At 53.5% G+C, this 69,278-nt stretch overlaps 3 protein-coding genes and 1 long non-coding RNA gene across 4 annotated transcripts; 2 read left to right on the top strand and 2 right to left on the bottom strand.

The window, feature by feature from the left end:
* Nucleotides 1–10,679: 10,679 nt before the first annotated feature.
* Nucleotides 10,680–17,292, bottom strand: LOC134525869 (sperm-associated antigen 4 protein-like). The gene is made up of 9 exons (XM_063357162.1): nucleotides 17,250–17,292; nucleotides 16,455–16,519; nucleotides 15,815–15,860; nucleotides 15,465–15,561; nucleotides 14,868–14,952; nucleotides 14,183–14,295; nucleotides 13,611–13,778; nucleotides 13,152–13,241; nucleotides 10,680–12,358 (listed from the first exon to the last, which is right to left on the bottom strand). Exons 1-9 carry the CDS (start codon nucleotides 17,264–17,266, stop codon nucleotides 12,227–12,229), a joined length of 813 nt encoding a protein of 270 aa, XP_063213232.1. The 5' UTR covers nucleotides 17,267–17,292; the 3' UTR covers nucleotides 10,680–12,226.
* Nucleotides 17,293–35,223: 17,931 nt separating this feature from the next.
* LOC134525941 (uncharacterized) lies at nucleotides 35,224–52,379 on the bottom strand. Its single transcript, XR_010073868.1, has 4 exons — nucleotides 52,305–52,379; nucleotides 51,093–51,247; nucleotides 48,696–48,896; nucleotides 35,224–37,036 (listed from the first exon to the last, which is right to left on the bottom strand). It is a non-coding gene; the product is annotated as an uncharacterized LOC134525941 (long non-coding RNA).
* LOC134525940 (uncharacterized) lies at nucleotides 43,561–51,030 on the top strand. Its single transcript, XM_063357267.1, has 2 exons — nucleotides 43,561–43,678; nucleotides 48,846–51,030. Exon 2 carries the CDS (start codon nucleotides 49,272–49,274, stop codon nucleotides 50,754–50,756), a length of 1,485 nt encoding a protein of 494 aa, XP_063213337.1. The 5' UTR covers nucleotides 43,561–43,678; nucleotides 48,846–49,271; the 3' UTR covers nucleotides 50,757–51,030.
* A 671-nt stretch (nucleotides 52,380–53,050) lies between the features above and the next one.
* LOC134525894 (tRNA-dihydrouridine(47) synthase [NAD(P)(+)]-like) lies at nucleotides 53,051–68,694 on the top strand. Its single transcript, XM_063357207.1, has 4 exons — nucleotides 53,051–53,222; nucleotides 53,909–53,950; nucleotides 54,049–54,184; nucleotides 68,231–68,694. The coding sequence occupies exons 1-4, from the start codon at nucleotides 53,172–53,174 to the stop codon at nucleotides 68,251–68,253; spliced, it is 252 nt and encodes an 83-aa protein (XP_063213277.1). The 5' UTR covers nucleotides 53,051–53,171; the 3' UTR covers nucleotides 68,254–68,694.
* Nucleotides 68,695–69,278: the final 584 nt, after the last annotated feature.

Raw genomic sequence — 69,278 nt, 5'->3', positions numbered from 1 at the left:
CCCGTGCCCCAGACAAGCCCGGCTGCTGCGTCCGGGTATGGAATTGGCCATGTCCACCAGCTATCCCCAGGGTGTTCAGCCCCCTGAGCTGGGAGATAAGGATGGAGAGCAGAACAACCCACCCATAACCCAGGAGGAAGTAGCCAATGACCTGCTTCTGCACCCAGACGCACAGAAGTCTATGGGGCCGGATGGGATTCACCCAAGAGTACTCAGGGAGCTGGCGGGAGAGCTCACCAAGCCTCTCTCCATCGTTTATCAACAATCCTGGTCAACAGGGCAGGTCCCAGATGCCTGGAGGGTGGCTAATGTGACGCCCATCTACAAGAAGGGTCGGAAGGAGGATCCGGGGAACTACAGGCCTGTCAGCCTGACCTCGGTACCAGGAAAGATCATGGAGAGGATCATCTTGAGTGAGCTCTCACGGCAAGCGCAGGGCAGCCAAGGGATCGGGGCCAGCCAGCATGGCTTTAGGAAAGGGAGGTGCTGCTTAACCAACCTGATCGCTTTCTGTGACCATGTCACCCGCCTTCTGGATGCGGGGAAGGCTGTGGACGTTGTCTGTCTGGACTTTGGCAAGGCCTTTGACACCGTCCCCCACAGCATTCTCCTGGAGAAGCTGGCGATCCATGGCATAGACGAGTGTACTCTTTGCTGGGTTAAAAACTGGCTGGCTGGCCGTGCCCAGAGAGTTGGGATTCTAAATATGCGTATGGAGTAGTCCACACTTTTGGAAAAATTTGGGAGGAAAGAGGTTTAATTAATACCCAAGGAAGGAATCTAATACATCAAGAACTAATAGTGAAAATTTTAAAGGCGTTAAGAAAACCAAAGGAGATAGCAGTGGTACATGTGAGAGGACACCAAAAGGGATTAGATTATCGAACCAGAGGGAATAACCTAGCCGATAGAGAGGCCCAGGAAGCAGCCCTGAGGACTCACGTCGCTAAAATTAATGTAGTACAAGTACAAGGAGACATTAGTGAAAAAGAACTAGAGGAGAAAGAAAAGAAATTTACCCCTGAGGAACAGGCAAAATTAGAGAAAATAGGAGCTAAGTTAGAACAGGGAAAATGGATGCTGCCCGACGGGCGAGAGATGTTGCCAAAAGCTTATGCCAGGCAAATATTAGAACGCTTACACACACAAACACATTGGGGTACAAAGGCGATAAGTGATCATTTCCTTAAACAATTTGGCTGTATTGGGATTTTTGAAATAGCAAAGCAAATCAGGCGAGGATGTTTAACTTGTCAAAAAGTAAACAAGAAAGTGTTTCGACAAGCAGCCACGGGAGGAAGGAAAACAGCTTATAGACCTTTTGAAAGAATACGAGTCGATTTTACTGAATTGCCTAAGGTAGGGAGAATAAAATATTTACTAGTACTAGTAGATCATTTAACACAATGGGTAGAAGCTTACCCTGTAGCGCGAGCTATGGCACAGATGGTAGTAAAAATCTTATTAGAACACTTAATACCTAGATATGGGATAATCCAGTATATTGATTCTGATCAGGGCGCACATTTTACTTCTAAAATAATAAAATTATTATGTCAATCATTAGGTATTCAATGGGAATACCACACTCCGTGGCACCCACAAAGCTCAGGGAAAGTAGAAAGAATGAATCAAACAATAAAACAGCAATTGGCTAAATTAATGATTGAGACACAGATGTCCTGGACGAAATGCCTACCATTGGCACTATTAAACATAAGAACTAAGCCACACAGTGAGACTGGATTATCGCCATATGAAATGTTATATGGAATGCCTTACTCCCAAGGGATGCCCCTGGGGAACAATGTGGTTGAAGATTATAGTATCCAAAAATATATAATATCCATTGGAAAAAGGTTAAAAGAACTACGAGAGATTGGGATGATGGCTCAAACACCACCATTAGGATTTGACACATGTGTCGTGAGTGAAAGGTCCAGTGAAGGAGTGGAGAGTCACATCTGAGCCCGGAGAAGCCAAGCTAACCATCAGCCGAACTTAAAGAGACCTTCATCAAGAAGCATCTCTTTCTACGACCATGTCACCCGCCTTCTGGATGCGGGGAAGGCTGTGGACGTTGTCTGTCTGGACTTTGGCAAGGCCTTTGACACCGTCCCCCACAGCATTCTCCTGGAGAAGCTGGCGATCCATGGCATAGACGAGTGTACTCTTTGCTGGGTTAAAAACTGGCTGGCTGGCCGTGCCCAGAGAGTTGGGATTAATGGGGTGAAATCCTCTTGGCGGCCGGTCACCAGTGGTGTCCCTCAGGGCTCAGTTTTGGGGCCGGTTTTGTTTAATGTCTTTGTCAATGATGTGGATGAGGGGATTGAGTGCACCCTCAGTAAGTTTGCAGATGACACCAGACTGGGTGGGGTGTTGATCTGCTTGAGGGTAGGAAGGCTCTCCAGAGGGACCTGGACAGGCTGGATCGATGGGCCAAGGCCAACTCTATGAGGTTTAATAAGGCCAAGTGCCGGGTCCTGCATTTCGGTCACAACAACCCACAGCAACGCTACAGGCTTGGGGCAGAGTGGCTGGAAAGCTGCCCGGCAGAAAAGGACCTGGGGGTGCTGGTGGACGGCCAGCTTAACATGAGCCAGCAGTGTGCCCAGGTGGCCAAGAGGGCCAACAGCATTCTGGCTTCTATCAGGAATAGCGTGGCCAGCAGGAGCAGGGAAGTGATGGTGCCTCTGTACTGGGCACTGGTGAGGCCCCACCTCGAGTGCTGTGTTGAGTTCTGGGCCCCTCTGCACAAGAGGGACATTGAGGTGCTGGAGCGTGTCCAGAGGAGAGCTACCAGGCTGGTGAGGGGTCTGGAGACCAGGGCATATGAGGAGAGGCTGCGGGAGCTGGGCATGTTTAGCTTGGAGAAGAGGAGGCTGAGGGGAGACCTCATTGCCCTCTACAACTCCCTGAAAGGAGGGTGGAGAGAGGTGGGGGTTGGCCTCTTCTCCCAGGGGAATAATGACAGGACCAGAGGAAATGGCCTGAACTTGCGGCAGGGGAGGTTTAGGTTAGATATTAGGAAGAATGACTTTACTGCAAGAGTGGTCAGGCACTGGAACAGCCTGCACCATCCCTAGAGGTGTTTAAGAAATGTCTAGATTTGGCACTTCAGGGCATGCGCTAGTGTGGAGATTGTAGGGCTTTTTTTCGTGTGTGTGTGGTTGGACTCGATGATCTTAGAGGTCCCTTCCAACCATGAAGATTCTATGATTATAATCCCCCTTGACGCAGCACTGGTGTGGCCACATCTGGCCTAGTGTGTCTGTGTGGGGGGCTCTCTGTTCTGAAGGAAGGAGGAGGAACTGGAGAAGCTCCAAAGGACACTGGCCAGGATGGGGCTTGGGGCCTGTGTGGAGAAGCTGAGGGAGCTGGGCTTCTGTACCTTTTGAAGTGGAGGCCCAGGGCTCTCTAGCAGTAGCCTGCACCTGCTTGAAGGGTGGCTTCAGAGATCATGGAGCTTTTCTTGATAGTGGGAAGAGAAGGAAACCTCAACAAAGCGCAGCTTGGAAGGGTCGGACTGCATGTGAGGAAAAAGAAATCTCAGTCAAATGGTTGCACTGTGGTGCAAGAGGTCACCCAGAGGGAGTCTGTATTAGCCCATGGCTTTGTGTTTCAAGGAACAGCCGGTGAGAGTGGAGAGACATCAGCACAGGTATAGAAATGCCGGGGTGAGAGCGATGTGGGAAAGCACGATGGGTGTCTGCGGCCTGCAAGGAAAGAGGCGCAGGCATGGGGCAGTGATGGACAGCCTGCAGTGGAGGTGGCCCAGGGCTCTGGCAAGGCTACAAAGCCCAACAGCACCAAGGTCTTTGTCCCCTTGGCTATGGCAGTTTTGTTTTACTTTACTTTTGAGTCTAGAGAAGAGGTGATAGAAATCTTCTGCAACTGATATTGATCCAGAGGGTCTCCTCAGGAGGTCTGGATGGCTAGGAAAAGCAGTCCCTTGAGGTCTGACACTGTATGGACAACGCTACTCCTCACCGCCCCCACCCCAACCCCACCATCTCTGTCATTGCCCAGTTGGGATTTACATCGGTGTCCTTCCATCAAACTTCTCCACTGGTCTCTGCAGCTGGATGTTACAGCTCCATTGCACCAGCTCCCACCTGAGCTCCTTAGAGACCCGGCTGCGCCCAGGCACAGAAGGTTTTCTCCTCTTTGCAAGCAAAGAAAAGTAAAGCTTGATCATGTCGGATCATGTTTGATAAACAATAAAACACCCTCTGTGGCCATATGCTAAGTCCATGCTGCCTCTAATGAGGTTGCTTTTCTGCAAGGGGTAATCTTATGAGACATGCTTGAGATAGGTAGGTACAGAAAGGTTGATATAAACACAGTTAAAGAGTTGGCTACAGGAGATAATTAGACTACTGAAAGACGGGGAAACTTTTAACCATGTGAAGCTCAAAGCAGCAGCTGGATGGGTGACAGGAACCTGAATGAAGAAAGAGTAAGGGAAGAGACCCCCTCCAGTGGGTTCGAGGCCCAGTCCGTGAATGTCAGACACTGCGAGGAAGTTGAAGGAACCTCTCAAGGAGTCAAAGTCGGGTTCAAACTCCAAAGTTTCTTGTGGTGTTGATGGGTCCCACTGAGGGACACCACTGAGGAATTGCCCCCAGGGTCCGGTTACAGCAGAAAACTGGAGGCAGCGATGGCAGGTCGGGAAAAGCAAGTTGAAGGTGACTCTGATGCTGGGTAAACGTGGATGTGTTTCATTAATGCAAAGGGCCAAGCCCTGACTCCATCGCCCAAAGGGCCAAGGCCTGACCCCCAGCCCCCAGGAAGGGAGATCCTCTCCCTCACTCCTTCCTCAGGGCTCTTCCTGGGACAGTGGGATGTGGAGATGTGCAATGCCAAGGGCAGGACTATGGTACGACACCTCCCAGGCTCCTGAGTATGGACAAGGAGGCAACGAGACCCCAGTGCTGGAAGGACTGGTTGTCTCAGAGGCATCAGTGGCAGAGACAACAGCCGTAGCCCAAGACATGAAGAGGTTGGCTCTGTTAGGGGACTTCCAGCTTTGCCACATCCCTCTATCTTCTCCACCACAGGCTGTCCTACGGTGTCCCATCACCTCTGCCTCTTTCCCTGCAGGCTGCAGTCATCCACCCGGCTGCCCCATCTTGCTGTCACCTTCCTTTGCTGAGATCTCTCCATCCTCCCTGGCTCTTCCTTGAAACACAAAGCCTTGGGCTGATCCAGACTCCTTCTGGGTGGCGTGTTGCACCACAGCACTGCCCTTGGAGTGACGTTTCTTTCTCCTCGTGGCCAGGCTGCACCTCCCCACCTGCATGTTGGGGAGTTCTTTCTTTCTCAGGCTGTTTTCCACTAGGAAGAAAAGCTCCGCCAGCTCTGAAAGCACCCTTCCAGCACGCTCAGGCTCCTCCTATACCGTCCCCAGTCTCCAAACCACTGAGCCCAGGGCTCTCAGCCTCTAGATACTGGTCAAGTGCTTGAGGCCTCCAAACCCTGTCTTGGGAGATCTCTGGGCTCTCTCAACAGTGTTTGCAGATGAAATCACAGTGGTCATAGGCCAAGAAAGATGGAGTGAGACTTTTTACCAGGGCCTGTAATAGCAGAACAAGGGGCAATGGCTTGCAGTTGTGGATGCCCCATCCCTGGACGTGTCCAAGGTCAGGAGCTTGGAGCAACCTGAACTAGTGACTAGGGACGATCACTTCCATGGTCCAATTCACCACACTGTTCCTGATACAGGCCAGGATGCTGTTGGCCGCCTTGGCCACCTGGGCACACTGCTGGCTCCTATTCAGATGCCTGTCAACCAAAAAACCCCCAGGTCCTTTCCTGCCAGGCAGCTCTCCAGCCACTCCTCCCCAAGCCTGTAGCGATGCATGGGGTTGTTGTGACCCAAGTGCAGGACCTGGCACTTGGCCTTGTTGAACCTCATGCCCTTGGCCTCGGCCCATCGATCCAGCCTGTCCAGGTCCCTCTGCAACGTCCTCCTACCCTCGAGTAGGTCGACACTCGCACCCAACTTGGTGTCATCTGTGAACTTACTGAGGGTGCACTCGATCCCCTCATCCACATCATTGACAAAGATATTAAACAAAACCGGCCCCAAAACTGAGCCCTGAGGGACACCACTGGTGACCGGCCGCCAAGAGGATTTCACCCCATTAATCCCAACTCTCTGGGCACGGCCAGCCAGCCAGTTTTTAACCCAGCAAAGAGTACACTCGTCTATGCCATGGATCGCCAGCTTCTCCAGGAGAATGCTGTGGGGGACGGTGTCAAAGGCCTTGCCAAAGTCCAGACAGACAACGTCCACAGCCTTCCCCGCATCCAGAAGGCGGGTAACATGGTCACAGAAAGCGATCAGGTTGGTTAAGCAGCACCTCCCTTTCCTAAAGCCATGCTGGCTGGCCCCGATCCCTTGGCTGCCCTGCGCTTGCCGTGAGAGCTCACTCAAGATGATCCTCTCCATGATCTTTCCTGGTACCGAGGTCAGGCTGACAGGCCTGTAGTTCCCCGGATCCTCCTTCCGACCCTTCTTGTAGATGGGCGTCACATTAGCCACCCTCCAGGCATCTGGGACCTGCCCTGTTGACCAGGATTGTTGATAAACGATGGAGAGAGGCTTGGTGAGCTCTCCCGCCAGCTCCCTGAGTACTCTTGGGTGAATCCCATCCGGCCCCATAGACTTCTGTGCGTCTGGGTGCAGAAGCAGGTCATTGGCTACTTCCTCCTGGGTTATGGGTGGGTTGTTCTGCTCTCCATCCTTATCTCCCAGCTCAGGAGGCTGAACACCCTGGGGATAGCTGGTGGACATGGCCAATTCCATACCCGGACGCAGCAGCCGGGCTTGTCTGGGGCACGGGCAGGGCCCTGCTGCCCTCCAGGCAACCCCAGGGCTTCTCCGGCCCTCTCAGGAGCATGAGCTGGGCCAAGCGGTCCCCACCAAGAGCCCCAGGGCCTCTCCCGGGCCTCGCAGGGCCCCACGGAAGGCCCAGTGGGGCCTTCTGCTGCTGAGCAGAGCGGCAGTTCCTCCCCCAGGCACGCTCGGGGCGCCGGGAGGGGTGGAGAGTGGCCCCACCAGTGGTGGCAGCCCCACAAGAAGGCCAGAGGCACTGGAAGCAGAGCAACTGGCAGCACAGGCAAACCCAGAGGTAAACCCCTCTGGGCTGCTCAAGTATGGCAAGATATTGCTGACCCGCTGGGGAAACTAGTGGTGAAAGTACATCACGTAGGTGCCCACACACCCATGAGTCGAGCCACCGAAGAACATCGAAATAATCAGCAAACCCACCTAGAACCGGAAAAAGAGACCTTGAAAGCTCAGCGTGAGGACGTGTTTTCTTGCCTGTAATCTCACAGGGGCAGCGAATGTGTCACGCGCACAGCGGGCAGCGTCTTCACTAGAGCAAGAAGCGACCACTGACACCCACCTCCAGTGACACTGCCAGAGCTCTGCCACGCAAAACACACAACAGAAACGTGCCCCGTGCATTCGACAGCAACAGTTAACGTGTGCTTAGGGAAGCACGAGAGCGGTCAGACAGGGCGCGCGCATCGGGTTGTGCCCACGGATCAGGCCTACCTGTCCCAGTCCTTTCATGGGATTCGTAGCACTTGAGAATTTCCTCATAATCACCTAAAGCCATTCTGAGAGCAACGGGGACCTGGCAATTTTTCTCAGCCCCTGCGAGGAGAAACTGCAGCCGGCCTTTGGGCTTCTCCACGCTGAGCAGACTCTGGAACGGAAAACGCATTTACTGCAGCCCAGCGCGGGCCGGGGCGGGGGGCGACCTGCGCTGATGACCAAGCGCTACACCCCCAGCGGGAAATTCACCAGACGGGGCAGCCCGAGCGCCCGCAGGCCCCGGGCACAGGCGGCTACCGTCTAACGGGGGCTCCTGGCTAACGCTTGCCAGCGAGAGCGGGCGACTGCGCTGCCGAAGAGGCAAGCACGCCCGACCCGGCGGTATCCTCCGCGGGGCAACGAACGAGACCCAAGGAGACGCCGCCGCCGCCGCCGCGGCGGCCGCCTCCTTTCGCGGGCCCGCCCGCGCGGCCCAGCGAAAGGCGCCCAGCCCCCCCAGAGTCCTGCCGCCAGCAGACGCGCCGGGAGCCGCTAACGGGCTGCGGGGCAGCGGGGCCCGGAGGCTACACTCACCGGCTCGGCAGCCGCCTCCCGGGGCGGCCGCTGCCGTTCAAATCTCTTGCCGCGGCGCCCGCTTCCGGGTAGGACGCCCGAGAGGCCAATCACCGCGCGGCGCTGGGCCGGAACAGGCGGAGACGCGCGGTGCATGACGGGAGGAAGGTCGAGGAGGAGCTGGGCGTGCGGGCGTCGCCATGGCGGGAGGGTCTCCGCTGCCCAGGCACCCGGTCCCGACAGGTGACGGGGAACAGCGCCCGCTCCCCCCGGGAATGCTGCCGCTCCCTACCGCCGGTGGGGGCTGGCGTGGGAGCCGCGCCGCCGGGCCTGCCGCCGCGCACAAGATGGCGCCCGGCCTACGGCCCCGGGGAGACTACGGCTCCCAGAACGCTCCGCGGGCCCGCCGTTCCCTGAGGGGAGGCCCTTCCCGCCGCCAGGCCCGGCCCCGCCCGCTCCGCTCACGGCAGCGCCCGGCGCCGGCCCCGAGCAGAAAGACGGGGGTTGCGCTGTTAGGTCCGGGCGGGGGCTGACGGTCTGCCTTGGCTGCGGGCGGCCATTCCCCTGCCAGGCCTTTGACCTCCCTGCGTACAGGCGTGTCGGCCTAAAGCCACGAGCAGAACAGGAAGAAGCAAAAAATGAAAAGACGACGGGTGGAACATCTTACTTCTGTAAAATGTTTGTCCTTTGGAATCCTCCCGGACACATTGCATCTTTCCTGAAGAAAGACCTACGTTTCTAAGAGAAAGTTTCAGTTCTCTCCTGAGTAACAAAGGCGAAGAAGGCTGTTTCAGGGACAGAGAGAATGGGGCCGTTCTTTTAGGGCGAGGCAGATGGTATCTCTTCTGGATGGGGCAGAGCCAGCGCTACCCATGCCAGAGCACTCAGTGCGACACCTTTTCCCTCCCTCTCTCCCTCAGCTACTTGGCCGTGGGGCTGGCGGGAGGCTTGGGATGAACCAGCCCATCAGCCGCGGCGGGGGATGGCACGGCCTCCCGCCCATCAGGCTGCGGGGAGCCACCAGCTCTCTGCAGGGAGTAGTCCAAGGCTTTAGCCCAGCGTCAGCACAGCAGCTCTGGCCATTCTGGCCACCGGCGAGCTCTGGTTGCCAGCAGAGCTCACGGTCCCTGCAGCCAGGGCGCTCAGTGTGACGCTTTTTCCCTCCCTCTCTCCCTCAGCTACTTGGGAGCCCCTTCTTCCCGTCTGAGATGAACGACTTTGTCCTTGCCATCTTGAAAAACATGGCAGACCCAAGGGTCTCTGACACCCTGCTGGTTGGCAGGGTGCTGGAGCTGGTCTTGAGAGGCTCGTGCTCAGAGCTATACGGGGTAGGCAGTGTGCAGCCGGGTTGCCCTGTGCGCGTGCCCTGCGGGGGCCGTTCCCCCCGCCCCGAGGCCAGGGCTTGCAGCACCTGACGGGCATCCCTTGAGGCCAGCAAAGGGCAGCAGGAGGGCAGCAGCTCTTGGTGTCAGCAGGGGCCATAGCTGTGCTCCAGCCCGCTGTCTCCAGTAGGTCAACGACCTCGTGGAGGTCATCGATAGGCACCTGGTCTGCGTCAGCAGGATGCTGCTCCAGGACATCCTGACGTTCACCCTTCCCTGGCTGGCCGACATCGACAGTTATGAGGTGGTCACTGGCCTGCTGAGGGTTTCCCGGCCCTGTGACAAGTATGTGGCCCGTCAGCCTCAGGGGCAGCTCAGGACCTCCGGGGCCTGCCCAGGCAGAAGGGGTGGTGGCCGAGGTGGCCCTGCTGACAGTGTGCTCTGGCTCTGCAGCACTGCCAGGGCCACGTGGAACACGCTGTCCTGTGAGCCCAGCCTCCTGGCCGACCTGCTGAGGATGCTGCTGAGGCTGCTGCTGGACGGTCTCCAGCCCCTCTGGCCCTCTCCATCCACCCCCAAACCCGTCCTTCCTGGGGCGCCTGGCCCAGGGCCCTCGGGCCGCAGCCGGGCAGGGAGCGCGTGCCGCTCGGCCCCGCAGCGCACAGGCATGCCGCCTGCCCCGGCCCTGCTGCCCTCGGCAGCCCCACTCCCTGGCCGCCGCCCCCGGCCGGCTCAGCAGCGGGGAAGCTGATAAAACTGAGAAGATGATTGAGAAAAAGGAGACACTGTTTGAGAAACTGTCTAGGATGGAAGAAACATCCCGCTTTTCCCCTGCATGGACCCATGTCGCAGCCATTAGGAGAAGATGCCCTCCTACGAGACCGACTTGGAAGGAAAAGAAGACACTACGAGACACCTTGTGGTTTTACCTCGGTGCCTATGGAGAGGACCTGAGTAAGTGGGATGAAGGACCTACCTTGGCCCTACAGGCACTAGTTGCAAGGTAAAACAGATAGAAGAAAGAATTCTTCCAGGAGGGTGGCTGCTCCAGTGCCCAGGGAGCAGTTCTCTGGTCCGGGTCGGAACTCATCTGCTAACTGTAGATGTTGTCCTCAACATTAGAGGTGCCCTGCCTCCAGCCAGGAGGGGGAGAGGGATAACCGAGTTTATTGGGCTGTGTGGATTCGATGTCCTCGTGTATTAGAGCCACAAAAGCATAAAGACATGGTGGACAGCGGTGCACAGTGTACCCTATTGCCATTGACTCATAAAGGGACAAAATCTGTTGCTGATTCTGGTGTGACAGGTCTCAAGAACTGACTGTACTTCGGCCAAAGTGAGCCGAACTGGGAATAAATGGCGGAAGCGCTCCATTGTGAGTGGCCCAGACGCTGCGTGCATCCTTGGCGTAGACTTGCTCAAGAGAGGGTATTTCAAAGACCCGAAAGCGTATCGGTGGGCTGTTGGTATAGCAGCTGGAGGGACTGAGGACATTACACAGCTGTCTGCCTTTCCAGGGGCCTTGCTCGGAGCTCTTTGGTCCGGGGATCGGAGGTTCTCCCTGAGAATCCCTCGGTGCCGGATGGAGGCCCTGCAATTCCAAGGATCTGTCGAGATTCAGAGGCAGAGTCCCATCTGGGTCGCCAGAAACTGTCACCGAAATCGGGAATGAACTTCTTAACACCGATGTAGTCTTAAGAAGCAGGCATTCTTTTATTCAGCACCGGGGACGTGGGGGATCTCTCCACCTGACATGTCCACTGAATGTGAGATTCACAGAGACTTACATCCATACAGAATATGCGTGGTCGTTACATGTCTCAGCACTCATTGCCACGTTCATTACATTTCCAGAACTCATCTCCATATTCACATCCCCTTGGCACATGCACATTAGCTCCGTTAGGGGCTTCATGGTAGGTCTTGGGTGGTTCCTAGTGGTGTACGGTGGCTGGTTTGAGCTGATAATAGAGGAATCTCTTTGTGTGGACTGGGGAAGATAAATGCAGCAGCTTTTGCAACTCCCCCATTTATTTTGCGAGCTTGTTATCGGTCCCTCCAGTCTCTTCGGGGATGTGGTATTCTTCGCTGTTTGTTCTTCACAAGGAGCTACGTTTACCTATTTACCAGACTCAGTCCCTGGTTGTAACCCCGCTGTGTGAGCCGATGCGGGCAGGACGCAGGAACAACCACAAAACCACGGATGAAAGGCAAAGAACAAGTTTCTTCTCGATACCTCACAGACCAGGGAATCTCCGAAGCAACACCCGGGCAGAGGCACGGAAGCAGGGACTGCGGGCACCGTGGAGTGAGAGAGAGTCCTTGTTAGCAAGAGCCCTTGGCAGCGAGAGAGTCCTTGTGAGCAAGAGCACGCACGGACTCCCTGTTCTGCCTGGCATTTAAAGGGTTCAAACAGGCATCGTTTTCCCACTGTGCTTTGATCTTCTTCAGCACCAGGCCAGGATTCTCAAGTGGCTGGATAAGGTGTCCCTGAGTCCATCACAGGTTTATGTTATCGAAGTGCAAGTGTTTTTCTTGCAAGCGTCCGAGACTGAATAACAATTAGTGTGATATATGTGTTTTCCAGCACCCAGCTGTGAGTCACTTGAGCGTATTAACAATCCTCCTCACCGATCTTCTGTTGCTTTCCCACGACTGCCCTCCCTGCAATGGACCTTATTGTGCACCCAACTTAGGAGACAAATCTTCTACACCAATCTGAGTCGCAGCAACATTATTCTTTTTCTTCTTTTTTATGTTTGTCCTTTTTCTGTCTCTGGTTTCAGTTGAGGCTGTTTGGTTTTGCCATCTTCCCATGAACCTGCACTCGGTAAATGCATGTGTACTTTGGGTTTCCCCAGTTGCTCTTCACAAGGAGTTTGAGATAGGAGAAGGCTCTGGGATGCGGGGCGTTCTGCGAGGAAAAGAGGGAAGAGGAATCGGAGGTGTTAAGAGCCACAATGCAGTCAAGGTATCTCCCCCCACCAGCCCTGCTCCTGCTCAGGAGCAAGCTCCTGACAGTGGGTGGGAGCGGCTGTGGAAACCTGAGGCTGGCTCTGGTAGCGGGGTGCTGGGGAGGCTGGGGACACGGGGAGGGGGAAGGCACCTGGCACCCTCTGCATGGGCCCGGCTGGGGCTCAGCCTCCCTCCCCTCTGCCTCTTCTTCTGCGCCTCGCTCTGTGCCGGCAGAGAGGCCGGGGAGGTGCTCCTTTGCGTGGGGCAGCTGGTGTGACACCCCCCCGAGCTCCCGCTGTCTGCTCTGCCCGCTTTCCTGCGGGCAGGCGTGAGAGCAGCGGGAGAGAAGGGGCATGCTATGCTGGGAGGAGAGGACACCGTCCAGCCTGCCAGCAGGCCACGGGATGGAGCCAGGGCGCTCCCCGACGGCTTTCTCCAGCGGGCGTCCCTGTTTCTCCACGGCACAAAGACGTTGCTCGGGTGCAGTGGCTGCGTGTGCAGCGGGCTCTGCTGAAGGCAGCCAGGGATCTCTTGGGACTCATGCTCCCACGGGCCTGACCTTGCCCTCACTTTCCTTTTGCTAGCACCACCGCGTGCCACTCAGCCCTCCCAACCCCACCAGCTCTCTCCTGGCGGTGACCCAGGCCCCCTCTGCCCAGGGAGAAAGCATTCACGCTCCTCCTGCCATGGCCCTGCAGGCAAACCTGCTTTGCTCCCTGGCATCTTCCCCCAACACCGTGCGTGCATCGCACCTTCAGAGGGAAGGTCTGAATGGCCTCTTTTGCCACATCGTACATGAAGGTCACCAGGAGAGTTTCCTCTTCTCCGTCCACATCCACTCCCTGTGGGGCAAAGCACAAGGAGAGCAGCTCAGACTCGTCCCGACAAAGAGGGAACGTAGGTGCTGGGTCAGCCCTGTTACCTACCCACCCTCCCCTGGGGCTCTAGCCCTAGTCTAGCCCTGGTTACGGTGGAGCTCAGGCTCCGCTTGAGTTTTAGTCAAGAACCCTGAGCTGCTTGGCCAGAACAAGTCTTAAGAGGGAGGAGACCTCTAGAGCCCTTAGGAGGAGACTCCTAGAGCCTCACCAGGGCCCTGCAGTGCTCAGGAGACCGGGACTCCAACCTCAGAGGAGGCACAAAAGCAAGGAAGACCCTGTCATGGCTTTCCCCCAGGACCAGATCCGCACCAGAAGCACCCAGCAGAGACTTACAAAGACAGCGATGTCCCTGGGGGCGCTGGTGACGGTCCCAGATGGAGAGGCTTCTTTGAAGATGTGCTGCACAGTGATGGCAGTCAGGTGGACTCGCGCTGGCAACCTGATGACCACCTGGCCCTGATGCCCTGGGAAAGGCCAGCAGTTTCCCGGGGAAACATCCGGCTGCAACCAGAAAGCCAGAGCAATGAAGCGTGAGAGAGTGTTGGGGCCAAGACAACTGCCCACGTAGCTTGAAGCGTAGGCACCGGTGTGTCTGTGGGGTCTATTTCAGCTTGAAAATGAGGTGTGTGTGAGGAAGTGGACAGAAGCAGGAGGCCTCCTTCCCTGACCGACCTTTGCCAGGGCTGTCAGTATTATGGAGCAGAGGAGAACAGCGGTTACGAAACCACTCTAGTCAGGGCCTTGCAGAAACACATCCCTGCCCAGGGGCTCTGCAGGGCACCCCCCACCTCTCGCCTCCCACCCCCAAGACGGCGCAACACTGGACCGAAGGGAGAGCCCTGAGGTCAGTCTCCAACTTCACAGGAAGAAAGGAAAGAATTCCCTCTCGATTTCTGCTACAATACCTGCAAAATGCGATCGGGACTGCGGGGAGTGCAAAAGAACTCAATAAACCTCCAGAACCAGTCGTTTTTGCAGGTGTAGGTCTCCGAAGTTCTCTGCAGGTCAATGCTGGCACCTGCAGGGAAGGGAAAGCAGACGACTGCAAGAGGCCACAGACGAGGAGGGCTTGGTGCTCAGACGCTATTTCTGACACCGCCGGCCAGCTGCGCTTCTGTCAGTCCTGTCCTCGTCCCAGGCTGGTGGGCTGCCCGGCTGCCCAGCCGCGCAGGGGAATGACAGCGGCCACGTGCCTGGTGACTGCTGCACTCCCAGCGCCAGCAGGAGAAGGTCTGAGGGTTCTGGGAGACAGACGGTGCCCATGTGAATGGCAGCAGACCCAAGCTGAGGGCTTGCTGCATGGGCAGCCAAGGACGGCCCGGCCATCTCCTTTTCCAATGCTGAGGAGAGGAAGAGAGCCCCTCCGTCCGCACAGGAACACGTGCGGGGGCAGCGCCAGAGGCAGCGTGAGGATGCCGAGGGCAGGGTTGGGAGGGAGTCTGAGAGAGCTGCTCTGCCACAGCCTTGCCCTGGGACCCCCCAAGCATTTCAGCTCCCCCACTTTGGAGAGCAGCGCCTGGAGCGCAGGCGCCTTTGGGGAGGGCTGCAGACAAGCGCAGGGCAAGGAGACGGGGCTGCTTGTGTCCATACCAGAGCTTTGCAGGGCCCAGTCAGACATCTCCACGTAGGCTTCCAAAGCCCTCTCAGATGCTGCCTGCTTCATTTCCTCGACTTCCTGGGAACGCCATAAACAAACAGAGAAAAGGAGCACATCAACGTTCAGCGTGGCTACTAGCGCCCGGAGCGGCAAAGGGCCACTGTCAGAAAGGCAAGGCAAACCCTCTCCACGGAGCTGCAGGACTGAGGAACAGTGTCTGTGTCCACAGCCATGGCCACGGCCCCGAGGTGGGTTGATGAGGGTCCCCACACCCTCGTCCCCATCCTCCACACTCTCCAGGGCAGGTGGAAGGTGGACTCAAGCCCTGCCAGCGATGGCTGGCCCCCCGTGAGCGTGCCTGGGTCCCACCCCTGCCTGAGGAGCCCAGCCAGAGCAGCCAGAGGTGCTGGCGTGCCAAGGGAGTCCTGCGCTGCCTGAAGCGGCCGGTGAAAGTGGGGCCGGAGAAGGGCCTGTGCAGCCCAGGAGGCCCCTGGGGCAAAGGCTGGCTGACTGCAGTCAGCAGTCCCACACACCCACAGCCCCAAGGGCTTCTGCCCAGCCAAGCCTCCTTCCCCAACACGCCGCAGCACCTGCTTCACGCTGCTGATCTCTGCCCTCAGCCGAGCCACCTCCTCCAGCATTAGCTGCATCTTTTGAGTTTGCTGCGCCATTAAAACCGGGCAGTTCCTGCAGGAACCAGGAAAGCAGATGTTGTCAGAGAGCTGCCCACCCCACTGGGAGCCTCTGAGCTCAGCAAGGAGGAGAGACACGCGTGCGTTCCCTGCTTTGCCAGCGCTTCCCTTCCGCAGCAGCTGGCGCAAGAGGCAAAGGCAGGAAGGGCCGTGCGGGAGCCCCGGCTCTCAGGCAAATGGGTGCAGGGACACGAGGTCGTCTGACCCTTCTGCACAGACCCAATTCCAGCTCAGGAAACATCGCTTACCTCAGGGGCTTCAGGCCTGGCAGCGAGGTCCCGCAGTAAACAGCAGCTGCAATTCACATCAGCAAGAGACAGTTATTTTACCGGGGGTGCTGGCGATGTGGCTGCAGTGGCGTTGTCTGTCCCTGTTGCCTTGGGGCTGGGGCAGCAGGTGAGCTGAGGAGGCGGGGGACGTGGGGTGCAGGGAGAGGACACACCTCTGACCGGGGGCCATCAGCCCGGGCTTGAGCGGACTGCGCAGCCGTGATCTTCAGGTGTGCTCGGTGCCCCAGAGCTATTCCCCATTTCCCCTCACTGCCCCAGTGAGCACCGAGACCAGGCTGCTGGGCGAGGAGAGGTACCTCTCCATCGGTCCCCCTGCATGGCCCCTGCCCTCTGGGAATCCCCAGGTCAGGCTTGCAAAGAGCTACCCCCGTCTCTCGCAGAGGTGCCGACTAAGTGAGCCCTGTGGTCCGGTAGGCAGGGCAGCAGTGTGACTGGGAGGCTACCAGTCTTACTGGGAGCCCAGAAGGCAGTCCCACTCAAGGACTTGCCTGGGAAGCACTTGGGCCACGGGAGTTTCCGCACATACTGGCCCAAAAGGAAAGGTGGCGTCCAGCCCAGCCAGGCTGTCGCTCTCAGATGGTTGCTCATGAAAACTCACCAAGAGCCAGGGGGAGCAACAAGAAGACTTGCAAGAACGCCTTCTTCTGCAGGGCCATCTTTTGCCTGAAAAAGAGGGAGTCCTGGTGCTGTCATGATCCAAGCCTTGGACAAACCCCTTCACAGGCGGATTTCCCTTTTCAGGCCAAACAGACACCGTTTTGGAAGCCTGCTGCTGACAGAGAACTGACAGAGCAGCGTCCAGCAGGAACACGATTTCTGTCCACATCGTTCAGCGCTGCCGGCAGCTCTTCCCCAAAGGAAGGTCTCCAGGAAGATCATCCCAGGAAGCAAAGACGTCGAGCACACGAAGAGTGCTTTCCAGCAGTCTTTCTGGTGCGGACCTTGCTCTCCCTCTGGCTGAGGAAGCAGGCCTGTTCTCCCTTGCCATCACACACATCCCTCTTAGGGCAAGTGTTTTCCCGCAGAGCTGGGAAGCGCAGGAGCCTTGTCCGCCTTTCCTCCCAGAGGCCTCCACAGACCGGCGTGGTCTCTTGCCTGAGCTGGGGAAAACCCTTGCCCTGCGGAGGCTTGGCTCTGCACCCGAGCGTCTGGCTACGGGGCAGTTTGTCCTGCCGCAGCCAAAGCTTGGGGCTGCAGCAAATGGCTGCCGAGGGGCTTTGCTCTTGGCTCCCCTGAGAATGGCCACAGCACGAGCAGCGCCCAAGCTGAGGCGCCCCACTGGGAGCCCCGGGCTGCTGGCTGGGGAGCACCCTCTGCTCTGCCCTTTGCTGGCACCGGCCCTCAGACACCCCCGTTCTACCCCCCATCCGCAGCAGAAACATGTCGTACGTACGCGGCCAAGAGGCACATGCTCAGCAGATGTCTCCACAGAGAGACCAGGGCAACAGCCAGAAGGCAAGGAAGGCTGAAGACCGTCCCTGGGCAAAGAAACCAGAGAAAAGTTAAGCCTGCCCCTTGAGATCTCTTCTCTAGGATGCCCAGCCAGGCATATTTCAGCTCCGTGTGGGGAGGTGGGCACCGAGTCCCAGGCACGCCCTCCCCGGGGCAAAGAGCAGGGCAGCCTACACTGGACAAGGGGATGGAATGCACCCTCACTAAGTTTGCAGGTGACACCAAGTTGGGTGGGAGTGTCGACCTGCTTGAGGGTAGAAAGGCGTTGCAGAGGGATCTGGACAGGCTGGATCGATGGGCTGAAGGCCAATGGCATGAGGTTCAACAAGGCCAAGTGCCAGGTCCTGCACTTGGGTCACAACAACCCCATGCAGCACTACAGGCCTGGGGAGGAGTGGCTCGAAAGCTGCCCGGCAAAAAAGGACCTGGGGGTGTTGGTCGACAGACGGCTGACTATGAGCCAGCAGTGTGCCCAGGTGGCCAAGAAGGACAACAGCATCCTGGCCTGTATCAGGAGCAGTGTGGTGAGTACGACTAGGGCAGTGAACATTCCCCTGTACTCAGCACTGGTGAGGCCCCACCTCAAGTGCTGTGGCCAGTTTTGGGCCCCTCCCCACAAAAAAGACATTGAGGCACAGAGAAGGGCAACGGAGCCGCTGAGGGGTCTGGAGCACAAGTCTTGTGAGGGGCGGCTGAGGGAGCTGGGGCTGTTTAGCCTGGAGAAAAGGAGGCTGAGGGGAGACCTCGCTCTCTGCAACTCCCTGAAAGGAGGGTGTAGAGAGGTGGGGGTCGGTCTCTTCTCCCAAGTAACAGGCCATAGGACAAGAGGAAACGGCATCAAGTTGTGCCAAGGGAGGTTTAAACTGGACATTAGGAAAAATTTTTACACAGAAGGGGTTATTAAGCATTGGAACAGGCTGCTCAGGGGAGTGGTTGAGGCACCATCCCTGGAGGTGTTTAAAAGACGCGTAGACATAGTGCTTAGTGATGAATTTTGTCACAGTTAGGTTGATGGTTGGACTAGATGGTCTGAAAGGTCCCTTCCAACCTAGGCAATTCTATGATTCTACGATTCTCCTGCCACTTGTGACAACTGGCCCGAGCTCTGGCACAGCGCGGCTCTCCACGTTCACCCCGGAGGACTTTGGAGCAAGCAGCAGTGCTGAGCTTACTTGCGATTTCTGTGGCCTTGTCGCGCCCCTCGGCAGGCCCTTGAGCGGCTGAGCCGGCAGGTGAAGGGCGCATCACCAGCTCCACGCCAGCGCTCGGGTCCCTGTGGGAGGACAAAGACAAATGCCGGCTGCCCACCGTCCCCAGGCCGCGGGAGCTGAGGCGGGGAGGAGTAGCCTGAGCGGAGGCCCCTGCCAGAGGAAGGGCTGTCCCAGCAGCAGCGAGAGCGGGCAGCAGGGCTGGGGTCCCCCTCCTTTCCCCACCCTTTGCGGGACAGGCCTGCCCCGGGAGAAGAGGAGGCGAGCTGGCAGCAGCAGTCCCCCGCCCCGGGAAGCCCGCCCGGCAGCGCAGCCCCGTTCTCACCCTGCCGGCCGTTGGTTTCCCTTGGTCCCCAAGGAGCCTTTGGAGGCCCCTGGGCGTCTTGTCTGGGGGGCCTTTCTCCTCGCCATCTCGGGCAAAGGCAGGCTCCCCGCTGAGCCCCAGCAGCGTGTCCTGTCCCCAAAACCAGCTCCAGCAGCAGCCTCTCGCCGCAGCCAGCAGGAGCCTGTCCAGGGCCGCAGCCACAGGGCAACTGTGGGCTCCTGCCCCACACGCCACAGCGCTGTGCGGGCAGCCAGCTGTGACCTCACAGTGGTGTCACCTCTGACGTCATGCTGGGGCTGCCCAGGGCTGAGCAGGGCGGGGAGACCCTGTGCTCCTTCCTTCTCCTTGCGGGATATTAATTGTTCAGCATAAATACATACGTTTTAAGTAGAATAAATGATTTAGGATTATCATTCGGTGTGATTTGTGCTGCTTGCTTAGCTCTACTTAGCATGAGGTGCTGGATTTGCTGAAACCTTTAGGCTGGAAAAGAATCCAATGAGATGTTAGAAGACACCAGACCAAAAATCATCACCATTGGCCCCCTCCTTGCTGTGCTTCTGGAAGTCTCCAGGGAATGTCCTGCAGTGATCTGCAGCTGTGAGCAGCCCTCAGCCACGCAGAACCCTCTCAGCAGCAGGACCTTGCCCCGCCGGGGGATGCTCCTTCCATGCAGAACTTCTCCCCACAGTGATGTGGTGGGCTTCCCAGGCAGGCTGAGAGCTGACCCTGGCAGGTGGCAGAGTCCCTGCCCCGGCACACAGACCCCTGGGGTGCAGGGAGCCTGCTCTGAAGGACAGCCCTGGGCACCCCTGGCTGCACACCCACCTTCACAGCTATTCAAAGTGCCTGACAAGAGCTCCCACATGTACAGATCCCGTAAGCTGTGGCTGTGCCAGCTTTAGGAGATGCCTCCAGCAACTCCGCCTGCAGTGCCCTGCACCCGCAGACTTACCCTGTCAAGGGCTGCAAAGATTTCTCCTCCAGTGAGCTCTCAGTCGTCCTCCCAATCCTGACACCTTCAAGCTCTCTCTCTGCCTTGCTCATCTCCCTGAGACACCCTGGCAGTGCCCTCAGCCCTGCTGCGCTTGGCAGAGGAGCTGCTCCCGGGCAGAGCTGTCTCTCTGCAGCGCTGCCCGCTTGCCGTGAGCTCCCTCCATCCCAGGAGCCCAGCCCAGCTCAGACGCAGAGGACCAGCCCAAGGAGTTTTAATGACCCCTCTGGTGGGTTCGAGGCCGAGTCCGTGAACCTCCGACGCTGCGAGGAAGTCGAAGGAACCTCTCAAGGAGTCAAAGTCGGGTTCAAACTCCAAAGTTTCTTGTGGTGTTGATGGGTCCCACTGAGGGACACCACTGAGGAATTGCCCCCAGGGTCCGGTTACAGCAGAAAACTGGAGGCAGCGATGGCAGGTCGGGAAAAGCAAGTTGAAGGTGACTCTGATGCTGGGTAAACGTGGATGTGTTTCATTAATGCAAAGGGCCAAGCCCTGACTCCATCGCCCAAAGGGCCAAGGCCTGACCCCCAGCCCCCAGGAAGGGAGATCCTCTCCCTCACTCCTTCCTCAGGGCTCTTCCTGGGACAGTGGGATGTGGAGATGTGCAATGCCAAGGGCAGGACTATGGTACGACACCTCCCAGGCTCCTGAGTATGGACAAGGAGGCAACGAGACCCCAGTGCTGGAAGGACTGGTTGTCTCAGAGGCATCAGTGGCAGAGACAACAGCCGTAGCCCAAGACATGAAGAGGTTGGCTCTGTTAGGGGACTTCCAGCTTTGCCACATCCCTCTATCTTCTCCACCACAGGCTGTCCTACGGTGTCCCATCACCTCTGCCTCTTTCCCTGCAGGCTGCAGTCATCCACCCGGCTGCCCCATCTTGCTGTCACCTTCCTTTGCTGAGATCTCTCCATCCTCCCTGGCTCTTCCTTGAAACACAAAGCCTTGGGCTGATCCAGACTCCTTCTGGGTGGCGTGTTGCACCACAGCACTGCCCTTGGAGTGACGTTTCTTTCTCCTCGTGGCCAGGCTGCACCTCCCCACCTGCATGTTGGGGAGTTCTTTCTTTCTCAGGCTGTTTTCCACTAGGAAGAAAAGCTCCGCCAGCTCTGAAAGCACCCTTCCAGCACGCTCAGGCTCCTCCTATACCGTCCCCAGTCTCCAAACCACTGAGCCCAGGGCTCTCAGCCTCTAGATACTGGTCAAGTGCTTGAGGCCTCCAAACCCTGTCTTGGGAGATCTCTGGGCTCTCTCCACAGTGTTTGCAGATGAAATCACAGTGGTCATAGGCCAAGAAAGATGGAGTGAGACTTTTTACCAGGGCCTGTAATAGCAGAACAAGGGGCAATGGCTTTACACTGGAAGAGGTTATATTTAGGTTGGCCATAAGGAAGAAATGCTTTATGATGAGCGTGGTGACACCTTGGAACAGGTTGCCCAGAGCAGTTGTGGATGCCCCATCCCTGGACGTGTCCAAGGTCAGGAGCTTGGAGCAACCTGAACTAGTGAAAGACGTCCCTCCTCACGGCAGGGGGTTGGACTAGATGATCTTTTAGGTCCCTTCCAACCTGAACCATTCTATGATGCTTGGATTCTAATATGCCCAACTCCTCCTGCACAAGGCTGCAAACACCTACATACACCATATAGGGATGTGACCACTGACAAAAACCATCACTAAACCATGTCGCTAAGCACTACGTCTACCCGCCTAATTTTAAATACCTCCAGGGATGGTGATTCCACCACTTCCCTGGGCAGCCTGTTCCAATGCTTAATAACCCTTTCAGTGTAAAAAATTTTCCTGACGTCCAATCTAAACGTCCCCTGGTGCAACTTGATGCCGTTTCCTCTTCTCCTGCCTTCCTACCCTTGGGCAGGTCGACACTCACACCCAACTTGGTGTCATCTGTGAACTTACTGAGGGTGCACTCGATCCCATCGTCCAGATCATTGATAAAGATTTTAAAGCGAATCGGCCCCCGTACTGAGCCCTGGGGAACACCACTTGTGACCGGCCGCCCACTGGATTGAGCTCCATTCACCACCACTCATTGGGCCCGGCTGTCCCAGCAGTTTTTCACCCAGCGAAGCGTACGCCCATCCAAGCCATGGGCAGCCAATTTCTCCAGGAGAACGCTGTGGGAAACTGTGTCAAGAAGCTTTACTAAACTCCAGGTGAACAACATCCACAGCCTTTCCCTCATCCACTCAGCGGGTCACCTTGTTTTAGAAGGGGATCAGGATTGTCAAGCACGACCTGCCTCTCATGAACCCATGCTGACTGTGCCTGATCGCCTGGTTGTTCTTCATGTGCCACATAATGGCACTCAGGATGACCTGTTCCATAAACAGGATGATGTCTTCCAAGTTGCTCTTCCATGCGGATGATGTGGGAAGGGAGGTGCAATGACACGTGCAGAATGACAGCAGGACACCTCCCAGGCTCCCAGGTGGGGACGAGGAGGCCATCAGGCTCTTGTACTCCTTATAGGCATCAGTGGCAGAGGTGACAGTCACAGACACGGAGATTAAGACCTTGGATCTCTTGGGGGCTTTTCACATTTCAACAGCCCCACACTGTTGAAACCACCGCAGGCTGTCCTATTGTGTTCCACACCTGGGCATGTTCCCTGCAGGCTGCAGACGTCTCCCCTGCTTCTCCACCTTGCTCCCGCCTGAGCAACTCACTAAGCTTTCTGAAGTCTCGCCATCCTTCGGGGATATGTCTTTAGACACAAAGCCACGGGCTGATCCACATTCTTTCTGGATGGCCGCCTTTTCCACAGCGCTGCCCTTGGAGTGACGTTTCTTTCTCCCGTTTCCTGTTTAAACCTCCCAAGCTACAAGTTCTGGCATTCTTTCTTTCTCGTGCGGTCTCCCATGAAGAAGAAAAGCCCCATCATCTCTGAAACCGTCCTTCGAGCAACCCCTGTCCTGCCCAGAGCCTCTCCACCATGGGGCCAAAGGGGCAAAGAAGCCCACATTCCTCAGCCTCCCCACGCAGCGCATGTGCACTATACTGTAGGAATGTGTCTGAGAGAAAATGGTCACGTGAGCCAGCCTCCCTACTGTGAGAGATTGGATTAAGGGCAAAACAGGTGGTAGAAAATGGAATTAGGACATGGGAAAAACGGGAACTGAGAAGGTAGAAAACATGTTGTGCTAATGACTAAGCAATTTACTATGTGAATTCTTGTAACCAATCTGATCTGTGAATGAACTGCATGGACAGCGCGTGAAAAGAGACTGTAAGCCAATCATATAGCTGCCGCTAGCGCGTGCTCTTATTGCCTGTCTATATATACTCTGTGAAAACTTGAATAAAGGGAGAACGATCATACTCATATTGAGACTCCATCGTTACTCCGGGTCCGTCTCCCACTCCGACATCCTCCGACACTATACGCTGAACCACAGCTGGGCAGACCTCCTCTGGGCACTCTCCAGTTCCTCCCCACTCCTCCAAAATGGGGAGCTGCACACAGGGGGACACTTTTCTTTGGGGGGCCACTCCAGTTCCCAGCACCTTCTCCTCAGGACCACTGCTCAGCACGTTAGGTCCCAGCGGGCTCTGATGCACCTTCCTCCCCCTCAGTGCAGGACCGGACACTTCTCCTTGTAAACTTCTGGAGGTTTCTCTTGGCCATATCCCAGAGTTTCTCACGGTTCCCCTGAAGTGAAGCTCCATTGCCCTGGAATGAAGATCCATTTGCTCAGCTGTCAATGTTTCTATGCTGATGGCTCACCCTGGTGGTGCTGTCTCTCACAAGATAACCTGAGGAGTTGCAGGCCACGATAGACAATTAAAGGAGGTACTAGTTCAATAGAATTTCCGACTCAAGTAGGAAGTACCGTGACAACCATCACCAAAATACCAGGGAGGGTATTGGTACGGTGCGCTGCCTGTATGGCAGACTACGTCAGTGGGAAATACAGACCTGTAGAGACACACAGAGAAAATGGATCCCTCCAGGAGCTGGTTTTACATCCTCTATCCAGAAGCCGGCCCCAGGATCTCCTCATCCCTCAGTTCCCCCCCACATAAACAAGCACACGCACACACAACTGCCTGTCTCCGGTATGGAAACACAAAACCCCTGAGGCTGGCAGGCAGCCAGCTTCCCCCTCCTCTGTGCTTCCTCTTCAGGCTTGGGTTTTGTCAGCAGCTTCTTTCTCATCCACGCCGTCCTTTCTGAATGTCAAGGCGGGCCATTGTGGAGCGTGAAGAGGAGATCCTCAAGCAGCCCTCCGCACCCTGCTTCTCCGCAGGGCCGTATCCCACAGGATTCTTCCAAGCCAGTCCCCCAGCAGGCCAAAGCCTGCTCTCCAGACGTCTCCTGCTCTCGGCCTTTTTCCTGTCTCTCAGGAGCCTCAACTCTACCTTCTTAGCCCTGGCTTTTACATCCCTGACTAGCTGTTGCTTGTTTGTTGGTATGAAGTCTGGAGCAGACGTTCACCCGCCACAAAGCTGCCAGTTTCCCAGGTTGTTCTGTCCTCTCCTGTTGACGCCTCAGCTCCCAGCCGAGTCTGTCTGTCCCCAGGCAGAGCTCCCTGCATTCCTGCTGCTGCCTCACAGAACGGGCCAGAGGAATGCCACAGAAACGATCGGAGGGATGGAACCCCTCTGCTGTGAGGACGGGCTGAGAGAGTTGGGGCTGTTCCGTCTGGATCAGAGAAGGCTCCGGGGAGACCTTCTTGCGGCCTTTCGGTTGTTACTTCAGAGTCTTCCCCTCTGAGACCTGCTGTCTGCACTCTGTGTCTCTCCTTGCTTGCTCCCCTGGGGAGCTGAGAACCCGCTACTTCATGGACACTGCAGCCAAGGCTGCCACTCCATTATCACAGCCCTGATCCTTTTTTCCCTGATTGCATGTAGGAGATCCAGGTGAGCATCACCTCTGTTGGCACATCTGGCAGCTGTGCTCAGAAGCCGGCCCCAGGAACCCACAGAAACTTCTGGGTCTGTTTGAACCCTGCAGTGTCCCCTCACCCAAAAGGGCTCACCGAATCTGCTGCCCGACCCCTAGAGGATCTCCATTCCCCCAGGAAGCTCCTACGCTGAGGGCATCCCCCTCCTGATCTTAGAAGCACAGAATCTTCATGGTTGGAAAAGACCTTGGAGATCATCGAGTCCAACCAAACAACCTACAATCTCTGTCACTAGAGCATGCCCTGAAGTGCCACATCTAGACATTTCTTAAACACCTCTAGGGATGGTGACTCAACCCCCTCCCTGGGCAGGCTGTTCCAGTGCCTGACCACTCTTGCAGTAAAGTCATTCTTCCTAATATCTAACCTAAACCTCCCCTGCCGCAAGTTCAGGCCATTTCCTCTGGTCCTGTCATTATTCCCCTGGGAGAAGAGGCCAACCCCCACCTCTCTCCACCCTCCTTTCAGGGAGTTGTAGAGGGCAATGAGGTCTCCCCTCAGCCTCCTCTTCTCCAAGCTAAACATGCCCAGCTCCCGCAGCCTCTCCTCATATGCCCTGGTCTCCAGACCCCTCACCAGCCTGGTAGCTCTCCTCTGGACACGCTCCAGCACCTCAATGTCCCTCTTGTGCAGAGGGGCCCAGAACTGAACACAGCACTCGAGGTGGGGCCTCACCAGTGCCCAGTACAGAGGCACCATCACTTCCCTGCTCCTGCTGGCCACGCTATTCCTGATAGAAGCCAGAATGCTGTTGGCCCTCTTGGCCACCTGGGCACACTGCTGGCTCATGTTAAGCTGGCCGTCCACCAGCACCCCCAGGTCCTTTTCTGCCGGGCAGCTTTCCAGCCACTCTGCCCCAAGCCTGTAGCGTTGCTGTGGTTTGTTGTGACCGAAATGCAGGACCCGGCACTTGGCCTTATTAAACCTCATACAGTTGGCCTTGGCCCATCGATCCAGCCTGTCCAGGTCCCTCTGGAGAGCCTTCCTACCCTCAAGCAGATCAACACCCCCACCCAGTCTGGTGTCATCTGCAAACTTACTGAGGGTGCACTCAATCCCCTCATCCACATCATTGATAAAGACATTAAACAAAGCCGGCCCCAAAACTGAGCCCTGAGGGCCACCACTGGTGACCGGCCGCCAAGAGGATTTCACCCCATTGTGATAAATGATTTAATCGCAAACAGGATTCCAATTAGAATTTATAATTTATTAAAGGAACAAAGGCAAGCAAACAGCGCTGGGTGTGCCGGGGGTCTCTGCCCAACCAAGACACACACCTTACAGACCCCATTTTTGGTTTATATCTCCTATACTAATACCTATTCATAACTGCCTCTAAAATGGTTGGCCCTTGCGAAAAATGCGCAGACCTCCCCATAACCCCCCGGGTACAGGTATGGCCCTTCCATAACCCCCCTGGTAGGGGCCAGGGCCCTCCATAACCCCCCCGCTACATGTACGGCCCCCCCATAACCCCCTCCCGGTACATGCCAAGCCTCTGCACTGCCCCCCCAGTACATGCTCGGCCCCGCTGTCCCCCCAGCAGCCCCCTGTCCCCCATGGCCCTGTCACACCGCTCCCCCCATGGCTGGGGTGACAGGGGTGTGATGTTTCTGTAGGTTCCTCGCCTCCAAGGAGCAGTTCCATGCCTACCTGCGGGCCCGGGCCGAGCCCAGCGGCGGGGACGAGGAGGAGGAGGAGGAGGAAGAGGAGGTCGAGGAGGAGGAGGAAGAGAAGGTCAAGGAGGAGGAGGAGGTCGGCAGCTGCCAGAGCGAGCCCCCCGCCAAACAGGTTGTAATAAATAGCCAGATCCCTTAAAGAGAAATGGCACTTACTTTATTATAGGGACAGTCAATAAAGCAAAAGCACAGCGCTGGGTGCGTGACTCAAGTCAGAAGCACACCAGCTAACACTTCAACCATGTCTTATATACATTCAATATTGCATACGTATTCCCTCTTTTAGACAGAGTAATTGTTGATAAGGATTGATTATTATTAGTCCTTTTCCTCTTCTATGTGTGTGTTTCCTTCTGAATTGTTTCTGAGGATCCATGATCTTCAGTTCCCCGTTCCCATGCAGCTGTTTCCTTCTGGTAGGATCAGCTCCCTTTTCCCGTGCATGTGTTTCCTTCTGGTAGGATCGATTATCATCAGCTCCCTTCTGTGCATCTGTTTCCTTCTGTTAATCACTTGTGGAGTCTGTTGGAGAAGTTCTCTTTTGTTTCTCTCGGATGTGTTTCTTCATGATGTTTTTCTCCACAGTTGCTGTTAGTTGTTATCTTTGAGGTTTCTCATGTTTCCTAATTTACTAAAGGTTAGTTATCCTTATAAGTCAAAGATTTATAGCCTTGTTATTACGGCAAAAGCCAACAATACCTTCACTATTTTTCACAATTGCCCCTTTTTGTCTTTTATACTACATTTGGCTTGAGCCATAACTTTCATTTTGCTTAATCCATTTGTTTTCTTCAGAGATAGATTCTGCTTCTTCCAATTGTTGTGGAGTATTTCTTATTCTCCTTAATACCATTACCTTTTAAGTTGAGCCTGAGGCTGCCAATTTTGGAGTCTTGGGCATGGGAACTACTTGCATGCTTTGGACTACTGTTATCATTAAGCGTATAAAACAAGGGATTAAGCAAGGAAGAAATAATAAACCAGCAATTGACCATAAGAGAATGTAGCCTAGTTTCTTCCACCAGCTTCCCCCAAAAACATTATTCCACCAATTATCATTTAACATAGATTCCCATTTTTGAACCGGTACATGCGCAATTTTCCGGATTTCTTCTGTTATTTCCAATATTGCATCCCCATTATCATCTATCTTTAAACAACAATCTGAAGTGTTCCATTTTCCGCAAACGCCCCGTTCTTCTGCCAGGAAGTAGTCTAAGGCTAATCGGTTTTGGTGGATCGCAGCCCTCATTTGTTTTTGCTGTTTCATTATTAGATTTATTGCTCGAGCTGTTCTATTAGATATTATTTCTACAACCGCCTGTAGTCGGACAATGCGGTTTAACATGTAAATGGGAGTCCGGTAACCCCAGCTGCCATCTTGAGCCGAGGTGGCTGGTCCATATGCTTGGATTATCCGTTCAGGAGGCCAATCCTCTTCACCCCACCTCTGAGATCCTCCTATAATCTCTCTTTTAGTTCTTTTTAAGGACTCATATACCGGTACTCCTAAATCATCCCCTTTTGGTCCAGGCAATAAGAAAAATCCCGGCTGGATAATACCAAGGGTACAGCTACCCTTCCACTTAGAAGGTAGTTCTGAATAAGCTCTTTTTCCGCATATCCAGAATAACCCTTCAGGGGCTTTCCAAAACTCTGTCTGCATCTCCGCTATATTTTCCCAAAACTTGGATATTTCTGGGATGTTTTGATAAGGGTTTAGGACCCTTTTTTTACATTTAAAAAGTCTGGTCATACTGTCATATTCACAATTTCCTGTATTATTATTTAGGGCCCATACCCATTTTGGCTTTTCGGGGTACCACCAGGTGGAAGTCCCATTGCTGATTTGAAGTCTTTTACAAGGAGAATGTCCCGCACTCTTTAAATAATTTTTACCCTCTCTCCGTAGGCATTCTTCCCCTGTTGTGATAGAACTCAAAATCCATCCCTCAGGTCGGTCTTCTCGTGTGCTACTGGTACGATTCCATTTAAGGAGTTCCGCTGGCCCTAAACTGCTCCCTTCCCAAGGCCACTCTTCCGTCATTAAAGGCCCTCCGCAAATCCAGCCATTTGTTACATTTAATTCCCTGCTTATTCTTTCCCCCGAATCTACAAACAAATTCTTTCCTAATGTTGGGAGTCCTATTTCTTCCTCCAACTGCTTTCTGATTTTTGCATACAATTCTCCATCAAATTTTTGAGTTATTTTTTTCTTAATTTGTTCTATTTTATTTTTCACTATTTCGGCTTTTATCATATCTTGTACCCCACCTCCGTCCGATATGTCCCAATGCCCGGCTTTAGTAAAGCAGAGCCATTGCTCCCCTCTAGGACAATGCACTCCTAGTCTTGTTCCGCCTATTCCTAAACTCTTCCCAACCCAGTATTCGTGTTGGTCGTATTTGCACACTGTTAACTCACGGCAGTTATAACAGCGGCTGTTGATATGCGAATGCACCGTCATCGTGGAAACCATCTTCCTATTCCAGGAGACCTGCTGGTAACACTTCATGCATTCGTTACTGGGTACTAAGGATACCGCTAATAACAGTACGAGGAGTGGAGGTCCAGTATGGCTTATACTCCTACCTCTCATGCCTATTGGGGTGCTTCCAACAGCCGAGAAATAATTCTTCTTGGCAGCGAGTACAGTGGCCAGCCTGGTCTTGCCCTCCATCCTCTTTTGATCCGGTATCCCTGGCTCTTGTAGCAGGTAGGGTTCTTATCTCTTTTCCAAGCAAAATCATTTTTTCCACTTAGAAACCACTGTTTCCCACCATTCTTCAGGAATTTCCCACAGAACCGGCACTAGCAATTCCCACCCACAAATCAATGTTACGATATTGGTATATCGTATCTGAGTTTGAGCCAAACTCAAATTTTGCTTCCGGCAATTTAAACAGAAGGGATGTCTTTGGGATGAATGGTAATACCAATTTTGCTTACAACCTAAGCATTCGCACTTCACCCAACTATGATGTCTAGCACAGGGATGTATCAGACAAGGTACACTACGGGGTACTGGAGGGGGCTGTAGTTCTTCCTCAAGGTTAGGATATAGCCGACTATCTTCTTTATATAAATCACGTGCAAGTGCAAACAGAGAGTTTTCAGTTTTATACAACCCTGACCCTCCTGTCTGTAACGGGAGTGCTCTTCCCCAAGGAGGATATCTAATTTTCCTTAAGGTTTGCCCCGGCCGTGCCCGAAACCAACGATAAAGTTCTGGTTTCACTCCCCAAGTTTCTGTGATTTCTAAGTTATTATTCAGTTCCTCTCCCACACATCACCGCGTTGGTTGGCATTTTAAGGTGAGTCTGGTGTCCCCGGGAGTTGAAGTCAGAGTTCAATCTCTAGGTTCTTCTACTGGTCCTTTTATTCTGCTGGCGTGAGTCCACCCTTTTTCCTTCATCCGTACTGCAGCTTCCGTAGTCAACAGCACCTGAAAGGGACCTTCCCATTGAGGAGTTAAAGATTGCTCTCTCCAAGTTTTTACTAAAACCCGTTCTCCAGTTTTAATGTTATGGATCTTAAAATCCAACAGGGTAGTTTGTGGGAGCAACCCTTTATTTCTTAGTTGTTCCAAGTTCTTTGCAAGCTGCATTACGTATTGTTTAATACTAGCCTCCCCTCCTTCATGAGTAGCCTTTTCCTGCTGTGAAGCCAAGAAGGGCAAAGCAAACATCATTTCATATGGAGAGACTCCGAGATCCGTTCTGGGTTGAGTTCGAACCCTGAGTAATGCTAAAGGGAGGCACTTGACCCATGACAGTTGAGTTTCTATCATTAATTTGGTTAAAGTCCTTTTTAAAGTCTGATTCATTCGTTCAACCCTTCCTGAGCTTTGGGGGTGCCATGGAGTGTGTAACTCCCATTGAGTGCCTAAGGCTTGAGTTCTCTGGGTGATTATTTTGGAGGTGAAATGTGTTCCCCTGTCAGAGTCTCTTCTACGAACCATTCCGTATCTAGGAATAATTTGTTCTAGCAGGATCTTTGTTACTACATTAGCCGATGTTCTAGTGACTGGAATTGACTCCACCCAATGGGTAAGATGGTCTACTAACACCAAGAGGAACTTCCACCTTTGGACTTGTGGGAGTTCTGTAAAATCCACTTGTGTATTTTGAAAGGGGCGTAAGGCCAACTCCCGCCCTCCATGGGTGGGTTTTCTCATTACCTTTTTATTCACCTTTTGGCAAGTTATACACCTCTCGGTGATTTGTTTAGCTACTCCGAACACCCCTATGCATCCAGATTTTCTAAGAAAGTGATCGCAAATGGCCTGTGTTCCCCAGTGGGTTTCTCTATGCAATTCCTCCAATATTTTTCTTGCTAATGTTTTATTTACTATCTGACGCCCATCAGGTAACACCCATTTTCCTTCCGGAGTCTTTTCTCCTCCTATTCTAGTCAATTCCTTTTCTTCAGCTTCAGTGAATTGAGGAATATTACCTCGCTCCTCTTTTCTCTGTTGAACAACTAATAATTTCTCTTCCGCATTTTCAGCAGCCTCTTTCGCCTCTTGGTCAGCTGGATTATTTCCCCTTATTTCTGGTGTTAATCCTTTCTGATGCCCCTTTACATGCCCCTTTACTAGTCCTTTTGCTTTTGAAGTTAGTAATCCTCTTTCTTCCCAGATTTTTCCAAAAGTATGTACCACCCCAAATGCATATTTAGAATCTGTATAAATAGTTCCTTCCTTATGTGCTAGAAATTCTAATGCTCTTTTGAAGGCGTATAACTCACAGCTTTGAGCAGACCAATTAGATGGCAGTTTTCCTTTTTCTATAATCGTCATGTTACTCCCATCTATTATTGCATATCCAGACATTCTTTTCCCTTGTATACACCTAGATGATCCATCTATGTATATCTTTTCTCCTACCGATAAGGCTTGGTCGGTCAAATCTTCTCTGATTTTTGTCTGATAATTTATTACTTCTAAACAATCGTGTACTAGTTCCTCTTTAGGTTCCCCATATAGAAACTGGGCAGGATTTTGATTCTTATCTGTTACCAAGGTTAGGTCTTCGTTGTCTAGTAAAATGGCCTCATATTTCAACATCCTAGAATCCATCAACCATTTATCTGCTTTCTGATTTAAGATATTCCTTACAGAGTGTGGAGTGTGAACTATTAGCTTACCCCTGAAAGTGAGTTTTCGACTTTTTTTGCACTAGTATCGAGGTAGCGGCTACCGCTTGGATGCATATTGGCCAACCTCATCTGACTGGATCTAATAATTTTGATAAGTACGCTACCGGTTTCCTCACCCCTCCCCATTCCTGGGCCAAAATTCCATGGGCTATCCCATTTTCCACATTGACAAACAAATAGAAGGGTTTCTCTAATGATGGTAGGCTCAGAACCGGAGCTTTCATCAGTTTTGACTTTAGTTCTTCTAGTTTTTCATCATCATTCTGTGTCCACTCTATCTTATCTTCCCCCGTCAATTTTTCGTATAAAAATTTCACCACCCGGGTACATCCCTCGATCCATAATCCACAGTACCCTAGTAGTCCTAATAACTTCCTTACTTCTCTTCTTGTAGTTGGGGGTGGGAGGGATATTATTCCGGCAATCCTCTCGGGGTTTAATTTGCGACTTCCCTGACTTATTATATGCCCTAAGTATCGTACTTCAGGTTCTACAAATTGTAACTTTCCCTTGGAAACCCTGAAACCTTTCTCTCCTAAAAAGTTTAATAACTGAGTTGTTACTTCTCTGACTAATTTTTCCTCTTCCCCTGATATTAATAAGTCATCTACATACTGAGTGATTTGAGTTTTTGGAGGGGTGTGAAAAGATAGTAACAGCTCTTCCAGAGCCTGTCCAAACAGGTTGGGAGACTCTGTAAACCCTTGAGGGAGCTTTGTCCGTCTAAGCTGCTGTTTACGTCCGGTGTTTGGGTCCTCCCGTTCAAAAGCAAAGATATCTCGACTTTCCTCAGCCAGGGGACATGCCCAAAACGCATCTTTTAAATCCACTACACTAAACCAGCTGTGTTCCGGGGGAACTTTGCTCAGAAGGGTATAAGGGTTTGGTACAACAGGGTACCGAGCCAAAGTTCTCTTATTCACCTCCCGTAAGTCTTGCACCAACCTATACGTCCCGTCAGGTTTCTTTACAGGTAGGATAGGAGTGTTATGAGGAGACATACAGGGTTCGAGGGTCCCATCAGAGATGAGTCCTTCAATTACCGGCTGGAGGCGTTTTTTTCCCTCCATTGCAATGGGGAACTGCCTGACTTGGGTGGGGTGATTTTCCCTTTCTATAGAAACTTTGCTTGGTTGGATATTCAGACCTCCTCTGTTACCAGCCACAGCCCAAACTTGCTGATTAATTTTGGATTCATCCTCCTGACTTAATCTTAGTAGTTTTGCAATCATTTTCCCCTCCTCGGGGATTACTCCAACCCCCAGCTGGATCTGCAAGTCTCTTCCCAACAGATTACACCCAGCTCCAGGCACTAGCAAAATATTCCCTACACCTATTTTGTCATTACCTTCAAAAAACATCTGCTTGATCACCGGGGCTTTAAAATTTTCCCCGTTTGCTCCCGTTACATTAATTACTTCTTTACTTATAACGCATCCTTTCGGTATGTTACAAACGCAAGTTCGCTCAGCTCCTGTATCTACTAGAAATTCTAATACCTCCTCCTGGGGCCCACTCTTAGGTTTATCAAGGGCTCAAGGTGATAGCTATCCTCCAGGAGGTAGAGCCCCTGACAGCCCTAATCCTCAATTTCTCTAAACAGTTTCCAATCTTTATCCCTTTGAGGACATTCCTTCTTAAAATGCCCAAGTTTCCCACAATGGAAACATCCACCTCCTTCATTCCTTTTCTCAGTTCCCGATGGTCCCCTTCTGGGAGGGATCTGGTTCCCTCTAAAAGTCTCCTCCCGCCTCTCAGGATTCCGTCCCATCCCCCCCATCACCCTGGGATTTTTCTGAATATTTCCTTCCCTCACGGTGGCTACTATGATTTTAGCTTTTGCTTAACCTTCTCCTCATCTCTTCGTACATATACTTTCTGAGCTTCCCTCAGTAATTCGTTCAGGCCCCGATCCTGCCAGTCCTCTGGTTTCTCTTAATTTTCTTCGAATGTCTGGCCAGGCGTGTGTAACAGCTGGAACTCTCAGCCATGTTTGCCCCGCGGGACTCTCTGAATCTCTTCCTGAGCACTGTCTCATGTCAGGTCGCAGCGTTTCAGGCCATTCGGTCGGGGTTTCCTCCCTTCCCTGCTGCCCATCAAATGCTTCGGTTACATTCTGCCCTCTAGGACCGGCTTCTTTTAAACCTTTAATAATTAAATTTCGATAATCACTCATGTTCCTGCGACCCTCTACATCATTTTGATTCCAATTTGGGTGTACTATTGGCATCTTCTGGTCCCCAGGTGGGCCTTGCTGATTTTCCCTTTCCCAAATTCTCATCCCAGCTGTTCTAATCCTTTGCCGTTCTTCGGGAGAAAATGTTATACTTATTATTGACTGCATTTCCTCCCAGGTATAAATATTAGGGCCTAGGAATTGGTCTAATTTTTCTGATAGGCCTATTGGATCTTCCAGTAACCCGTTTAATTCCTTTTTAAAGTTCCTGACTTCAGTGGGAGCCAAAGGAACGTTTACAAATCCTATCCCCCCTTGTGCTCCCCCCAGGGGTACTTCCCTTAAGGGGAATAAACTAACTCCTGGGCTTTCCTGCACCGTGTCTTGGTCTTCCGATTCCTTGACTTTAAGAGAAGGTTTCCGCCGTAACCTAGGAGAGTTTGGAAGTGATACTTTTTCAATGAACCTCTGAGACCTGTCCGACCTTCTCCTAGCACCAGGTGTCAGCTCTTTTCCAGGAGAAGGGGGGGCTGTTGGAGGGAGGCGGTAGGGAGGGGGCAAAACTTCCAGAGGATCCCACCGCTTCTCCTTTCCTTCCCTTGAGATCTCAGCTATTTTAAAGGTACTAACTCCTTTTGGCCAAATCTCCCCTTTCCAGCAGGACGCGTATTCCCTCTCCTCTGGGCTGAAGGATTCTTTAGAGTTTACACAAAGGTTTAAAGCCTGGCACATCCACCCTTCAAAGGGCCCATATCTAGGCCAATACAAATGGTCTGCTCGTAGAGGTTCCTTTGTCCATTCTATCATATAACACTGAATCATTTTAACTTTAGCCTTATTTTTAGTAGCCGGATCAATATTCCAATTAGCCAATTTTATCCCCAAAGGACTGTCTTGGGGTATATCTGCCGGCACTTTCCCGCTCCCCTTTTCCCTGGGGCTGTCTTCCGCTCACCACAGCAGTCAAGCACCCAATTTTCCCGGGGCTGTCTTTCACTCAATCTCTGACGCTTCGTCTCTTCACCGGCCAATTCCCTCGCGGGAGATTGGAACCGCGCTTAGAAAGACTCCACACTCGCTCCCCAGATCCGGACTGTCCGGTCCGAGTTCCACACACGCAGCAATCAAGCCCCAAACCCGCCCAACCAAGCAGTACTTACAGTCCTGTTTTCTTGCCTGGGTCTTCGTGCACAAGAATTATGGGCTACCGCGGGTTTTCCTGGGGAGACTTACCCCTTTTGCTTTATGAGCCCCTCCTCTCGTGGCATTATCAGCTTGGAGTCTCAACAGGCACCAGGAAGTCCTGCGAGCAGGCCACCGAAATCGGTGGGGTGCACCTCCTGCTCGGGGTCTCCGAACCCACTGGGACCAAGTGAATTCTCCCGGATGAGCCCCCAAATTGTAATAAATAGCCAGATCCCTTAAAGAAAAATGGCACTTATTTTATTATAGGGACAAAGTCAATAAAGCAAAAGCACAGCGCTGGGCGCGTGACTCAAGTCAGAGGCGCACCAGCTAACACTTCAACCATGTCTTATATACATTCAATATTGCATACGTATTCCCTCTTTTAGACAGAGTAATTGTTGATAAGGATTGATTATTATTAGTCCTTTTCCTCTTCTATGTGTGTGTTTCCTTCTGAATTGTTTCTGAGGATCCATGATCTTCAGTTCCCCGTTCCCATGCAGCTGTTTCCTTCTGGTAGGATCAGCTCCCTTTTCCCGTGCATGTGTTTCCTTCTGGTAGGATCGATTATCATCAGCTCCCTTCTGTGCATCTGTTTCCTTCTGTTAATCACTTGTGGAGTCTTTTGGAGAAGTTCTCTTTTGTTTCTCTTGGATGTGTTTCTTCATGATGTTTTTCTCCACAGTTGTTGTTAGTTATTATCTTTGAGGTTTCTCATGTTTCCTAATTTACTAAAGGTTAGTTATCCTTATAAGTCAAAGATTTATAGCCTTGTTATTACGGCGAAAGCCAACAATACCTTCACTATTTTTCACAGCGGCTTAACAGGATTCGGTCGCCGCCAGTTAAGCATACTCGCCACAAGGATTCAGTTTCAGTGTCAGCGGGGTTTCTGCTATATCTCTCTTGGAAATTTGTCCCTTGCAGCGGACCCCAGGGACTGGTTCGCGTGGTATGCCGTGGATTAGCACCCCGAGGTCCCGCAGTTCCTTCTGTTTTAACAATGGGTCTGGCTTCATATTCGGGAGGATTTGTGGGGAAAAAAGGAACGTCTTCTTCTGACTCGCTATCATCGGGATCCTCCCAAATGATTCCGTCCCAATCTTCAGGGGATACTATCAGTTTCCTAATCTGTACAGTGTCAGGGGGGTGGGGAGCCTGCATAAGCATCATTTCGACCTTTTCTCCCCATTTCCACCTTTTCTCCTTCTCTTCCTGCAATCGTTTTTGCAGCTGTTCATTTTTAAAAGGTATCAGTAACTCAGCTGCCTTCCTGCTCTCTATTTCCTTCTCTAATTCCTGCTCTCTCCTATTCCTATTCTCCCTGTCTTGGTACGCGGCTTCTAAACAAGTGCCTAACATTTTACAGACGACTCCCTTATCTTTTCCATCCTTTGTAGGGCCCCTAATGGCTTTCAAGTACTCTTCAACGACTTCCCAGTTGGACCAACTACCACCAGCCCATTCCTCTGAGAATTTGGGGCTCGGGTTCACTCCATGCCTCCCTAAATAATCCATGATAACTCCTGACATCCTGCCGACTAGGCCAGGTGTCGCGGGCCGAGCCCAGTGAATAACTTCACTTGTAAGAGAGTAGGGAAATGTTTATTAACGTAAAACAGTGATTTAACAAAGTTAGCAGTGAATGCGACAGTGTTTTACGAGATTCGATGCCAGGGCACACTTGATTATTTACTGCATAGAGGCCGGGGTCAGACAAGCTCTCAGGGAGACCCTCCCGTTGAGTCCCGAGGTTCAGAAAGGACCCCCTGGCTTTCTAAACTCCTTCTCAGAGAGGAGTCTGGCTGCGGCTGGATCCAATCCTAGTCCCAGACTTGGTCAACGGTTTATCTCTAAAGGATTCTATATGCGCAATCAATCCTTAGATCCCTTAGCTAAGATTTCAAAGTTTAGCATGCTATTAGTCACTTACCGAGAATCTGTTGCGGCAAGGAATCTCTCAGCCTCGAGGAGAAGAACCTTAAGTGAGCGTCCCCACTCAAGAGGAGATCCTGTCGTGCAGCCGCTGCTGTGCAGGAGAGCTCAAAGGGCTCTTGGGCTGTCCACTGTTTATGGAGTAAGAGAATTGACCTACAGTCATATTCTCATGGGAACAAGATACCCAGGTTCCCACTCCAGACAGGGTTTTGGTTATGTTGCCAGCCATCTCCCACAGTTCAAGTGCGACTCATCACAACTCCCGCTGATGGCCATGGCTTGAGCAGGAGCCGGGGGGGAAAAAGGGAAGAGCACACCGCCACATCTGCCCTTAATGCCTTCTGGCACTGGCAGGGTTTTGGCTCTGCAACAGGCACGGCGAGAGGTGGGGAGGAGCTTTTCAGTGGCTCCTGCTGACTCTCGGCATGGCATTGCCAGGGGTGAGGCTGGTCTTCAGGTCACCAAACTTCAGAACCCGTTTTGGCACCGATTCTGGGTGACTGCCCAGCAAGAGGGGCATTGTCCTTATCGGGAGGCTGCGTCCCTCCAGTGCTGGGGTTCAGGGTTAAAGCAACCAGGTCTGTTAGCAACCGGATCATTTTAAATCCTTGTTGGGATCCGGTGCCATGAAACCAATTAAACCTTGCAGTGGATATGGGAAGTTGGGATAAAGCAAAGATGGACCGTCCGGGCTGGGATCCTGCATGGCGTCCTTAATGAGAGGAACCCAAATTAATACCAGACAAGTTAATTTTTTCATTGCTGCTGTTGGATAAAGTTTAGCTGGGAGGACTTTTTAACCTTAAAACAGACGTCTTCAGGTCAGGGCTAAATTATGCCTCCGCAGGCTGTCATTATCTCGTGACAGGAGCAGGTCAAAGCTCAGCACCGGAGGCGGTTTTGTGCAGCAGCCCTAAATTTTCGGGAGGGTAGAGGCTTGGTTTGACACATCTGACTGCCATCACCTTCGCTGTAGAGCCACAGGGCGACGCAACAGGGTACCGGTGGCTCTATTGTACTGAACACAAACCTCTCCTTGGTTTTTTTTTGCTTTGTTTTTTTTCTTTTCTTTCTTCTAGTGAGCTGCTGCTGGGAGCCGTAGCTACCAACTTCACCTTCCTGCCTAAACACACGGCAAATTCCTACAGATAGGGCTGAGGAGGCCCTATGCGGATCCATTCTGCAGATGTTGTGCAGAATCCCGGCCTTTTCTGGGAGCATGCAGCGGTGGGTACCGTCTCCTCCCGGTGTCACGCACCCAGGGAAGGTACAGCCCCCTCCGAGGGGGACCCAGAGCTCCTTGTTTCCCAATGAGGAGACTAAAAGACCCGAGAGCAGGATTTGAGGGAGGGCTGGGCAGGGGAGCGTGCCACCGAGGGATGCTGCGTGACCTTCCCTCGCACCCTCCAGGTCCTTGTTCCTGTCTCTGCGTCACTCCAGGCAGCGCAGCACAGGCGACAGTCACAGAGGCATTTGCCGTGTGGCACAAGGAGGCTGCGGGTGCAGCTTCGTCCCCACAAAGCTCGGCTGGACCAACTTGGTCCTTTCGCCCCCTGAAAAATACTGTTGAAAGCAAAAAGCATTTGCACACAGAGCCCTTGGTAGGGGCCGGGGATACCCAGCCCCTCCGAGCCCCTTCCCTCCCCAGCAGGAGCTGGGGGGGCTGTTGGGAGGGGGCGGAGCACAGGGAGCCCCAACATTCCATCCTGGAGACGCCAAAGAGTCCTTAGCAGCCGAGAGACTGAGGGGACCCACCATGGCGCTGCCACCTCGGTGGCTCCCACTGTGCGGCCCCTGTGCTCCCCCAGCGCCCCAGAGCCTTCACGGTTTTGTGCTCCCACAAACCTTCTACCCCCAAGGCAGGGAACGACCCCGACCCACAGCCCGGGGACGCTCTCGGGGCCAAGAGCGCAGGAGGTGACCATGGCTCCTGTCTCTCTTCCAGGCGCAGCCACCCTGTTCCCAACCCCCGGGCAGCAGCAGCCATTCCCTGCAGCCTGGGCACCCCCAGTGGGGGCGGCCCCACAGGCCCCACCTCCAGGTATGGCACCCCTGTCCCCTCTGCCACCCTGACACCATTGGTGTTCAAGAACCCCGGGCACCTTCAGCCTCCCCCTCCCCTCTCCATGGTCACCTTCACCATCCCACCTCCCCTGTTCCCCCCCCGGCAGTTCTGGCACGGGGGCTCAGCAAGCCCGGCTGAGTGTCCCTGCCCTCGCCTGCCCAGTGAATCCCAGTTCCTGCGAATTTCCACAATACTTGGGGCCACCTCTCGGGGACAAGAGCGCAGGAGGTGACCATGGCTCCTGTCTCTCTTCCAGGTGCAGCCACCCTGTTCCCAACCCCCGGGCAGCAGCAGCCATTCCCTGCAGCCTGGGCACCCCCACTGGGGGCGGCCCCACAGGCCCCACCACCAGGTATGGCACCCCTGTCCCCTCTGCCACCCCGACACCATCAGCACCCTGATGGCCATGGGGGGCGGCTCGGCGGGTGCCCCGGAGGGTGCCCCCGGCCCAGCACGGCTCCCTCCCACCCACACAGGGCTGCACAGGGCCCCATGTGGCTGCTGCTGCTTCGACCCGCGCTTCGGGTCCATCGAGTGGACCGTCACCAACGGGCCTGCGCCGGCCAACGCCACCCTCGGCCATGACACTGCTGCTCCGTCGGGCGCTGCCCTGTGGGGCCCCGGGGGCTGCGGGACCCTCCCGGCCTGGGCAGCCCCTGGCACCCCCCAGGGACAACACCCACCGCCCCAACTGACGCATCTCCCAGCCTACGGCCACCAGGGCACAGCGGTGCCCGCAGTCCCCCCGCTGCTGCTCACCTCCATCCCTGGCCACCAGCACCTCAAGGCCACCTACATGGGGGCACCCCCTGCCAGCCGCGTCCCCACGGGCACCTACTTCCCCCCCAGCCCTGCTGCTGCCCCCCACAAAGAAGCTCCTGGTGACCTGGGTTCCAACACTGAAGTCATCGAGGACATGCTCCTCCAAGAGCCCCTCTGGCTCTTTTTTTCCTCCTTGGACACGGTGGAGGTCTCCCAGAACCCTGACACCACCATCACCACACCTGGGGACCCCGGTGGCATCATCAGAGAGGGGAGAACGGTGGCCCCAGCACCCACCCAGCTGCCAACGTCCATCCCTAGAATCATAGAATCATAGAATCATAGGGTTGGAAGGGACCTCTGGAGATCATCTAGTCCAACCCCCCTGCCAGAGCAGGGTCACCTAGAGCAGGTTACACAGGAACATGTCCAGGTGGGTTTTGAATGTCTCCAGAGATGGAGACTCCACCACCTCTCTGGGCAGCCTGTTCCAGTGCTCTGCCACCCTCAGGGTAAAGAAGTTCCTCCTCATGTTTAGGTGGAACTTCCTATGTTCCAGTTTGTGCCCATTGCCTCTTGTCCTGTCCCCAGGCACCACTGAAAAGAGCCTCGCCCCATCGTCCTGACACCCACCCTTTAAGTATTTATAAGCGTTGATAAGGTCACCCCTCAGACGTCTTTTTTCCAGACTGAAGAGACCCAAATCCCTCAGCCTTTCCTCATAAGAGAGGTGTTCCAGTCCCCTAATCATCCTCGTAGCCCTCCGCTGCACACTTTCCAGCAGTTCCCTGTCCCTCTTGAACCGGGGAGCCCAGAACTGGACACCTTCCCTGCCTTCGAGAACACCAAGGAATGGTCCTCAGAGACCAACAGCTCCAGCAGGGCCTCCCGTGCGCGGACAGCCCTGGGCAGCGACATCTCCTGGAGCACCATCAGCTCCCCAAAGAGCAACATCTCTCCCAGGAGCGACATCTCCCCAGAGCTCACCTTCTCCCCAAAGAACATCACCTACTCAGAGCAGGACATCTCAGAGTATGACACCATCTCCCTAAAGAGTGACACCTCCTCGAGCAGCGACAACTCCTGGGAGCGCGACGTCCCCCACAGCCAAGCCCTTGGGGACGCGGCCGGCCAACTTGCCGTGCCCCACGAGGTGTCCCTCAAGGAGGCCCTGAGCCTCTTGGACTCTGACCCCGGTGGCACCGGCGAAGCCGCCCCCTCTGCGACGTCGACTCCCTCTCGCTGCCCGAGGAGCTGCTGATGCTCAATTACAGCATGGAGGAGCTCCTGGAGGGTGCCCGCATCCTGGAAGGATTCCTCTATGGGCCAGAGAGCGACGTCCCCAGCAGCCCCTCTGCTGTCCCCAACAGCCAAGCCCTCGGGGACACAGCCGGCCACCTTGCAGTGCCCCAGGAGGTGCCTGTCAACTACTTTGTCATGGAGGTGACCCAGAAGGCCGTCGTCGTCCTGGAAGATATCTTCACCAGGACGAAGTCCCAGGAGTCGTGCGGGGACACGGGGATGGAGCTGCCGCCAGCCCAGCCTGCCATGGCGGAGAAGAGGGGGACGAAGCGGGGGACGAAGCGGGGGACGAAGCAGGGGACGAGCTCCCCGTTGCTGCCACCCAGGAAGCGCAGGGCTCTGGCGGACAGGCCGGGGGTGGCAGGGGGGAAGAGACGCCCCCCAGCGAGGAGACGTAGATGAAGGGGCGTGTGGGGGGGTTGTATTTAGGAGAGGGGGGTGGGGAGGCTGATTTAAGGGAGGGGACTGTATCTGGGGGGGTGGTGTGTTTGAGGGGGGTGGAGAGAGGGACATGTTTAGGGGAGGGGGGGTTAGAGTAGCTTTGATAGGGCCTTTTCTCTCCTGTTTTTCCATTAAAAGTTTTTTCTCCAGCCCCACTCCGTGCCTGTCTGGGAGGGGAGGGAGCGCGGGGGACAGCGGGAATCGGCCCCCACCAGGTGCCACAGCCCCACACGGGACCCCGAAGGGCACCGAGCCCCCCCCCAGGGCCGAGTCACCGCCAGTGGGGTGGCAGTGGCGGAGGGGGACTCCCCTGACCCCTTCCCCAGGGGCAGCCAGGACAGACGGGTCCCCGCCGGACCCACAGACACAGCCCCACGCAGAAAGCAGCACGGAGCCCCCAGGACAAGGACAGACCTTGGGGAGCGGGAGGGGACGGACACACACAACCACAAGGGCTGCCAGGCCTTCGGCTGGACCCCGGCCAGCGTCCCCTCCCGCGGGGACAGGCCTCGGGGCAAAGCCCCCAAAGCCTCGGGACAATCACCCCCGTCCGCGGCTCCGCAGCCCGGCTTTGCCTCCCTGCGCTGCCCAATCACCCCAAATCACCCCCACAAGGGCCAGGGGGGAGCTGCCGGCCAGGCAGGGACCCTCCTCCCCTTCTCTGCCTGCGCCTTGGGCAGCCCCGACACCAGCCCGAGGGGAAATAAGGAATGAAATAAACAAAGAAATCACGGCAGGAGCCAAAAGTGCCTGGAAACCCCAGCTCTTTATTGCCCGTTCCCCCTCCCAGCTCCACAGCCTGGGGCCAAGGCAGCCAAGGGCGCCTTCGGGCAGCGGCCGCCCCTCTGCGGGTCCAGCGCACAGAAGGTGCGGGGGGAGGTCCCCGGTTCCCGTCGGGGCAACCCCGGTGTCGGGGGGAGCCGCTGCGGGCCCCGGGCGGGCGCAGTCCCCCTGGCCTCGGCAGGGCCTGGCGCAGCTCCCGGCACCGCTGCTGCTCCGCGTCCGGCCTCCCAACCCCCCGCCCCGAGCACCCTCCTGCACCCAAAACTCTCGTCCCCTGCAGCAGCTGCACCGCCACCGCCCGCAGCTCTCGGGGGCCGCAGGGAGCTGCTCTGCGCAAGAGAAGGCGGAAAAGGGAAGAGAAAGACCAGAACACAAACTGCAGGGCTGACCTCGAGTTAAAGCGAGGGCATTCTCCAAGTGCCTCTTGGGCACAGAGAGACTTGGGGCATCAACCACCTCTCGAGGACGCCTCTTCCAGGGTTTGACCGCCCTCTTGGTGAAAAAACGCTTCCTAATGCCCAGGCTGAACCTCCCCTGGCGCGGCTTTGAGCCACTTCCACGCATCCTGTCCCTGGATGCCCGGGAGAAGAGCTCAGCCAAGACCTTCCCGTTTCCACGAGTCCCCCGCTGAAGGGAGATTTTCGTTAATACTTGGCCCTTGTTTAACTTGGACGTTCAAGCAGATGAACTTTTTCTGACTTACTTCTCCCTGTATATATATATCACACTTTCCTGCCACCAGCCTTTCCTTTTCTCCTGACTTGGCCTTTCCCAGAGAGTTCTTGGCTAGTGGTTTTCTTCAAAGCTGCTTTAGTGCTGCTGAAGGATGTTGAAGCGACAGCTCTGGCCATCCAAGCACTATACCCGCCTGTTGGAGGATTTTTAATACAAAGGGGTCATCCTGTGAACACTCCAAGCACCCAAGAGCTGCTAACAACTATGTAGGCTTTGTTAGTTTGAAGGCTATGTGAAAACATTGTAGCGATGTTAGAAATGCTGAGACCAACAAGATATGAGAAAGTGTGCTGAATTCAGCGTGCGAAATGTAGAACTTCACCCAGGATATAGGAGGGGTGATTGTCCGCGTGGACAGATGCTTTAAGCCAATTATAATATGCTGCTTGCCGCGTGCACAGCTCGTGCAACCAATCAGCAAATTATCGGCGCGTGATGTGGAATCAGAACGTCTATAATAACTGAGCTATCTGTGTAATAAACTGGCATTAACCTGATCACATTGGTCGCTGTGTTATTGTCCGAGCCTTCCGCGCCGACAAGTGGCGCCCGAACAGGGACCCTCAGATCGGTGTTGGGATCAGCGAATACCCGATGAGCAACCGACGAACGGAGGGGGTGGAAGAAGCCGGTCGATAGGCGAGTGCTGCCCCGGCACTCAGGAAGACGCTAGCGCATCAAGGTAGGGAATCTCGCATTGGCCAAGCGAGCGGCCGGGGAGGAGATGGGGTCTACACTCTCCAAAGAAGAAGAGGCAGTATTTAAGCTCCTCCAACATATACTCTCTACGAGAGGATTAAAGTATGATACGCCTACCTTGAGGGCGCTCTTAGTATGGGCGCGGGATAAAGGACTTATCCCCACTGTTGCTACCGCTTTTGCTCAAGATACGTGGGCTAAAATAGGAGCGGTGTTGTGGGATGACGTAAGTAAAGGATCCAAGGAGGCACAGAAACTCTCCGCCGTGTGGAGGTTAGTACCAGAGACTTTGAAAACAATGCAGGCAGAACGTGCTGCGGCTGCCTCTGCCTTTGCAGCATTAACACCTGGAGTTAAGGATGTTTCTCCCACGAGTCTTTCTTTTGGGGGATCGCCAGAAGCTGTTGTCCCTCAACCCCGGGGCTGCAGAATAACACAGGGGAATGTAGCGAGTCGCGCCGTTACTGCCCCGAGCCAGCCTACTCCCACTACAGACTCTCTTGAGATACCTGTTTATGAAAGTGGAAAAGAGGAAGAAACTACGTTTCCTCCTCCCCCTCCCAAAGACACTGTTGTTGAAAATACCGAAGGAGACTCCCCTGAGGATTCCAGGGATCAGTCAATACCGTACCCTCCTCTGCCACCCTCTACTCCACCATCACCCGGCAGCAGCACTAGAGTACCACCTGGTGGACTGACAGACCATCAATTCCGGCAGTTGTTAAAAAAGTTGGAAGAGATGGAAGCTCGTCTAGACGATCAATCCAGTTCACGAGCTTCTCCAGTTTACCCTGCTCCTTTGCCACTGCCTCATCATGCCTTGTCGTGGCCACCATCGTCGGAAAATGCGGGGGGTGGGGGAGCGGTAGGAGGGGAGAAAGAATTAACAAACCGATGGAGGGGAGTAATTAGAGATGCGGCAATTGAGGGCGTGTTTCTTGATCCTATGGCGTTTCCGGTGTTTGCTAATGCGGGGGGTGGAAAAGATTGGGAACCGTTTGATTGGAAATTGTTAAAGCAGGCAAAACAAGCTGTTAGTCAATATGGACTAAGCTCTCCCTATACTAGGGCTATGGTAGAGCATTTATTTACTGCGAATTTACTCACACCACATGATTCAAAGCAGATTTCTCAAATGTTGCTCACCCCTTCTCAGCAGTTGCAGTTTTTCAGTGTGTGGCAGAACCTATGTGATCAGGCTGCTGCCACCCCGCGTCCTCAAGGTGATCCTTTGTATGGGGTACAAACACAGATGTTAATGGGGACGGGACCTTACGTTCGGACTGACTGGCAAGCTAATTTTGCTGTGGAGGTTTTGCAACTCAGTCAACAGTTAGCTCACAGGGCTTTTTTGGGGATTAGAGGGGAAAAAACTCCTCCTGCTTTCACAAATGATCGCCAAAAATCTACGGAGCCTTATTCTGAGTTTGTTGATAGATTGCATGCGGCTATTTCTGCTCACCCTGACCTTGATGAGACCATGAAAGCGAAGTTTTTAGACTTACTTGCTTTTGAGAATGCAAATGATAAAACTAAAAAAGCTCTTAGTACCCTACCTCGAGGCAGTACCACTGCTCAGCTGCTGGAAACAGCAGAGCGAGTGCTTTCCCAAGAACAGGCTACGGTTATGGCTGCTGCTGTTGGAGCTGCAGTACGTCCGTTGATGCAACAGCAATCAAAAGGAAAATGTAATAATAACGATAAGAAATGTTATAATTGCGGAAAATCAGGTCATTTTCGTAAAGACTGCAGAAATGCAAGTAAGGGACAAGCGAGCGGGCAAGTAAGCTCCCCACGTCAGAGTAGAGGTAGATGGTGTGTGAATTGTGGAAGTGCCACCCATAATTCTGTGGAATGTAGGCGATCGGGAAACCGGGTACCGAGCGCGACGCGTCCTCCTCGCGCTATGACACAAGTACAGGAGGCAGTACAGGGTGCCTGGAGCGTTGCGTCACCGCCACTGCAAGAAGTGCGAGAATGGACCTGGCAACAGCAGTAGATACCACGTTAGTCACAACGGCGGTCACTCTAATTGATTCAGATCAACGAGGACCGCTGGGCCATAAACTGAGTGCTCTGTTAATTGGGCACTCCTCCGTGTCCCGTCAGGGCATTTTTATTGTACCGAGCCTTATCAACACTGATTATACAGAGATTATAAAAATTATAGTATATACGCTGACCCCCCCGATTACCATTCCACAAGGGTCAAAAATTGCACAACTGATACTCTTTCAATCAATGCTTCTGAGGTCGCTGCCAAAACAGAGGGGTGCTAGAGGTTTTGGCTCAATAGAGTCTCCTGATGTTTTGTTAGCTATTGATATTGCACGAGGCAAGCCTGAAGAAAAGGTGGTTATGACACATCCTTCAGGATCGTCTATTACACTGATTATGTTGATAGACACAGGTGCCGACGTTACGATTGTGCCTATTTCTAGCTGGCCATCAGCGTGGCCCCTTGTTCCTGCTGCGACGAGTGTAGTCGGAGTAGGGGGTCCACAAAGGACAATGATCAGCCAAACTTTAGTTTCTTTTACATTTATAGATGGAACTGTAGTCTCAGTCAAGCCATATGTGATGCAGATACCTGTCGCCTTGATAGGTAGAGATGTGCTTTCTCAGCTTGGGGCTCGACTTGTGACATCGCCTTTTTAGGAGCGGTCACGGTCGAGCAGCCAACATTAAAACTCACCTGGACCACTACAACTCCTGTGTGGGTGGACCAGTGGCCGCTAAAAGAGGATCGGCTGCATATTGTTCAAATGTTAGTACGGGAACAGTTGGAGGCAGGTCATATTGTACCTTCAACGAGCCCTTGGAATACCCCTATTTTTACTATTCCAAAAAAATCAGGGAAATGGCGCCTATTACATGATCTCCGAGCTATTCATGCAGTAATGCAGGATATGGGGGCATTACAGCCAGGTTTACCATCACCTGCGATGATACCAAAAGAACGGAATTTGTTTATTGTAGATTTAAAAGATTGTTTCTTTACTATACCGTTGCATCCGGAAGATGCAGAAAAATTTGCCTTTTCCGTTCCATCAACAAATAAGAAAGAACCAGCTAAGCGGTATCATTGGGTTGTTTTGCCACAAGGAACGAAGAATTCTCCCACCTTGTGTCAAATGTTTGTGGCCTGGGCCTTACGTCCGTTTAGGGAAAATAATCCATTTTCGCTTGTATATCATTATATGGACGATATTTTAGTGGCAGGCCCAAATCTGGATATTGAAACAACTCTGAAGGAGTTAACTGAAACTGTAGAGCAAAAGGGTCTGAAAATTACTCCTGAAAAGATACAAAAGAATGCACCATGGCACTATTTAGGTTGGATTATTACGCAAAGTACTGTTAAGCCTCAAAAGATTCAGCTGACGACCAAAATTAAAACTTTAACAGATGTACAGAAATTAATAGGAGATATTCAATGGGTGCGATCCGTATCCGGTATCACCAATGATGACCTAGCTCCTTTAATGTCACTGCTAGGTACTTCTACACAGGCTGAAGTTTGTCGGCAACTCTCACCAACTCAAGAAAAAGCTTTAGATTTCATTGTTCAAAAAATCATGACTAGGTGCGTGCAACGCTTAACAGGAGTTCCCCTACAATTGATTGTGATAAATTCTGGGTCTGACAGAGAACATTTGGTAGATTTGTTAGTGTAACAGGTCGATTGTACGGTGTCTATAATAGAATGGGGTTTTCTGTCTTACCAACCTAAGAATACTGTCTGTACTCGTATAGAAATGTTTGCTAACCTTATTAGAAAAGGCAGACGTCGTATCGTTGATTTAACTGGACATGAGCCGGAGGTTATATATGTTCCAATTACCCAGAATTATCTGGATTGGCTTCTCTCTTCCTCAGAGGTTTTACAATATGCATTAGCGGATTTTTCTGGACAAATCACTAATGTCTACCCACCGATGAAACTTTTGCCATTAATCCGAAATCAAACTTTTGAAGAGACTCCACGACGTTTGAATTCTCCAATATCTAGACTCACGGTATTTACGGATGCCGGAAAGAAATCAAAAAGAGCAGCGATTACCTGGTACCTTAACGGACAATGGCATTCCAAACTGCTCGATGGTGTTTTACAAGATTCTTTACAGACTTTAGAACTACGGGCAGTGGTGTGGGCTTTTCAAAATTGGCAGGATGAACCGATTAATATTGTTTCAGATTCTATGTATGTGGTTGGTATTGTTCTGAGACTGGAACGCTCGATGCTTCGATCTCTTAGAAATTCTGTCTTATATCAGTTATTGTTACAATTGTTACATTTGTTAAATCAGAGAACGTATCCTTATTTTATAGTGCACATACGTAGCCATCAACCTGATTATGGCCTGGCCATTGGTAATAATCGTGCTGACCGTTTGGTTGCAGCAACCTAGGAGAACCGTCAAACGAACCTATTTGGACAAGCTCGAGTGTCTCATGAATTTTTTCATCAATCAGCTAAAGTATTAGCGAGACAGTTTAATTTACCTATTTCTGAGACACGTGGCATTGTGCAATCCTGTCCAGATTGCCAAGGAACTGGTTTTGGGCTTAGCCTGGGCGTGAACCCACGTGGGTTGCGTTCCTTGCAATTATGGCAAATGGATATTACCCATGTTCCTGAATTTGGACGGCTCAAATATGTCCATGTAAGCATTGATACCTATTCGCATGCCATCTGGGCCACAGCACAAACTGGAGAAACAGCCAAACATGTTATTAAGCATATGTGTGCAGCTATAGCAGTTTTGGCGGTACCCCAGGAAATTAAAACCGATAATGGACCTGCTTATGTTTCTCAACGATTTGCTAAATTCTGTACTTTACCACAGGACAGGCCATAGTCGAGCGTGCACACGCTACATTGAAGTCGCTTTTGCAAAAACAAAAAGGGGGAGAAATTACCTCTTCTCCTGCAGAACGCCTTGCAAAAGCTTTATATGTATTGAACTATTTGCGGTTAACTGGAGAACGTGACTCACCTCCGATAGTGATTCATCACATGTCATTACGGTCTGGTTTGCAAGCAACCACACCAGTACGGGTACAGTATAAGGATTGGCAATCAGGGCAATGGAAGGGTCCAGTGGAGATAAAAATGATTGGTCGCGGATACGTTTGTGTTTTGACAGATCAAGGTCCAAGATGGGTACCAGCACGTTGGATTAAGCCGTGGAGGGAACCTGAAACGCAAGAGAGTAGAACGCGAGACGGTGATGTGACCACGTGAACTCACCACTCTGGCTCTCGCAGGCCTGACAACTGTCATATGTCCAGCTTGTAAAGAATGTGAATCGTGGGTTCTTTGTAAGTGTAACGAGTGGAAGAAGCAACTTTATCAACGTGCCGGATTGACAGGGTTTTGGTGTTTGGATTGCCTGGAAGTTCAGTATGTAAGAATACAACAGGCTGTTTGTATAGCTATTTTAACAGGGCACGTAGCAGAAAAGTTTTAATACCTCGCATTTGGAAGGTAAAACCGGAAGAGTGGGAGGAGACGAAGAAAAAGTGTGCAAGGCGATTTGGCTGGAAGCAAAAAGGAAAGTCATAGCAGCAACATGGGTTGGATAATTGAGATAATGATTATTGGTTTAGTGGGACCAGAAGTGGAAGGTATTACAAACATATCCCCTAGGCAGAACATATGGGTAACATGGGCAAATCAGACAGGCAATTCGGCTTTTTGCTTATCCATGGCTACTCCATCAGATCCTTTCCGAACATATTTGATTGGTTTTCTGTTCCTGCGATTGGAGGACTTTGAAGGCTATGTATCCCAAGTCAATTTAACAAATAGTTCGTTGTTAGAATCAGAGCAGGTTAACGTCACTTGTAACCTGTCGCGAGGATCTGCAGACAGCTATTGGTGTCCAAAAGGAGTAGGATCCTTATTTCAAGGGCATCTCATTAATCATTTAAACCGATCAATTCCTCTTCCTTTGCAGGAATTGGATCTTTTGGGGTCACTTCCAGCAGTGAGACATCATGTGGGAAACAATACTGGCAAGCATATTGGCAACTTTAGCTTAGGATGTATTGAATTGGGAGGACAAAATTCAGTATTACAAAGAGATTATGGGTTTAAGATGACAGGTGCTTTCACTGGTATGCAAAATGTTACTCCTACTGTATCATTTATTAAGAGTAATTATTGTCAAAACGAAGGTGCTGACCTAGGACTATCATATGGAGGGATTTGGAATAATGCATCTTTTCCAAAGCTACTTCCACCTGGATATTTTTTGATATGTGGTGATCGAGCTTGGGGAGGCATTCCTAGTCGCACAGTAGGAGGACCGTGTTATTTAGGCAGACTTACCTTGTTTGCTCCTGACAGGATTAGTCTTATTAATCTTAGAAACCAGTCACGGCGATCACAACGAGCGATTACCGATTCTACCCCTGAGTGCAGTGATCACATCAAGTTTTGGGACCGCCCGTCAAAAGTTTTTGCAGGCTTTTTAGCTCCAGGTGTGATTGCAGCTAAGGCTTTAACAGATCTAGAAAAGCTAGCCTGTTGGAGTATAAAACAGTTTAACCTGACTTCTGAGATGATTTCTGCTTTATTAACAGATGTTGATAGTATACGACATGCTGTGCTGCAGAATCGTGCTGCTATTGATTTTTTGTTGTTAGCACAAGGCCATGGTTGTGAGGATTTTGAAGGCATGTGTTGTATGAATTTGTCTGATCACTCACGCTCCATTCATGACCACTTAGCCCAGTTACAGCACAATATGCATAAGCTCACTCAGGGTCATTCGTGGTTGGAGCAATTGTTTAATTCTTGGGGACTGGCTGGCTGGGTACAAGATTTGTTGAAACAGGGCCTTGTAATTTTGATTGTTGTAATGATATTGCTGATCATTTTACCTTGTTTGTTTTCTTGTCTACGAAGATCTTTAGAAGCGTCTGTGGAAAAAATGTTTTCAGGTGCTTGGATTGTTCAAAAACAAAAAGGGAGATTTGTTGGAGGATTTTTAATACAAAGGGGTCATCCTGTGAACACTCCAAGCACCCAAGAGCTGCTAACAACTATGTAGGCTTTGTTAGTTTGAAGGCTATGTGAAAACATTGTAGCGATGTTAGAAATGCTGAGACCAACAAGATATGAGAAAGTGTGCTGAATTCAGCGTGCGAAATGTAGAACTTCACCCAGGATATAGGAGGGGTGATTGTCCGCGTGGACAGATGCTTTAAGCCAATTATAATATGCTGCTTGCCGCGTGCACAGCTCGTGCAACCAATCAGCAAATTGTCAGCGCGTGATGCGGAATCAGAACGTCTATAATAACTGAGCTATCTGTGTAATAAACTGGCATTAACCTGATCACATTGGTCGCTGTGTTATTGTCCGAGCCTTCCGCGTCAACACCCACCCATGAAATCCTTCCAGCTCCAGCAGCCGCAACACAGGATTCACAGCTCCTCGCTCCCCTGGACACCCTTCCAACCTCCGTATGACCCAATTCCATGACTATGGAGCTGGAGAGGCTGCAACCAGGGTCCCAAACGCATGGGGAAGATGTGGCAGCTATAGGGGAAGAAAGAGAGGTCAGAGAGTGCCACCTCACACCAAGCACCCCACACTTCTCACCTCACTTTGTCTTTCAGACTGAACTCCCACCCAAACACAAGGACAGACTTTGCTCTCTGGGAGTCTCATGAGCACCAGCCCTTGCTCGCTGCATTAGCAGCACAGCCTCCTTCATACACCCACCAGGAACGTGTGACAGCACCAAACATCTGCAGTGAGTTTTGTGCTGGCTACAGCCCATGCCAGAGAACGACCCCAGCCCCCAGAGGGAACGTGACTTGGTCCCATGGCTCCTCCATCCATCCTGCAGCCTGCCCACAGCAGGAAGAAGGCACAACGGCCTGCACCAAAGGAGGAGAAAAAAACAGTTCCTCCCATGGGCCACCAGCAGCCGAAACACAAAGCCCTCTCACACCTCAGCCGGGCTGAGCTTGAAAATCCTTCCAAGGGGTAATGTGGAAAATCGTGTTGCCAGAGCAGCCACAACAGAATTCTGCCCACGGGACAGCTTCAAGCAGATTTACACCTCTGTGCAATGGGAGACGGCTGAGCCCTGAGCAACCAGGCCTTGCATTTACTGCTTCAAAAAACCCCACATTAAAAAAGCCCACACCAAGCGCCCTGCATCTCTGCAGAGAGCTCCACCTTCTCCAGCTGACAGCCAGCAGGAGGCAGAAGAGCCAAAGCCCCAAAGCACAGAACCCCTCAGAGGTCACCAGATGGGGGCCTCTAGGGGGGTTGTTCTGTCCCTCGAGCCAGGATGAGCCCTGCTCCCCCGGCACAGCAGCTGCTGCTCATCCCGAACGCCTCACAGGCCAGCACCCAGGAGGTGCCCCAAAACACAGGCCCTCAGGAGCCACAACACGGGACGACACCTCTCCCCGGTGCAAGGCCCACACACCGGCCGCCCCGCGCCGCCCCTCCCCACACGGACAGCCCCTCCCCCGGGGGTCCTGCCCCCACGGCCAGGCCCTTCCTGAGGGCCGCCCCCAGCCCACAGGCCCTGCTCCCCCGCAGAGCGCTCAGAGCCTCCCACAGCCGGACGGACACTGACCTCAGCGGCGCTGCGACCCCTCACACAGCCCGCCCGGCCGCCGCCCCCGGCCCGGCCGCCGCCCCCGGCCCGGCCACACACAAACCCCGGCCCCGCCGCCGCTCTGAGGCGGCCTGGCCGCCGCCGGGCCTTTTCTACCCGCCCCGCGCACGCGCCCCCGTCACGTGGCCCGCCCGGCCCCTGCCCTCATCCCCGCGTGCGGCAGCATGGCGGCGGCGGCCCCCGCTGAGTGCGGGCCCACGACGGCCCCGGCCCCGGCCCTGCCCCGCCGGCCCCCCGGTACGTGCCCGGGCCCCCTCCTAACCCCCCTCGGTACGTGCCAGGCCCCCCCCAACCCCCACAGTACATGCGCAGACCTCCCCATAACCCCCCGGGTACAGGTATGGCCCTTCCATAACCCCCCTGGTAGGGGCCAGGGCCCTCCATAACCCCCCCACTACGTGTACGGCCCCCCCATAACCCCCTCCCGGTACATGCCAAGCCTCTGCACTGCCCCCCCAGTACATGCCCGGCCCCGCTGTCCCCCCAGCAGCCCCCTGTCCCCCATGGCCCTGTCACACCGCTCCCCCCGTGGCTGGGGTGACAGGGGTGTGATGTTTCTGTAGGTTCCTCGCCTCCAAGGAGCAGTTCCATGCCTACCTGCGGGCCCGGGCCGAGCCCAGCGGCGGGGACGAGGAGGAGGAGGAGGAGGAAGAGAAGGTCGAGGAGGAGGAGGAGGTCGGCAGCTGCCAGAGCGAGCCCCCCGCCAAACGGGTGAAGTCAGAGGACCTCGGTCAGGACGGGGAAAGCCGAGAGGATGGTGGAGCAGCGGAGAAGGAGCCCGTGGAGCGGAAGTGGGCCCGGGGGCAGAAGAAGAGCAGGCCGTGTATGAAGCCCAAGCGCTACGAGCAGAGCAGGCTGTGCCCGTGGGTAACGCAGGTAGGGTGCGGGGGCCCTGCTCTGCGCTGCTCTGGGGTGGGGGATTTGGGACCCCGGTGAGCCCTCCAGGGCTGTATTGATCTGGAAGTCTAGGGAAGCACACTGAAGAGAGAGCCGCACCAGGGCAGGCTCCCAGCAGGGAGCGCGTAGCAGGGGGCTGCGCCGGCAAAACCAGCTCCGTTGGCTGCCTGGGAGAGGGTGAAGCAGGATGAGCTGAGCGGGACAAGTAAAGCGTCAGCTTCCCTGAAGCGCTAGTGCTAAAATGTCCCCTCAAGTGGGTACGTCACTGCCCTTCTGCAGCACGTTACAGCAGTCGGCTTCCTGGGAGCGTTTCGTGGGGCACCCAACATCACCCGGGGAGCGACGGGTGCTTGGAGCAGTTCTGGCCCCTCTCCGTGTTCATCCTTTAGCCAGTCTTGCATCCCTCTAGATCTGTAACTGCTTTGAGTTTCCTCCAAGCCGAGCACTGAAAACAAACGGAGCGGTTCCAGTTTCTGGTTCTTTTCTCCAAGTGATACATTCTCTTGGAATAGTTGGGGCTCTCAAAGAAAAACCAGTGATTTCCTGGGTTTCCCACTGACATTTAGCCAAGGCAAGTGCTACAATTGCTACCTGGAATATCCTTCTGTTTAACCACTGCTGCTTCAGCTCTCCTAACGTGCTCCTCCATCCTTCTTGTTTTCTAGCTGGAAATCCAAGGCAAGCTCTACTTGGCTCCGCTGACCACGGTAGGTGGATAATTCTCTCCTTTTGTCCAAATTTGCCATTGCCACATCTGGAACAGAGCAAATCTCCTGACAAACCATCTCTCTGCTGTCTCTTTCAGGGCGGTAACCTCCCTTTCCGAAGGCTATGCGAGCGCTTTGGGGCAGACGTCACCCGTGGAGAGACGACTGCGTGCACAAACCTGCTTCAGGGCCAGTCCTCCCAGTGGGCTCTCCTCAAACGGCATCACGCCGAAGGTAATTTTTGGGGTGCGGGTGGGTGCTATCATCTTGAGAACCAAAGAAATGATAACTCGCTTCTGAGGAGAAAAGCTGCTGCTTGAATTCATGCAACCTGTCCCCCTCTGGTAGCTGGAGGGAGCGTTTCCAGACACGATGACCAAATGTGGCTCTGCACAGGCACGGCGAGAGGTGGGGAGGAGCTTTTCAGTGGCTCCTGCTGACTCTCGGCATGGCATTGCCAGGGGTGAGGCTGGTCTTCAGGTCACCAAACTTCAGAACCCGTTTTGGCACCGATTCTGGGTGACTGCCCAGCAATAGGGGCATTGTCCTTATCGGGAGGCTGCGTCCCTCCAGGCTGGGGTTCAGGGTTAAAGCAACCAGGTCTGTTAGCAACCGGATCATTTTAAATCCTTGTTGGGATCCGGTGCCATCAAACCAATTAAACCTTGCAGTGGATATGGGAAGTTGTTACGTGAAACGGGGCCAAGCGGTTTTGGCAGAAGATAAACCCCCTTGCGTTCTAACACTCCTCACCGAGGTGGGAGGCCAGGTGCGGCTGGGTTTAAATTCTGAGTGATGCCCAATTCAGCACTATCAGTCCAATCGCGTTTAATATGTATTAAACTGTTACGATTTGGATACACTAATAGTGGGCTGCACCTTCAGTCTAGTCGTGCTCCTGAACTAGCACGGCTTCTCTCAAGTTTTGGTCGCGTTCAGTGAGACGCCGAAACGACCAGCTACTGAAACAGTGCAGTTTATTTAAACAACAGATATACAGGTTCTTTAGGATTGCCGGTGATAAATACACTGTCTGCAAAGCACGTGCAAACAAAGATATTGTTAAGTATACAAAACGCGCGACAAAATTATAAATGATACAGCCTGGCTATAAATGTAGGGTAGAGATTCTCTAGAGAAATTTCTAAGTCCCCGAGAAAGCGCTCGGTGTAATTGAAGTCTTACTCAAAGGCGTCCCTATGGGGGGGAAGAAAGGCTCAGCCCGTCGACTGATCCCGGAAATCAGCGGTGGAATTCTTCGCGATGGTGTCTTCCCTGGCATCCCCTCTCTCTTGGGCTATTTTTATACTATTTTTTTATCTTCAAAGTGGAGTTTGAGTGACTTTAGTCATACGTACTTTTATTATGATTAATGTATTCAAGGAGGAGTGTTCACCCCTCGGGGGCGGATAGCCTCCGGGATGGAGGTGTGTTTTGGTACATTGTGGTGAGCAAAGTTCGCACAAAGGACAGCATTTCATCAACATTTGAGGAAATGTTGGCTTGGGTAGCGTGTAGGCCGCTTATCAGTTCCGTAGTACCATCTCGTCCCCATATCTGCTATTCGTCACAAGGGAAGGCCACGGAACAAGCGCGTACTCGAAAGGCACCTTCTGGGGCACTGCAAGGTGTCTGTCCTTGTCCCCGAGGGCTTGGCTGTGGGGGACAGCAGAGGTGCTGCTGGGGACATCTTTCTCCCAGGAGATGTCACTCTCGCAGGGGTTGTCGATGCTCCAGAAGGTGTCACTCTTTAGGGAGATGATGTTGCGGTCTGAGCTGTTGTCTTCTGAGATGTCGCTTTCTGGGGAGAAATTGTGCTCTGGGGAGGTGTCGCTCTTGGAGGAGATGTTGCGCTCTGCAGAGATGTCGCGCCCCAAGGAGGTGTCACTCTTTGGAGAGATGTCGTGCCCTGAGATGTCACTCTCAAAGGAGATGTTGCTCTTTGGGGAGGTGTTGAACGCAGAGAAGATGTTGCTCTGAATCTGTAGGGGATGAGGAGACACCTCTGTGTCAGGAGCCCTTCTCCTTCTGGCAGATTTCATCTCCCCAGACAGCATGTGGGAAGCCCCTGGTGCTGTGAGGAGCAGGGCTGGGCAGTTCCTGCAGTTTGTGGGAGATGGGAACTTCTTGTCGGCAGCGCTCGGGGGGCCATCGAGGAAAGATGCCCTGCGAGACCTGGTGGTTGTGAGCAGAGAAGGACTCGTGGGAGACGGGAAGGTCTCGGCTGCAGACATCATGAAATGGTTGAGTTTCAAATTGTCAGAAAAAGGGTGGGCAGAGTTGCTCCCCTGGATTTTGGGAGGTGAATGCCCCATTAGGAAGGTTGCTGGTGATCCCAAAGTGGGAGGTGCTGTTGAGTGTGTTGAGGGCCAGGAGGCCTTGCAGAAGGCTCTAGATGGCTTGGAGCGTTGGGCAATCCTGAGGGGCGTGAAATTGAAGCAGTCCAAGTGCCGCGTTCTGCAGGTGGGAGGGAGGGAGTAACGGCGGCACCAGTGGGAATGGGAGGGTGCGTCTGGGGAGCAGCCCTGCAGAAAGGGGTGTGGGGGTGGTGAGCAGCTCAGGAGGAGCCAGCAGTGTCCCCTGGCACCAAGAGGGCAAACGCATCGTGGGGGGCATCAAAGACAGTAGAAGCAGGCGGCCAAGGGAGGGGATTGTCCCGCTGTGTTCAGCGCTGGCGCGGCTTCACCTGGAGCACTGTGTGCGGTGCTGGGCCCCACCATTGGAGAAGGGTGGGAAGGTCCTCGGATGGTGCAGAGGAGGGCAAGCACGGTGGTGACAGGGCTGGAAGGCATGTCCTCTGAGGAGCGTGTGAGCGCTGGGGGTTGGTCTCGTCTGGAGAGCAGGAGGCTGAGGGGCGAGCTCGTGGCTCTGTGCAGCTTCCTGAGGAGGGGACGTGGAGAGGGAGGTGCTGAGCTCTTCTCCGGGGCATCCAGGGACAGGATGCGTGGAAGTGGCTCAAAGCCGCGCCAGGGGAGGTTCAGCCTGGGCATTAGGAAGCGTTTTTTCACCAAGAGGGCGGTCAAACCCTGGAACAGGCGTCCTCGAGAGGTGGTTGATGCCCCAAGTCTCTCTGTGCCCAAGAGGCCCTTGGAGAATGCCCTTAAGAACACGCTTTAACTCGTGGTCAGCCCTGCAGTTTGGGTTCTGGTCTTTCTCTTCCCTTTTGCTCCTTGTCTGGCGCAGAGCAGCTCCCCGCGGCCCCCGAGAGCTGCGGGCGGTGGCGGTGCAGCTGCTGCAGGGGACGGGAGTTTTGGGTGCAGGAGGGTGCTCGGGGCGGGGGGTTGGGAGGCCGGACGCGGAGCAGCAGCGGTGCCGGGAGCTGTGCTGGGCCCTGCCGAGGCCAAGGGGACTGCGCCCGCCCGGGGCCCGCAGCAGCTCCCCCTGCCCCAGCGGCGTCCCTGGGGCTGCCCTGGGGCAGGGGCTCAGCCCCCGATGTTGGGGGTGCCCCGACGGGGACCGGGGACCTCCCCCGCGCACCTTCTGTGCACCGGACCCGGGGGCTCCGTGCTGCTTTCTGCGTGGGGCCGTGTCCGTGGGTCCGGCGGGGACCCGTCTGTCCTGGCTGCCCCTGGGGAAGGGGTCAGGGGAGTCCCCCTCCGCCACTGCCACCCCACTGGTGGTGACTCGGCCCTGGGGGGGGGCTCGGTGCCCTTCGGGGTCCCGTGTGGGGCTGTGGCACCTGGTGGGGGCCGATTCCCGCTGTCCCCCGCGCTCCCTCCCCTCCCAGACAGGCACGGAGCAGGACTGGAGAAACAACTTTTAATGGAAGAACACGAGAGAAAAGGTCCTATCGAAGCTACTCTAACCTCCCCTCAAATGCATCCCTCTCCCCTAAACTCAGCCCCCCATCTCTCAAAATACACTACACCCCCTTTAAATATACCTGCCTCCCCTAAACACACCCACCTCCCCAAACACACTGCCCGCTACAACTTTTAATGGAAAAACAGGAGAGAAAAGGCCCTATCGAAGCTACTCTAACCCCCCCTCCCCTAAACATGTCCCTCTCCGCACCCCCCCCAAACACACTACCCCTTCCTAGATACAGTCCTCTCCCTTAAATCTGCCCCCCACCCCCCTCCCCTAAATACGACCCTCCCCCCACTCCCCAAATGCACCCCCCCCCCGCGCCCCTTCATCTGCGTCTCCTCGCTGGGGGGCGTCTCTTCCCCCCCACCACCCCCGGCCTGTCTGCCAGAGCCCTGCGCTTCCTGGGTGGCAGCAACGGGGAGCTCGTCCCCTGCTTTGTCCCCCGCTTCGTCCCCCGCTTCTCCGCCATGGCAGGCTGGGCTGGCGGCAGCTCCATCCCCGTGTCCCCGCACGACTCCTGGGACTTCGTCCTGGAGAAGATATCTTCCAGGACGACGACGGCCTTCCGGGTCACCTCCACGCCGAAGTACTTGACAGGCACCTCCTGGGGCACTGCAAGGTGGCCAGCTGTGTCCCCGAGGGCTTGGCTGTTGGGGACAGCAGAGGGGCTCCTGGGGACATTGCTCTCAAGGTGGCCGGCTGCGTCCCCAAGGGCTTGGCTGTGGGGGACGTCGCTCTCCCAGGAGTTGTTGCTGCTCGAGGAGGTGTCAGTCATTAGCGAGATGCTGTCGTACTCTGAGATGTCCTGCTCTGAGTAGGTGATGTTCTTTGGGGAGAAGGTGAGCTCTGGGGAGATGTCACTCCAGGGAGAGATGTTGCTCTTTGGGGAGCTGATGGTGCTCGAGGAGATGTCGCTGCCCAGGGGTGTCTGCACACGGGAGGCCCTGCTGGAGCTGTTGGTCTCTGAGGACCATTCCTTGGTGTTCTCGAAGGCAGGGATGGACGTTGGCAGCTGGGTGGGTGCTGGGGCCACCGCCCTCCCCTCTCTGATGATGCCACCGGGGTCCCCAGGTGTGGTGATGGTGGTGTCAGGGTCCTGGGAGACCTCGACCGTGTCCAAGGAGGAAAAAAAGAGCCAGAGGGGCTCTTGGAGGAGCATGTCCTCGATGACTTCAGTGTTGGAACCCAGGTCACCAGGAGCTTCTTTGTGGGGGGCAGCAGCAGGGCTGGGGGGGAAGTAGGTGCCCGTGGGGACGCGGCTGGCAGGGGGTGCCCCCAAGTAGGTGGCCTTGAGGTGCTGGCGTCCGGGGATGGAGGTGAGCAGCAGCGGGGGGACTGCGGGCACCGCTGTGCCCTGGTGGCCGTAGGCTGGGAGCTGCGTCAGTTGGGGCAGTGGGTGTTGTCCCTGGGGGGTGCCAGGGGCTGCCCAGGCCGGGAGGGTCCCGCAGCCCCCGGGGCCCCACAGGGCAGCGCCTGGTGGAGCAGCGGTGCCGTGTCCGAGGATGGTAGTGGGTGGCGCAGGCCCGTTGGTGGGGGTCCACTCGACGTGGAAGAAGCGCGGGTAAAAGCAGCAGCAGCCGCATGGGGCCCTGTGCAGCCCTGTGTGGGTGGGAGGGAGCCGTGCTGGGCCGGGGGCACCCTCCGGGGCACCCGCCGAGCCGCCCCCCATGGCCATCAGGGTGCTGATGGTGTCGGGGTGGCAGAGGGGACAGGGGTGCCATACCTGGTGGTGGGGCCTGTGGGGCCGCCCCCACTGGGGGTGCCCAGGCTGCAGGGAATGGCTGCTGCTGCCCGGGGGTTGGGAACAGGGTGGCTGCGCCTGGAAGAGAGACAGGAGCCATGGCCGGCGGTCACCTCCTGCGCTCTTGTCCCCGAGAGGTGGCCCCAAGTATTGTGGAAATTCTCAGGAACTGGGATTCACTGGGCAGGCGAGGGCAGGGACACTCAGCCGGGCTTGCTGAGCCCCCGTGCCAGAACTGCCGGGGGGGGAACAGGGGAGGTGGGATGGTGAAGGTGACCATGGAGAGGGGAGGGGGAGGCTGAAGGTGCCCAGGTTTCATGGGTGCGAAAAGGTGTTGGGGTGGCAGAGGGGACAGGGGTGCCATACCTGGAGGTGGGGCCTGTGGGGCCGCCCCCACTGGGGGTGCCCAGGCCGTGGGGAAGAGCAGCTGCTGCCCGGGCGGTGGGAACAGGGTGGCTGCGCCTGGAAGAGAGACAGGAGCCATGGTCACCTCCTGCGCTCTTGGCCCCGAGAGCGTCCCCGGGCTGCGGGTCAGGGTCGTTCCCTGCCTTGGGGGTAGAAGGTTTGTGGGAGCACAAAATCCTGAAGGCTCTGGGGCGCTGGGGGAGCACGGGGGCCGCGCAGTGGGAGCCACGGAGGTGGCAGCGCCATGGTGGGTCCCCTCAGTCTCTCCGCTGCTAAGGACTCTTTGGCGTCTCCAGGATGGAATGTTGGGGCTCCCTGTGCTCCGCCCCCTCCCAACGGCCCCCCCAACAGCCCCCCCAGCTCCTGCTGGGGAGGGAAGCGGCTCGGAGGGGCTGGGTATCCCCGGCCCCTACCAAGGGCTCTGTGTGCAAGTGCTTTTTGCTTTCAACAGTATTTTTCAGGGGGCGAAAGGACCAAGTTGGTCCAGCCGAGCTTTGTGGGGACGAAGCTGCACCCGCAGCCTCCTTGTGCCACACGGCAAATGCCTCTGTGACTGTCGCCTGTGCTGCGCTGCCTGGAGTGACGCAGAGACAGGAACAAGGACCTGGAGGGTGCGAGGGAAGGTCACGCAGCATCCCTCGGTGGCACGCTCCCCTGCCCAGCCCTCCCTCAAATCCTGCTCTCGGGTCTTTTAGTCTCCTCATTGGGAAACAAGCAGCTCTGGGTCCCCCTCGGAGGGGGCTGCACTTCCCCTGGGTGCGTGACACCGGGAGGAGACGGTACCCACCGCTGCATGCTCCCAGAAAAGGCCGGGATTCTGCACAACATCCGATGACGAGATGCTGGGTCTCTCTGTGCTCTGCAGGACCCCAGGGACTGGGTTAGTTCATCCCCTCCTGGCACTGGGGAGGATTTGGCACTACCAAGGACACCCCGGTAGGAACAGAGGCCTCTCGCTCCCGCTACGTGAACAGCGTGTGGCGTGGGGGAGCCGGGACAACTGCCGTGAGCTGGAGGCCAGAGATCCCTCCTGGCCTGTATCCTGTTCATTAAACAGATTGCTCTCTGTTAGCGAGGCACCTCTGGCTGCAAGATCGTGTGAGACCATCTGCTGTGTAACTTGTGGCAGGGACCGATGCTGGGGGCGTGAAGGCAACTTCTCAAAAACATAAAACTTTCATTTCAGAGCGCAGCTGAACAACCCCGTTCCTCGACACGCATCGTCCTAACGCCTCCTCTTGACCCGACGCCATGGGAAAGGGCCTCCTCAGCCCTATCTGTAGGAATTTGCCGTGTGTTTAGGCAGGAAGGTGAAGTTGGTAGCTACGGCTCCCAGCAGCAGCTCACTAGAAGAAAGAAAAGAACAAAAACGTCATTTCAGTCGGGACGGAGAAACGACAAGACTCTCCTTGAAGAGTTAAGTTAAGCGCACTCTTTATTACAAACTTGGCTTTCTTATATATCTAATCTTTTGTCCACGCTCCGTTCACGCGTTCTTTCTACGCATTCAATTGGTTAGGTTACATAGCACAGGCGCTCGTAGCTACAATACGATTGGTTATTGAAATCCTATTCACATTGCTCAAAATCTGGCTTTCTCACAGCCTAACTCTCCTTGTTCTCTCAAGCAATCTTCTTCTTTCTCCTTTTTGTTATATTGTCCTTATACGACGCAACTCGCGGCCTTCTTATGGGTACACTGCAATCTCTGTCTCTTGTGTCAAGGGGTCTACAGACCCGCCGTATCCCCCAACAACTCCCCCTTTTTGTATTTGTGCTACAAATGCCGCCCCCATCACCTGCTGCAGGGCCCTTTGCAGTAGGGAGATGAGACATGGCACCATCATTAGCACAACTACAACTATCAACAATATTATTAATCCTGCTTTGACTATTGAAACCAGCCATCCTGAGAGTCCCCGGTTTTGCAAAAGGTGATCAAGAGAGAAGAACCCATCCTCTTCTTTTAACTTTTTCGTTTGTTCCATCAACTCTTGTACGCGTGCATGAATAGATCGAGAGTGGTCTGATAAATTCATGCAGCACATCCCATCAAAATCTTGGCAGCCATGACTTTGAGCCAGCAACAAAAACTCTATTGCAGCTCGATTCTGCAGTGTGGCATGTCTAACTGAGTCTACATCTAACAGTAAAGTACTCAAAACTAGAGAAGTAGCATTAGATTGCTCAGCCAGCCAACGTCCAAGCTTGTTAAGCGCAGCGAGCGCTTTAGCTGACGCCGCCCTGGGGGCTAAAAAGGATGCCGCGATTATTTCTCCAGGGTTCCAAAATTGTACATTGTCATCGCAGCTGTTTCTGAATGCGTGAGCACTTCCTTTTGGGCGCCTATAGTGCTGCTCAATCATAGATATATTTGGTGTTAGTAGGGTTAATCTTCCTAAACTACAGGGACCCCCTTTAATATGAGAGGGGGGGGACCAGGCCATGCTCTGTCTCCGCAGATGAGAGAGATTCCTGCTGGCAAGCGAAGAGGGTGAGGAGTAGATGCAGAGACATTGGTTGATGTGGAGTTGCAGATCCTGTGTTACAGGTATCTGGTTACAGATCTGGTGACTGTGTTACAGGTCCTGTGCAGGTTACTGTGTTGCAGACAGGGTACCCAACATCCCAGTTATCAACTACCTCACCCCCTTTTGTCAAGTGCTTCGGAAACTCCGGCGCAGGCCAGGCGTCTAAGGGCTGTCCCACCAGACAGGTTGAGAAGGGATTCTCCGGTGATGAGGCTGACAAACAAAGCGTGTCCTGGCCCGTTAAGTTAGCCAGGGTGACCCATACATTATTCTTTGGTTGAGGTGGAATCCAAACCCTTGAGGAGAGTGCAGTAAATATGTTAAGGCAGATGGTGAGCAAGATAGCCGGAGTCATCCTGCCGGTTCGCTTTGTTCCCCCGTCCTGGTTATCTTCAAATACAGGTGGACGTATCTTGCGGGCACCCACCGTGGTCCGTGATCTGTGTAAACACAAGCATAACCCCTTCCCCAGGTGATTAAGTCATGCGGGCCCAACCACTGTCCCGTCCTGAGGTCCCGCATCAGCACTTTTGCTCCAGGACCCACCCGTTCCCGGGTCACCAGAGAACCAAAGTGCCGAAGGAGGGGTGGCATCGCAGCAGGAGTATCGTCAGCAAGCTGCAAAAAATTCAAGACATATACAGCTTTAGCTAATCGTGCTTCAGGGGTTTCCCCTAGCATTCCCCCTTTTTGTTTGTGTAAAAGGCGTTTCAGGGTACCGTGCGCACGCTCAACAATACTCTGACCCGTGGGTGAGTGGGGGATGCCTGTGACATGTGTCACGCCCCAGAGTTGTAAAAAACAAGCTCCTTTTTGCGATACATAAGCAGGACCATTATCAGTTTTGATCTGTGGTGGGACACCTAAAACAGAAAATGCACGCTGCCAACGGCATAGGGCGTCCCGAGCTGATTCTCCAGCGTGAGCAGTGGCAACGAGGGCAGAAGAAAAGGTATCAATTGATACATGGATATCCCTCAAACGGCCAAATTCAGTAATATGTGTGACATCAGTTTGCCAAAGCTGTAAAGCACGTAATCCTCGTGGATTGGTGCCATAAAATATAGGTACATGTTGATCTTGACAATCGGGGCAGGCTGCAATAATATTGCGAGCCTCAGCGTTACTAAGATTAAACTGACGTTTTAAAGCACGATATCCCTGATGATAAAAACTAGGCGATGCTATCGCTGGCTGTTTAACATTGGGCACAGGTCCCAGGGCCACTGCAGACACTAAAGCATCAGCTTGTGCATTGCCTTCTACAATAAATCCTGGCAACTGGGTATGACTTTTAATATGCATCACGTAATATTCTTGCTGTCGCTTTTGTATTGTTATCCGTAACAGTTTCAATACGCCAAACAGCAATTCATTGGTTACATCTCCTAAAACAGCCTTATCTAAACGTTAGTACCAGTCCAGCCACATCAGCCGAATCTGTCACAATGTTGACAGGGCTGGGGAGGTTCTGAAACACCGTGGTCATCGCCCGTAATTCTACGACTTGGGGCGAACCTTCTTGATGTTCGATCTTATGTTGCCATTGTGTTCCTTGTCTCCAGACAATGGCAGCTTTTCCAGTTTTTCCTGATCCATCTGTGAACACCGTGGGCCCCTCCACTGGGTTTCTGCGAGTGAGATTTTTCTGTGCAAAGGCCATTTGGGTGCCCAGTTTGATCAGTGGGTGTGAAGGTAAATGGGAGCTCACCTGCCCTGTATAATTGGTCACGGCTGCTCGTAGGGCAGTGCTGTTAGCTACGCACCGTTCAAAATAATCCCTCTGGACAGGGACTACAAGCTGTTCGGGGTCTCTTCCCATCAGTTCTGAACATCGAGTTCTAATTTTTATAATAACTTGTGCTATTAGCTCAAATAGACCAGGGGCTGTTTTCTTCGTCTTGTTGGGCAAAAAAATCTATTTTAAAACATGTAAGGGATCATCCCATTGTTCACACCATTGAGCAATCACAGCAAATGGCACTAATTGATCTACTAACACAAAGGCCTGCACCGAAACCGCTAAGTCAAGTCTCCATACGTGTTTACTACTAAGAGCTTGTTCTATTTCAGCTACCACTTTTTTTGCTTCCTCAGTTAACATTTGTGGGGCTAAAATATTAGTGTCACCTTTTAATAGCGCAAAGAGAGGTTGTAATTTGGAAGATGGAATACCAACATAGGGCCGAATGCAATTAATCATTCCTGCTCATTTTTGTACACCATTCAACGTTTTTACTTCTATTTGTAGTTGGATAGGTTGTGGCACGACTGTCTGAGCTCATACTTTCATTCCCAGGTATAACCACGGTCGTTGCCTTTGTACCTTTTCTGGGGCGATTATTAAGCCATATTCACACAATGATTCCCCTGTTTTCTGTTCCATTTTTTCTAACTGTTGCGGTGTTGCAGCCGCTAGCAGAATATCATCCATGTAATGGTGACAGTAATCAGATGGGAACAGGGCACAGATTGGACTCAACGCTTTTGCTACAAACCATTGACAAATTGTAGGTGAGTTTTTCATACCTTGTGGCAACACTTTCCACTGGTATCTTTTGGTAGGCTCCATGTTATTCAGACGGAACAGTAAATGCAAATTTTTCTTTGTCTTGTTCTGCCAGAGGGATGGTAAAAAACCAATCTGTTAAATCCATTACAACAATTTCCCACCCCATAGGTATCATAGTAGGCGAAGGTAATCTCGGTTGTAGTGCTCCCATTCTTGCCATGACATCATTAATCTTTCTCAAATCATGCAACAATCTCCATTTCCCCGATTTCTTTTTGATAACAAATACCAGGGTATTCCAAGGGCTGTGTGAGGCCTCTATGTGTCCTGCAACAAGTTGTTCCGTTACCAGAGACTGCAGGGCCGTTCATTTCCCTTGGCTAAGGGGCCGCTGATCAACCCACACTGGTTTTTCTGTTAGCCATTTTAGAGCTAAAGTGGGCCAAGAAACGCCCTGCAAGACAGTGGCCCCGACTAAAAATCCGTCGTTATGCGAACTCCCCATTGGCCCAAGCAGTCCCTTCCCCAGAGGTTTAAAGGAGCTGAGGTCACATATGGCCGCACTGTAGCCCTTTGCCCTTCTGAGTTTACAGTCACCATCGGGTTAGTGGACATAGAACTATTGGCAACCCCTCCGAGTCCTGCCACTCCCAAGGCACTGGAGGTTAATGGCCAAGCAGCAGGCCACTCCCTTAAAGAAACGAGCGTCACATCTGCTCCAGTGTCTCATAATCCAGCCACTCGGACCTTCTTGGGAGTGGCATCACTAAGTTCAAGAACACAGTGCATTTGTGGGCGTTGACCAGATACCGTCTGCACCCAATAGACTTGTGGCTTTCCCGTAGCACCAAAACCGCCATTACCACGTGTAATGTTGTCCCTTTGTGGAACACAACTTTGAAATGGGACTAACTGAGCAAGTCGAGTTCCTTTCTCAATAGTCACAGGTGGTGTAGCTGTCGATACCATGGCACATATTTGTCCTGTGTAATCAGCATCAATGCTCCAACATGTACCATGAGGCCTTGTAAGGTGCTACTAGATCTTCCTATTAGGAAGGCACTTAAACCTTGGCCAATTGGCCCCCAAGCGTCCAGGGGCACCTTGTGTACGATGGGGGTGGCTCCCCAGAGTCCACCACTTCAGTCCCTTCCTCACCCGTTATAGGACTGCCCTCCTCATCGTCTGACTCAGGTGGCAGGGATGGAACACCCAGACTCGGGATGGGGTTAGTAGAAATAGGAGGAGAAGGCCATGCCTCTGTTTCCCCCAAGGCTGGAGCCAGGGGTGCGGAGGGACGCACCAGTCCTTCAGGGTGGATAACACCCAGCCCTCTTTGAGTCTCTTTTACAGCTGCTATTTGGTCACGAGGCAACACGTACTTATATTGTTTCTCTTTTGTGTTCATCGGGAGCAGTCCCTTATTTTCTTTAACAGCAATCCCCCGCCCCTTCATATCATCAACGGGAGGTTTTAAGGCCAAGGGCTCAGGGGCTGCGGACAGCTGTTCACTTCCTTCCACTAAATCTTTCTGCTCCTTAAAGTTCTTTAACGTGTCTAACAAAAGTCACCACGTAGTTAACAGTTCAATGGCTGGTTTTGAGCCACGTGTAGCTTTCTCAAATAATGTCTGCCCTGGGTTCGTCCATTGCGTTACACTAAATGCCGTAACCGACGTTATTTCTACTCCCTGTTCCTTTCCCCACAATAGCATTTTTCGCAAAGTCACTTCAGGGAGGATTACACCCTGCCGCTTCAACAGCAGCGTCCATGTGGAGAGTAGAGTCTGCTCTTCCTTAGTTAACTTCTCTCCCATGTCCCCAGTGGCTCACCTACTGCAGGTGTCTTCTTAAATATGATCCGGATCCGTCAACAGCTCTGCCCGCTGTCTTCAGCTTCACTGGGCTCCGGCCCCACGACTACTTCCAGTCGTCTTCTTCCTCAGCATCACGTCGGGGTCACTAATTGTCGTTTCAGTCGGGACGGACAAACGACAAGACTCTGCTTGAAGAGTTAAGTTAAGCTCACTCTTTATTACAAACTTGGCTTTCTTATATATCTAATTTTTTGTTCACGCTCCGTTCACGCGTTCTTTCTACGCATTCAATTGGTTAGGTTACATAGCACAGGCGCTCGTAGCTACAATACGATTGGTTATTGAAATTCTGTTCACATTGCTCAAAATCTGGCTTTCTCACAGCCTAACTCTCCTTGTTCTCTCAAGCAATCTTCTTCTTTCTCCTTTTTGTTACATTGTCCTTATACGACGCAACTCGCGGCCTTCTTATGGGTACACTGCAATCTCTGTCTCTTCTGTCAAGGGGTCTACGGACCCGCCGTATCCCCCAACAAAAACAAAGCAAAAAAAAACCAAGGAGAGGTTTGTGTTCAGTACAATAGAGCCACCGGTACCCTGTTGCGTCGCCCTGTGGCTCTACAGCGAAGGTGATGGCAGTCAGATGTGTCAAACCAAGCCTCTACCCTCCCGAAAATTTAGGGCTGCTGCACAAAACCGCCTCCGGTGCTGAGCTTTGACCTGCTCCTGTCATGAAATAATGACAGCCTGCGGAGGCATAATTTAGCCCAGACCTGAAGACGTCTGTTTTAAGGTTAAAAAGTCCTCCCAGCTAAACTTTATCCAACAGCAGCCATGAAAATATCAACTTGTCCGGTGTTCATTTGGGTTCCTCTCATTAAGGAAGCCACGCAGGATCACAGCCCGGAGGGTCCATCTTTGCTTTATCCCAACTTCCCATATCCACTGCAAGGTTTAATTGGTTTCATGGCACCGGATCCCAACGAGGATTTAAAATGATCCGGTTGCTAACAGACCTGGTTGCTTTAACCCTGAACCCCAGCACTGGAGGGACGCAGCCTCCCGATAAGGACAATGCCCCTCTTGCTGGGCAGTCACCCAGAATCGGTGCCAAAACGGGTTCTGAAGTTTGGTGACCTGAAGACCAGCCTCACCCCTGGCAATGCCATGCCGAGAGTCAGCAGGAGCCACTGAAAAGCTCCTCCCCACCTCTCGCCGTGCCTGTGCAGAGCCAAAACCCTGCCAGTGCCAGAAGGCATTAAGGGCAGATGTGGCGGTGTGCTCTTCCCTTTTTCCCCCCCGGCTCCTGCTCAAGCCATGGCCATCAGCGGGAGTTGTGATGAGTCGCACTTGAACTGTGGGAGATGGCTGGCAACATAACCAAAACCCTGTCTGGAGTGGGAACCTGGGTATCTTGTTCCCATGAGAATATGGCTATAGGTCAATTCTCTTACTCCATAAACAGTGGACAGCCCAAGAGCCCTTTGAGCTCTCCTGCACGGCAGCGGCTGCACGACAGGATCTCCTCTTGAGTGGGGACGCTCACTTAAGGTTCTTCTCCTCGAGGCCGAGAGATTCCTTGCCGCAACAGATTCTCGGTAAGTGACTAATAGCATGCTAAACTTTGAAATCTTAGCTAAGGGATCTAAGGATTGATTGCGCATATAGAATCCTTTAGAGATAAACCGTTGACCAAGTCTGGGACTAGGATTGGATCCAGCCGCAGCCAGACTCCTCTCTGAGAAGGAGTTTAGAAAGCCAGGGGGTCCTTTCTGAACCTCGGGACTCAACGGGAGGGTCTCCCTGAGAGCTTGTCTGACCCCGGCCTCTATGCAGTAAATAATCAAGTGTGCCCTGGCATCGAATCTCGTAAAACACTGTCGCATTCACTGCTAACTTTGTTAAATCACTGTTTTACGTTAATAAACATTTCCCTACTCTCTTACAAGTGAAGTTATTCACTGGGCTCGGCCCTCGACACCTGGCCTAGTCGGCAGGATGTCAGGAGTTATCACGGATTATTTAGGGAGGCACGGAGTGAACCCGAGCCCCAAATTCTCAGAGGAATGGGCTGGTGATAATTGGTCCAATTGGGAAGTCGTTGAAGAGTACTTGAAAGCCATTAGGGGCCCTACAAAGGATGGAAAAGATAAGGGAGTCGTCTGTAAAATGTTAGGCACTTGTTTAGAAGCCGCGTACCAAGACAGGGAGAATAGGAATAGGAGAGAGCAGGAATTAGAGAAGGAAATAGAGAGCAGGAAGGCAGCTGAGTTACTGACACCTTTTAAAAATGAACAGCTGCAAAAACGATTGCAGGAAGAGAAGGAGAAAAGGCAGAAATTGGGAGAAAAGGTCGAAATGATGCTTATGCAGGCTCCCCACCCCCCTGACACTGTACAGATTAGGAAACTGATAGTATCCCCTGAAGATTGGGACGGAATCATTTGGGAGGATCCCGATGATAGCGAGTCAGAAGAAGACGTTCCTTTTTTCCCCACAAATCCTCCCGAATA

This window comes from Chroicocephalus ridibundus, chromosome 21, assembly GCF_963924245.1.
Source record: "Chroicocephalus ridibundus chromosome 21, bChrRid1.1, whole genome shotgun sequence".
NCBI classification, from domain to species: domain Eukaryota; kingdom Metazoa; phylum Chordata; class Aves; order Charadriiformes; family Laridae; genus Chroicocephalus; species Chroicocephalus ridibundus.
The sequence above is the reverse complement of the archived record's forward strand: the minus strand, read 5'-3'. Positions and strand labels throughout refer to the sequence as shown.

Excerpts from the sequence above, each read along its gene's own strand:
- LOC134525940 (XM_063357267.1), top strand. The coding sequence starts at position 49,272 with ATGGGTTGGATAATTGAGATAATGATTATTGGTTTAGTGGGACCAGAA.
- LOC134525869 (XM_063357162.1), bottom strand. Across the intron at positions 14,953-15,464 it reads AGATCAGCAGCGTGAAGCAG|GAAGTCGAGGAAATGAAGCA; the intron begins GTGCTGCGGCGT and ends TGGCGTTCCCAG. Across the intron at positions 13,242-13,610 it reads CCAGGGACATCGCTGTCTTT|GGAGTGGATGTGGACGGAGA; the intron begins GTAAGTCTCTGC and ends TTTGCCCCACAG.
- LOC134525894 (XM_063357207.1), top strand. The coding sequence starts at position 53,172 with ATGAAGCCCAAGCGCTACGAGCAGAGCAGGCTGTGCCCGTGGGTAACG. Across the intron at positions 53,951-54,048 it reads ACTTGGCTCCGCTGACCACG|GGCGGTAACCTCCCTTTCCG; the intron begins GTAGGTGGATAA and ends TGTCTCTTTCAG. Across the intron at positions 54,185-68,230 it reads CAAACGGCATCACGCCGAAG|TGGACAGCCCAAGAGCCCTT; the intron begins GTAATTTTTGGG and ends CTCCATAAACAG.